The sequence below is a fragment of the Phascolarctos cinereus genome, unplaced genomic scaffold (assembly GCF_003287225.1).
Source record: "Phascolarctos cinereus isolate Bilbo 61053 unplaced genomic scaffold, phaCin_HiC Scaffold_3;HRSCAF=262, whole genome shotgun sequence".
NCBI classification, from domain to species: domain Eukaryota; kingdom Metazoa; phylum Chordata; class Mammalia; order Diprotodontia; family Phascolarctidae; genus Phascolarctos; species Phascolarctos cinereus.
Genome location: NW_027555736.1, coordinates 142,232,569 through 142,304,657, shown reverse-complemented (window position 1 = coordinate 142,304,657; position 72,089 = coordinate 142,232,569). Strand labels below are relative to the sequence as shown.

Below are 72,089 nucleotides of genomic sequence, written 5' to 3'. Positions count from 1 at the left end.
GGTATGAAAGGGAAACTGACATCCTGAAATGCCAGATAGAAAATTCCAGGAAATTGTATTTCTGGAAATTGTATTAGGTTATGTATACACAGTCTCCACCGTTGTCTCCTTTCATATAATACAGGGCAGCGAGGTGGTAGAGTGGATAGAATGCCAGGCTTGGAACTGATCTTGAGTTCAAATGTGGCCTCTTACTAGCTGTATAACCACTTGCAAGTCACTTAAACTTGTTTACTTCAGTTTGCTCATTTGTAAAATGAGCTGGAGAAGGAAATGGCAAACCACTCCAGTATCTATGTCAAGAAAACCCCAAACGGGGTCACGAAGAGCCTGAAACAAACGAACAACATAGTCTTCAATTTATATGTTTTATAAAAAGGGCTCCTCATGCCACCTAATGGATTTTACATGAACTTCATGTCTTAACTAGTGTATTTCTCAAATAGGACCATAAGATTATAGACTTAGAACTGGAAAGGACCTTAAAGGTAATTTAATCCAATCTCTTTGTTTTAGATGTGAGGAAACTAACACCCAAAGATGTTAGGTGATTTACCAAAGGTCACACAGGAAGTAAGTGGCAGAGCTAGGATTTGAACTCCAGCTGTCTGACTCCAAATGCAGCACTCATTCTACTGTACCTTCCCTGTCTTCATGCAGAGGCCACAATGCAGAGTGGTTGGAGGGCTGGCCTTGTAGTGAGTAAGTTTGATTCAGGTCGTGCCTCTTTCATATACTGGCTGTGTGGCCACAAGCAAGTCACTTAACCCCTTCAAGTTACGATGGGTTAGAGTTTCTATATCAGTTACTGATCCAGGCTCTTCATCCCCTTAAGGTACTCTATATCCATCCAAACTGAACTGCTAGCCTTTTCCTGATCTTACCTTGGCATCTAGCAAGGGAAGCAATGATTACAGTATGGCTTCATCAAGAAAGTGCCAGGCCAAATGAACTTTCCCTCCATTTTTTGATAGTATCATTAAACTGGTATATAATTTATTTAGGCTCTGGACTTATACTTCCAACCCCTCATACATGCCACTAGCAAGTTGGATTCCTAGATTGTGGCTGGCTACATCTGCCTCTAGAGATGCCTGCGGTATATTTGAGGAGCAGTGGGGTTCTTTTAATGGTATTGACTCAAGTCCCTATCCAGTGTCTCCCCCCCAATATAATTTGTCAGAGTCAGTGTCTCCCCAAAATAATTCAACCAATTGATGTCTCCTCAATAGCCTTGGTAAGCAACTTATATCAATTCTCTTTTACAAACAAATATTTACTGAAAAGATATAGCAAGAACCAAAGCATAAAACACTGAACCAGAGCCCACTCTCTCCTCTACACCTGGAAAAGGTGAGTTCAGACTTAAAGCAGTTGCTATAAAAATGCCTCCTGCCAAACTAATGAAAAGAAATGCAGGGGAAGGTGGCCTAGCCATTCCAGATCTTAAATTGTATTATAAAGCAGCAATCATCAAAATGCTTGGTACTGGCTAAGAAATAGAGTGGTGGATCAGTGGAATAGGTTAAGTATGCAAGACACTATAGTAATCTATTATTTGATAAACCCAAAGACCCCAGCTTCTGGGATAAGAACTCACTCTTTGATAAAAATTGCTGGGAAAACTGGAAAAGAGTATAGCAGAAACTAGGCATAGATCCCAAAACAAAGTCAAAATGAGTTCATGATTTAGATATGAAGGCTCATACTGTAAACAGAGAGGGGAAGGAATAGTTTACCTATCAGATTTATGGAGAACAGAAGAATTCATGACCAAACAGGAGATAGAGAACATTAAGAAAAGCAAAATGGATAACTTTGATTACATTAAATTGAAAAGTTTTTGCACAAACAAAGCCAATGCAACCAAGATGAGAAGGAAAGTAGAAAACTGGGAAAGAATTTTTATAACCAGTCTCTCTGAGAAGGGCTTCATTTTAAAAATACATAGAGAATTAAGTCAAATTTGTAAGAATACAAGTCATTTCTCAATTAATAAATGGTCAAAGGATATGAACAGGCAGTTCTCAGATGAAGAAATTAAAGCCATCTATAGTCATATGAAAAAATGCTCTAAGTCACTATTGATTAGACAAATACAAATCAAAACAACTCTGAGGTACCACATCACACCTATCAGATTGACTAACATGACAAAACTGGAAAATGTTTAATGTTAGAGAAGATGTGGGAAAATTGGAATACTAAGGGCAGCTAGTTGACTCAGTGGATAGAGCACTGGCCTTGGATTCAGGAGGACCTGAATTCAAATCTGGCCTCAGACACATAACACTTACTAGCTGTGTGACCCTGGGCAAGTCACTTAACCCCTTTGCCTAGCCCAAAAAAAAAAAAGAAAGAAAATTGGAACACTAATGCATTGTTGGTGGAATTGTGAAATGATCCAACCATTCTGGAGAGCAATTTCAAACTATGCCCAAAGGGCTATAAAACTGTGTATACCCTTTGACCCAGCGATACCAATTCTAGGGCTGTATCCCAAAGAGATCATACAAATGGGAAAAGGACCCATATGTACAAAAATATTTATAGCAGCTCTTTTTGTGGTGGCAAAGAGTTGGAAATTGAGAGGATGCCCATCAATTGGTGAATGGCTGAGCAAGTTGTGGTATATGAATGCAATGGAATACTATTGTGCTATAAGAAATGATGAACAGGCTAACTTCAGAAAAACCTGGAAAGACTTGTATGGTCTGATGCTGAGTGAAATGAGCAGAACCAGGAGAACGTTGTACATAGTAACAGCCAAGTTGTGCAATGACTGATATTGATAGACTTAATTAACCCTTGTCAGCAATACAAGGATCTAAGACATCTCCAAAGGCCTCATGATGGAAAATGCTATCCACATCCAAAGAAAGAAACATGGAGTTTGAATGCAGATCGAAGCATACTGTTTGCTATTCTTTTTCTTCTATTGTGTTTTGTTTCCTCTTTCTGGTGGTTCTAATTCTTACTTAAAACATCACTAATGTGAAAATGTTTAATAGGAATGTATATGTACAGCCTACATCAGATTGTGCACCATCTTGGGGAGGGAGAGAAAAATTTAAAACTCAAAAGCTTACGGAAGTGATTGTTGATGATTCAAAATAAATAAATTTTTATGTCTCCCACCAAGTTTATTTGTAAACTTAGCATTTTAAAAGTCACTCCCTTGCTTGCAGAACCCTAGTCCTTTGGTTGAGGGGTGTCGTATCTTGGCTGCCGGATTGGTACACTGCTAAAAAGCTAGGCTACACTGGATCCTCAGCCTCAGTCTTTGCCATGGACTCCTGTCACTGAACTTTTGATGCCTCTTTTGATCTTTCAGACCTTATAAGATCATCCTGCTACCAATACTCCTTCACCCAAGCTCAGGAAAGGCTAAACACAAAAGAGACAGAAGAAACCACAGGCGCATGCATTCAAAGGCCAGGTAATGGCTCCCCTCCCTTTCACCTGCAGACTTACAGAAGTTCTTCCTCATTTGAAAGTGACAACTCAGGTTCCTCTTTTGGAGCCCTCTGTGTGCACACTCAGTTCTGGCTCAACGGAAGGCTTCCCCCCCCCTTTACACACACACACACACACACACACACACACACACACACATGAAGAAAGTGGACAGGAAACAGTCACAGAATACCTATACATATGCTGAAGAGAGAAGCAGGGCTCATCCATTATATACTATTGTGCATTTCCAAAAATAGGCTCCCCAAGGCTCTCTGTGGGTATTCAGCAGACAGACAATACTGCTTAAGTGCCAAGGCCTAGGTCCCCATTGGTTTATCCTTCATTACAGTCTTGCCCCACTTAAAAATTTGCCATCCTCAGCAAATCAGTCAGAATATATTTTGGATACTTTGTGTATATCCTCCATTCAGAATTGTTTTTTGAGATCACTAGGTAGTATGAGCATTGTCCTTTTACTTGCTTCCCCAGTGCCAAACAGAAAAGAGTTTCAAAATAGGCAATGGGCGTAGATCTTACATAACCCTACATGTACAGGTGAACATTATAATGTTCCCAAATAATGAGTTATATAGGTTCAACAGCAGCAAAAAAAAGTTTTTTACAAAGTTTATCAGAAATTACTGTTTCCTTAATATTTAACAAAGACTTGGCATGTTGTTATTATGCATCTCTGCCACTAAAAGGGCAACTCAAATGGAGTTTCTAAATTACCCCTCATTAGGACAAGCTGCTAGGGCTCTCCCTCCATTACAGGCAGATGAAGAGAACACTGTAGATAAAATTTACCTAGGTTTTAGCAAAATATTTGATAAAGTACCTCATACCATGCTTGTGGAGAAGATGGAGAGATTTAGACTATGATTATACAATTAAATTGAGCTGATTGGATAGTTGGACTTGAAAAGTAGTCATTCATTGGGGCAGCTAGGTGGCACAGTGGATAGAGCAATGGCCCTGAAGTCAGGAGGACCTGAGTTCAAATCTGGCTTCAGACCAAACACTTGCCACTATACTAGCTGTGTGACCCTGGGCAAGTCACTTAACCCCAATTGCCTAAAAAGAAAAGAAAAGTAGTCATTAATGGTTTAGTATTCCCATGGCAGAATGTCTTCATTGGAGGGATCTGTGGTCAGCCCTGTGCTGTTTAACATTTTTATTAATAACTTGGATAAAGATATAGAAAACAGGCTTATTAAATCTGCAGATGACACAAAGTGGAGAGGAATAGGTAATACACTGGATGACAGGATCCAAAAAGATCTTGAAAAACTAAAGGATTGGGTGGAATTTAATCAGTTGAGATTCAATAAGAGTAAATTTAAAATTTTACACTTAATTTTAAGTAATCCACTTGATAAGTACAGGATGGAGGAGGCATGGTTACACAGTTTTTGTCTGAAAAAGATCTGAATATTTTAGTAGACGACAGTATCAATATGAGTCAACAGTATGATGTGGCAGCCAAAAAAAAAAAAAGAGGGAATAGTCCCCCTTTATTCTGCCTTCAGTTAGCAAATTTGGAGTATGTGTCCATTTCCTTAGCAAATTGGTCAGAGTGCATTTATATCCTCAAACCAAAAAGTTCTTTGAGATGCCTAAGAGGAATAAACATTGTCCTTTCACTTGCTTCCCCAGGGTCATATAGAAAAGAGTCTGTTAAAGAAGGACATGGATAAATTAACAGCAACCAGAGAAGGGCAACCAGGATGGTGAAGGGCCTCAAGTCTGTGTCATATGAGGTCAAAGCATCTTTAGTCTAGAGAAAACTCAGGGGTAACATCATCGTTATGTTTGGATTTCGATTCAAATTAAGTTCAAACTCTGAGTAATGAGGGAATTGAAGGAATTAGAACAGCAAGTGATAGTGGGAATGACGTGAACTGCATTGACTCCATCTTGTGACTCAATTCTGGATCTAGCTCAGTTCCCTTTCTATTCAATTATGGGTCTAGTTCAATTTTTATCTTGTGAGGAAACAACAATTTCAGTTGTGGGAATTTTGAAAAAAAAATTGCACTCTTTGGACCTACCCCTGTGTCACTGGGAAGCTGTGCCACCTCCACTTGCTGCTTAGGTTATACTGACCAAAAACTCAGTCATATTGAAGATTGACGCAAGGAGTTTTCTCACAATTATACATTTCAAACAACCCATATGTCTTATCTGAAATCTGGCCCCATACTGTTATTCAATTATTGTTTCCCTGTTCCTTTGGTTGAATACAGACACTTAGGGAGAGTGGGACATTTCCTTTTCTGACTTCAGGGAGTTGTACCTGTTCCCTTTCCCCGTTCCACCTTGGAAAGTTCCTAATATTTCCTTCAGTTAGAAATCAGATTACCTAATTTCATTATGGGCAGCTAAGTGGTTCATGGCAGCTAGGTGGCATAGTGGATAGAGTTCTGGGCCTGGAGTCAGGAAGACTTGATTTTCCTGAGTTCAAATCCAGCCTGAAATACTTACTAACTGTGTAACCCTGGGCAAATTATTTAATCCTGTGTGCCTCAGTTTCCTCATGTGTAAAATGAGAAGGAAATGATATATCACTCCAGTATCTTTGCCAAGAAAACCCCAAATGGGTCATGAAATGTCAGACCTGACTGAACAACAATAATTTTGTGTCCTGGTTTATTGTTTTCAATATGCTCAGAAGCTCAAACCTCTCATTTGGAGAACTTGTAGTCCAGTGGTTCTCAAATTTTGGGGTCTTAGAACCCCTTATTGAGCCTCTCAAAGAGCTTTTCTTTATGTATATCATCAACATTTACTGTATTAGAAATGAAAAGTCTTAGTAATATTATGAAAATGGTTTTGACCTCACAAATCCCCTGAAGATCTTGGGGACTCCCAGGGGTTCCAGGACCACATTTTAAGGACAGCTGCTTTAGTCCATCATCTCTCTGCCACAAGGTGAATACCAAACACTTGTGATGATTACTTATTTACGATATAATTTGAAGTTTGGAAGTGCTCAGCTCTCCACCCACACTCACTCCCTACCCCTTAGGATTCTATACCATTTTTTAGGCTTTGGTAACTCAGTATTCAGTATTCGCTCTCTTTTACATTCTCCATACCAGCTATTCCAAACCTTCTTTTCTTTCCTGAAACCCCCAAATCCACACCCTGTCCTCTCCCTCTCAGATGGTCTCACTTCTTACTTTACAGATAAATTTAAGACCATTCAAAGTGAACTCCCTTAACTTCCTTCCTCCACTCCTTTACAATGTTCAGGGTCCTCACTTACCCATTCCCTTCTATCTGTTCTGTGATCCTGTTCCAACAATCTGATGTCTCTCCTGCATTTTCAATCTCTCCCTCTCTGCTTGGCTCCTTTCCCTCAATTTACAAACATATTCAGGTCTCTTCAAGCCAAAAAGAGATAATCTAAATCTAATTACCCTTTTGATGTTCCTTTGACCATACCAACCCCTCTAGTTTTCTTCCTTGTATCTTTCCTATACTTTGCTGCCATTTTTTTTTAGAAAGAGTAATCTACAATTGCTTCTCCATGTCCTCACTACCTATTCAGTCCTCAGTCCTATGTAACAAGGTTTTTGTTCCTTTAATGAAGCAATTCTGTCAAAATCCTTATCCTACTCCCCCAACTGCTCAACTTATTTTGATGGCAGCATGGTATCATAAATAGATCACTGTTCTTGAAGTCAAAGGACCTGGGTCTGACTTTTGAGTCTAACACAATCTCTATGGGCAAATCAATTAACCTCTTTGAGTTTCATCATTTACAAAATGAGCTTATTAATACTCTACCCAAGTCACTGGGTTGCACTTAGGTATCAAGATCCTTATGATTAAAGTATTTTTGCAAGAGCAATGTATATTTTTTTTTGTTTGGGAGTTTCTTGGTGCAGATCAGGGATTTCATTAGCTTAGAATTCCTGGTAATGAAACTTCTTCTACCAATGCACTTTCTTTGTAAAACCTATAATCTTAGAGAATTACCTTTTAAACTGAAAATGCTACAGGAAGGGGGCTTTAATATTGAAATACTGGAAGAGATGATCTGCAATAAAGAATTCCTTTCATCTGTGTAGGAAATTCTCTCCACCTCTCTAGAGAACAACCCCTCAATGACTTAGTAAACACCTCTCTTTTTGCTTGTATTTGTATTACTATCACAAAGCTACAAATTGGTATTCCTTAACCCAAAGGCAGGCACATAGTAATCACTTCATAAATGCCCTTCCTTTGGCTTGCTAGAAAACTTATTGGAGACCCTAATTTGAAGTTTGTTGCCATGCCTGTTCTTGCATCTCCAGAGGTTGTCATGGACCCAACACTGGAAGCATGGTATGAGCAGAACTTACAGATTGCTCAGATAATTGAGCTCTCCCATGAAGAAAATGACCTGTGAGGAAATTAAACTGGAGCCCTGTGTCAGAAATCTAGTTTTATAGCCAACTGTCCTGTGATATCAATGGGGTAGCATGTTTGCCACCTTATTATATAGCTGAGCAGGACATGTTTAATCTTTGTGATGCTGAAGGAGATGAATGGGCTTCAGAGGGAATGTAGCAATTTAAAAAATATATGTAATTCATATTTTGGACCTGTGTATTTAGCTGTTTTGGACTGCAATTACATCCCCTGGCGTTTCAAATATAAGATTGCTGCAGTCCCATCACAATATTCAGTGGTGAATTTTGTTTGTTACTGTCATTCCCATTCGTTTATCTTTTAGATCATAATAAAGTTGTATTTCAAATATAAATGAATGAACGAATGAATAAATAAATAATAAATAAATGTTTGTTAGCTTGACTTGTAGATAAGACTTAATCACTAAATGGGCATTGCCTCAGTCAAACTGAGACCTGTTACAGACCTCAGTTTGAAAAGTCCAAGATCCCCCACTGCTTCCTGGGCCATCTCCAGTTGTCCTGATCTATATCTAATCACTGGACCAAGATGGCTCTGGAGGAGAAAGTGAGCACAGCCGTGCTTCACTTAAATCCAATTCACTAGCATGTCATGCCATCACCTCCCTGACATCATGGTCCTCTTCAGGTAGGAAGGACAAACAATAACCGCAAGGGAGCTGTCTAAAGCACTTAGAGGGTAAATAATTTGACCAGGGTCTTAAAGCCATTGTCTTGCCCTCTTCCATTTCCAAGGGCCCTAAACTTCAGTTATTTCTCAACCCTTACTTCATTTTGCAGAAGTTCCTCCCTTTTTTTTTCAGGGTCCAGTTCCAGTGCCAGCTTCTTCAAAAATCTGCCCTGTCTTCCTAAACAACATTGATCTTTCCTTCTCAAATCTCTAATAGCACTCTTTCCAGCCCTCTTCTTTACACTCAATCTCATTTTCACTCACTCCCCCCATGTTTCTAATTTCCTTGAGAGCAAAAGTCTGAACATATGTCTATTTCCAGCAACTTGCACAGTGCTTTGCATGTAACTAGCATGCTTTCTTTGACATGACTTGTGTTACAGGGGTATCTATGAAATTTGAAAAGATGTAGAAGGCCTCTCGCAAATTAGGTGCATAGGATTTATGAGATGGCAAGAATAAGAAATGTATAGTTTGAAAAAATGTAGATAGATTGTAATCTCAGCAAAAGTGAGGAGTGTCTATATTAAGGAGCTCAAGGATCTACTTAAGTATGTTCTTGGGACATGCGACTTGATGGCTGAAATATTAAAATTAATTTAATAATAAAAGTTTTTGCAGCATTATATAGAGGAAAGAGTGATGGATTTGGAGCTAGGGGACATCTGTTCCAATCCTGGCATAAATATGGGCAAGTCACAATTTGCAGATGTTGACAAAGTAGAAAAGAGACTTAGAAATCTACAGCCTTAGCCTGATCAAATAGCAATTGTTTGTGGATCTGGAGAAAAGATCAATAGCTCTACATTCCTATTTCCAAACTCTTCTTGTATGGATTCCATTTTCTGGTATGGTTCCTCTGTGTCAAAGAAATCAGAGATACACAGTGTGAGTTCAAATTATTAACTGGAGAAACAGCCTTGTTGACTTTCTCAAATTTGCACATTGTGTGACTGGCCTTGTCGTTATATCCCAAAAGTTCTTTAAAATCTCAATAGTGTAAGTTGCAGGACTAAAAAGGAAGGTTCTACTGGCACCTGTTTTCGGAGCTGGCTACAGATGGGCAAAGATCTACTTTTTGTACAATTTCAATATTTAACTGGTGTTTTGAAGCTTGTAAACTCTCTCAGAAAAAAAGTGTTATTTACATTGCTATCCATTAATAAGCACCACTGCCATTTCATTGGACATTAAATCGTAAATAAAACTGAGATTAAAAAATGGGCCTGCTTCCTCATCTATATAAAAAATAAAAGCCGAGGGGGTTGGACCAGATGACACTAACGGGAGCGGTCCTATGGACTTCGAGCCCCGGTACCACGTCTCCCTTTCACCTGCCCTCGTTATCAGCCTCACATTCCGCTGAGGAGTCTGACAGCGGGAAGACGTAACTGGCCCGCCAAGGGGGCTGGTGGGGGAGGGAGGCCTCCGAGGCCGTCTCGCCCAACGCTTTCGTTTTGCATTTGAGGAAACTGAGGCCCGCAGCGGCGGAAAGGGGGTGGGCAGAAGGCCAGCAGGTAGGAGAGCTGAAGTCCGCGCGGGGCCCGGGCTGACCCAGTGGGCGGTCGAGGCGCGTGCTCTGCCCGCAGGCCTCCAGGACCGGCTGCCCTGTCCACGCAGCGGGGAGTGGAAACAGCCTCCCGGGAGAGGCTCGGGAGCCTCGCTTTGGGCCGGAGGTCACCAAAGAGAGAAGAGGCCAGAGTGGCCGCGGACCGCTCCTTCCCGCCATCCTCCGCTCTCTATCCCGGAAACTGACGCTGCGCGGCGGAGCTGGGAGTGTTTGGCTGCGGGGCATCATTCGGGGCGGTTCGCGCTGGGCCTCCAGAAGCGTCGAGATGCCTGTGAGTTGTTGACATGGGCCCAGCTGGGCCCCGTGGCTGCCGGCCACCCCGGAGCGCGGGCGGGAGACATGTCCCAACCGGCCCCGGGCTGTAGCCGCTGTGCTTCGGCTCTGCTCTGGGGTGGTCGACCCCGCCCCCTTTATGTATCCGAGTGAGGGGCCTTAGAGATCGCACTGATTTTTACTTAGGCTGACTCGGGTCCTTGGACCGCCCCCCACAAGCTTCTCTTGCTTTTCCCCACCTGTCAAAAATTCCTCCCCCCCACCAAAAAAACCTCCAAAACAATGAAACGACATCTTAGTTCTCTCTCCTTTTTTCCTACCTACGTCAGCCTTGGGCGTTAAGCCCTTCAAGGGCACTTTCTCCTTTCTGCCTGGCTAATGAGTTTTGCTGCGGGGCAGGGGGCTTGCTGCACATTCCTAAAGCTTTGATTTTTGTCTGCTGTCTAGTAAAGAGTAAGAGATGATTAAAGGTGTGAAAGTAATTCTTATGTGCGATGTAGTCAAGACTTCACATATGGTCGAAGTCCTGGAGCATTACGTAATGCAAACCACTAATGACGCATGCTTTTTTGTTTTATTCAACAGTTGGCAAGGGATTTAGTGCATCCATCCCTAGAGGATGAAAAGAAGAAACATAAAAAGAAACGCCTGGTTCAGAGTCCAAATTCTTACTTTATGGATGTCAAGTGTCCAGGTAAAACAGGACTTCAGTCTCAGATCTTGATTATTCTACTAAAGAAATGAAACCTATCAATAGGAAATAATAGTGTGGTATATGTGAAAACTCCCTAAACCTAGCCTCATGATAGAAAGCGTAATTGGAAATTTACTATCCCCTATAGGGGAATTTTCACCAAAAAAGTGCCAAGAAGCCTTAGACAGCCAGACCTTTGTGCCTAGCTCAGAGAATTTAGATTGTTAAGAGAAAAAAAAATTTTTTTTTGTAACCTGGAAAATCCATTTTGGACTTTTACTGAATCTTTTAAGCTTTTCACGTGGAGAAATTTCTTTTTAATGATGACATGAGAACCATCTTTTATTGAGTTTAACAAATATTATTTTGCTTCCCTGGTTTTTTTTTTCAACAATGCTGCTTTTTTTTCCCTAAGGCTGCTACAAGATCACCACAGTCTTCAGTCATGCCCAGACAGTGGTTCTTTGTGTAGGTTGCTCAACTGTGTTGTGCCAGCCTACAGGAGGAAAGGCCAGACTCACAGAAGGTATGGTTTGGCATTTTCTAATCCAGATATAAGATTGTCTGCATATGAGTGTTCTGCTTTAAAAATTTTCAGCATAGAAAATCTCATTAAATGTAACTTAGGGCTGCTCAAGGAGTCTTCCTCTTATAAAGGGATTGTTCTTTTAAGTGTCTGGATTTTAAGCTAATATTTATAACCTACTAGCCTCAACCTAGAAAGTCTTCTTTTGTGCTTATCCCACATGGTTTGTGTAAGTGTTTTACAGATACAGATTGTTAACTACCTGACTTAGGCAGAGAAACTTAGGGCTAAAGTGTTAGCTGGGCCAATTGAAGATTGATCAGAAAGAAGCTAAAGAAATTATAATGTAAGTCAATGGGAAAATGATTTAATTTACCAACATTTTTTTCAGGAGCACCTATGCATAAAGTAAGATACATCTGTATTTCTTTTTAAGGCCACATTAAAAAAGTAATCTGTATGTTTAGAATTCAAAGACTTCCTATATTCTACTTTAAATGTCTCAAACATTTTCATTAAAGTTGCTTTTATAGGTTACCTTCTGAAATGGAACAAAAACAGTTAAGTATGCCTTTATCCTAAAGTATGAAAGTTTCATTTGTCAAGCGACTGAACATTCAATACATACTACAGCAAAACTTAAGTTGCTTCCAAAAATATCTAACAATTACTTTAAGGCTTGCATAGAAATCTAATTATAATTCCAATCTTTCAGTAATATGATGGCAACAATGTTTTAGAATAGCACTTGTAAAATGTAGGTGGTGCTTGGAAATTACAAGTAGCATTTTAGAAATCTGAGCTCTAACCCCAGTATTGATCTAAATAGAGGAGATCAGTATTATGATCCTATTTTCTCATTCTTTTTGGGTATGAATGTTACATATAAGTATTTGAGCTCAAAGGGAAAGAACTATTACTAAGTGAAAAGCAACATATTATTGGTCTGATGTGTTCTCAAAGAAAGGCAGTATATCACAGTGGAAAGAGCTGGCTTTAGAGCTAGGAAGGTCTGGGTTGCAGTTCTGTTTCTTGGCACTCTAGGCAACTCTGTGTTTCAGGAAAAGTGCCAACTTGCATTGGTAAAGTGAGTTGCCTCATTTAGGAGTTCCTTATATCATTAAAATCACAAGTCCAGTCATTTTCTTTGTGTTTAAAATTTTTTTAAAGTCTGGAGACTTTTCTAATTTTTCTGTAGAGAGTTTATTACAACTCCTAACAGATCTAAAGGGGTAATTCTTGCTGAAATGCTTTAAGTGGATTTTTTTTTACAAGTTAGGGCTGAATAAAAAGGAACTCTATTCAAAGGGATTTTGGACAATACTATAAATCTATCCCTGGAGATAAGGACCTTACCTTCAGTCAGATTGCATAAAGCAGATTCAACCCCATAATTCATGCCAATGGTTTTATATAGTTCTAGGTACTAGAAACAGAAATGGTAATTACATAAGCAAAAATTATTGAGAATTTTGAGTTAAAAGGTAAATTTTACCTCTATAAAAATTTAATGTTTTTAAGTTTATGACAATATCTGCATCTAAGAAAGAGCTTTTCTATATCCAAAACTGTATTGCACAAGGACAGACTATCCTATTACTCTTTCATATGCTTTCTTTACAGGTTGCTCGTTTAGAAGAAAGCAACATTAATGACATTCAGCTTCATGAATTCGACATGATATATATCTCAGAAAGCCTTATCTGTTCAGCAATCCAAGTTAATCTGTCAATATAATTAAGTTTGACTTTGTAAGGTATATAACAGTGGTCTTCTGTTTTGGAGTCTGTTTTACATTAAAATTTTAATTATATGCAACATTTTTCATGTAATTTTTTTGTATATGATTGTTTTCTCTGTGTGTATATATACTCACAAACACACACAGTTGCTTGATCCCAACATAACCAACGAATGTTCCACTTCCATGATCAAGAATTCTGAAATTCTTTTAGTAACCATGATCTCTACTTAGCATTGCCTTTCTGTCTCATGCCTCTGAACTTATTCATCCTCAGCCCCTCCACCCTTAAATACTTTCTCAAATCATTACTCTTTCTCTGACTTCATTTCTTTCCTTTCCCTTTATTGATCCTGTAGTTAACCAATTCAGTGTTTCTCTGTCTTCTACTCTTTAATTCCTTCTCCCATGTCACCCCTTGTTATATTTCCACTGGTGCCTTGCCAAAGTCCAGTCCTGGACTAAATGTCTGTCTTCTCTGTTTCTATTCATGTCTTTCAAATGGTGCTGACTGTAGTGTACCTAATCTTAACTAGGCCCTCATTGTGGCAAGGCAATCCTAGACACTATCCTAAGTGCTAGAGGTACAAAGAAAAGTAAAAGGCAGTTCCTTCTTCTTAACTTGCAGTCTGTGGGGGAGAAAATATGCAGATAAGCATGTACCAATAAGCTATATACAGGATAAATTAGAAATAATCAACAGAGGGAAGGCACTAGTATTAAGGGGGCTCAGGAAAGGCTTCCTGAGGAAGATGGGGTTTTAGCTGGGACTTGAAGAAATCCTGGAAAGCCAGGAGGCAAAGATGAAGGAGATCATTTCAGGCATGGAGGACAGTCAGTAAAAATGCCCCGAGGTGGGAGGTAAGAGTGTGTTGTAGAAGGATTATTCCTATTCTATCACTCACTGGATTGCAGAGTACATGGTGGGAGGGGGCTGGTATACGGTAGAAGAAGATGGAAGAGGTGGGGCAAGGTTATGAAGGGTTTTGAATGCCAAACTATTTTATATTTGATCTTGGAAGTGATAGAGAGGCACTAGAACAAGTAGGACGATGACATGGTCAGACCTCCACTTTAGGCCTAGAGTGGGGAGAGACTTGGGACAGGTAGACCAACTACAAACTATTGCAATAGTCCAGGCATGAGGTGATGAGGGCCTGCACCAGGGTTTCGAGAATGCCAGAGATTGGGCCATATATAAAAGATTTTAAGAAGGTAAAATTAACAGGCCCTGGCAATAGACTAGATATGAGGGGTGCAATAGTGAGGAGTTGAGGATGAGACCTAGGTTATGAGCCTAGGTGAATAGGAGGAAGGTGGTGCCCTATATAGTCACAGGGAAGTTTGGAAGGGTATATGGTTTTGGGGAAAAGATAAGTCCTGTTTTGGACCTCAGGTTTAAGGTGTCTACTGATTATCTAATTCAAGATGTCAAATAAGACATGTTTAATTAGAGATATAAGACTGGAGGTCAGCAGAGAGATTAGGGTTGTATAAGTAGATCTGAGAATCATCTGCATTGACATAATCCATTGGAACTGACGTATCATCAAATGAAATAGTATAGGGAAAGAAAAGGGGTCAGGACAGCCCACAGCTGCTGGGTGTCAACTGGATGAAGATCCAACAAAGAAGACTGAGGGGTGGTTAGATAGGTAGGAGAAGCAGGAGAGAGTAGGGTCACAAAACTCTGGAGAAAAAAATTATCAAGAAGAGGGTGATTTGGGGCACTAGGTGTTGAAGTGGATAGAGCACCGGCCCTGAAGTCAGGAGGCCCCGAGTTCAAATCCGACCTCAGACCAAACACTTGACATTTACTAGCTGTGTGACCCTGGGCAAGTCACTTAACCCCAATTGCCTAAAAAAGAAAGAAAAGGAAAAGAAAAAGAAAAAGAAAAACTTCAAAAAAAAAAGAGAGGGTGATTTACAATGTCAAAGGCTGTAGAAAGCACGCACATGGAAATGGTGCAATTGTGGGTGATTATAAGATCAAAGGTATGAATATCTCTGTGTGTGGCTGAGGTGGGGTAGAGGGGGTAGGACCAGGGAAATGAGATACTGGGAGATTAGGGTATTTGAGGAAGTATCAATATGTATATTGAAATCTAGTAGGAAAGCAGGCACTGAACTCATTGAGGAAAGAAGAGGAGTGTGCTAGAAGTTGATAGACAACAACTACTAGAATTTTGATTGGGTGGTATGGACCGATTCAATTTCAAAATTGGGAAGGATATGGAGTGATGGTAGTCAAGAGAGAATATAGAAGTGGCAGTGGGGCACAAGGAATATTCCAACTCCCCACCTTAACCAGAGTGGTGGGTGGGAGGGAAGGAGTGAAAGAGCAGCCAGTGCTAGAATCTTCTCCCTTTCCTCCACTTCTCAACCCCTTGAAATCTGGCTTCCAACCAAATCACTCAATATAAACTTTTCTCTCCAAATTTACCAGTGACCTCTTAATTGCTGAATATGAAGGCAATCCTTCATCCTTTCTTACTTCTCTGTAGCATTTGATATTGTTGGCTCCCATCTCCTGGATACTCTCCCTAGGTTTTTGTGATACTGCTTTCTGTTGATTTACTTTGTGCTGGTGTGTCTGCTCCTCAGTCTTCTTTGCTGGATCATAATTAACATCCCATTACTTGTGAGGGTACACCAGGGCTTTGTCTTGGGTTCTCTTCTCATTCTTCACTCTTAGTGACTGCTTCAGCTAAGATAAGTCCAGTTATCTTTATGCAGATAGTTCTTACATATAGATATCTACCTGAGTTGCAATTGTCCTGCATCACCAACTGCCTATTGTATATTTTAAATCCAATATCTCAGGGTCCTCAAACTGAACATGTCCAAAACAGAACTCATCTCCTTCTACCCCTCAATCTATCCCTCTTCTGAACTTTGCTGTTTCTGCTCCATCCTTCCAGTTATCCAGTTTTGTAGTGTCAGAGTAATCCTTACCTCTTCACTACCCATATCTAATCGATTGCTACGTCCTATCAGTTCTGTTTCCTGCAACCATCACCTTCTTTCCAATCACATGGCACTACCACCTTAGTTCAGGTCCTTATCACCTTCTTCACACAGCCACCAAAGTGGTATTTCTAAAGCAGAGGTCTGACCATGTCACATGCCTGCTCAATAAACTCCAGTGGCTCCCTATTACTACCAGGATGAACTACTAACTCTTCTTTTTGTTCTTTATGCGCTGCCTCTGGCTCTAACCTCATTTTCCAGGCTTCTTATATATTACTTCCTGTTCTTAATACTATGTTCCAGGCAAACTGTTCTTGCTGTTAGTCACAAAAATATCCTGTCTCTGTCCCTCATGCCTAGAAGCACTCATCTCTGCACTTCCCCTGCAAAGACTATATTTTTCTTCATAGACAGCTCAAGTGCCATCTCCAACGTGAGACCTTTTCTGAGCTACTAAATGCTCTTCCCGCCAAATTACCCTGTATATATTTTGTAAGCTCTTGAGAGAATACTTCTCTCATCTCCTACTATTTAGTACTGCAGATGTGTCTGGCATACAGAAGGCACTTGGTAAATGGTTAATGATTGGTTTACACACATACACACACACAAACATATATGTACACATGTTTTAAATAACTGAGTTTTATTAGAATGGACAGAGTTCAGTAAAATCCCAAAATAATGACTTTATCAACCTTTCCAGAAATTGGTGAGTTAGGTGCTGATACCTTGAGAAATAAGAGTAATCCAGAAGCTAATGTGTTATGGCAACAAATGTAAGCATTTATCATGGCACGTAGGCAGTCTAGGTTTTTCTTAAGGTTATACCTGTAGAATGTAAATACTGACAAGTTCTTTTTACACTGGAAAGGCTTTGACCATATTCCCAGTGATAGAATGTCTGAGGTCAGCTATCTGAGGACTGGCCCACAAAGAGCACAAAGAGCCTCACCTTCCATAGGGTGGCCATTAGATAATGAATTCTTTGGCTACAATATCTCATCAAACTAAGGAAAATACAAACTAGCCCATGGTTTTGTGTAACCTTCTTTAGCTTTTGCAGTGACAGACAACAGCAGAGTGAACTAAAAAATCACACATTGTTTAGACCACCAATAAATATTAATGTAAATGTTGGTACATGAATGCCTATGAACAGCCTTGTCCAAAAACCCATGAGTGGACACACTACTGGAGGAACTGAATTCTATCAATTGATATTTTCACCATAAATGAAACCAAAAGACAATAGGAAGTTGTAGCTAAATGCAAAGCTGGGTCACACACTCTCCTTGGAGAGGCAACTAAAGGTGTTGGTATAATTAGTTTAGAAAACATGGTTCATGGGGCAGCTAGGTGGTGCAGTGGATAGAGCACTGGCCCTGAAGTCAGGAGGAGCGGATTTCAAATCTGACCTCAGACCAAACACTTGACACTTACTAGCTGTGTGACCCTAGGCAAGTCACTTAACCCCAACTGCCTAAAAACAAAAACCAAACCCAAAAAAATATGGTTCAGGAGCAAGAAATAACAGGTCAAAGGCCAATGGACTATACAGAAGTCCAGGGGAAATAAGAAATATCACTTCAAGAGACAATATAGTATAGTGGATAGAAAGCTAACTCTGGAGTCAGGAAGATTTGGGTTGTCTGGCCTCAGACACATACTGGCTATGTGACTGATGGGCAAGTTATTTAACTTCTCTATCCCTGATATCTGCCTAAGACTGTAAGTTGTAAACAAGGTGCAAATCTTCACTGGCAGAAATTCCTCACCAGGAAGTTCCTACACCTATGAAAGCACAACTCTGGTCCCCTTACCTGAAAGAAAGAAAGAAAGAAAGAAAGAAAGAAAGAAAGAAAGAAAGAAAGAAAGAAAGAAAGAAAGAAAGAAAGAAAGAGAGAGAGAAACAATTTCCTGGGACATCTGGGCATATTACATTGTTGGGCTCATAATAAGTATTTGCAAAAAGACCATCATGAAAATAATTACAGTGTCAACATCTACTGCAGTGGAAGAAGCAGAGAAATTGTATAATGACCCTGATAAAGACCTTTCAAATTAAACCAAAATATGATTTAATATTCACATCAAGATAAGGGTAGGCATAAGAGAGGGCAATGAAAAATGTTGAAAAACAAGGAGCAGGAGTGAGAAATAAAAGGATTAAAGGCTAGAAGATTATGCAGAAGCTGTATGCCCATAAATCATGAATACCTTTTTTCAAAAAGACCATTGGAGACATTGGATGTGGTAAGCCCTAAAAAAGTATCATTTTAAAATAAAATTGATTCTATTTTGTTATTTTTTAGAAAATATATTTCTTTAACATTTTGTCTTCTCTTTGCATTTTTAACACAAGTCATTTCAACAGACATAGAATCTTTTTTTCCTCCAACACCACAAACTGCTTTATAAATGAAAGCTGGTACCGTTGCTTATCAAAACATACAAGACAATGGATGTTTTTACATAAAATCATCTTACACTTTAACTTGTTCCCAAAAACTTTTTTTTTGGCCAGGTAAAAAATATTGTTACAAATATTTACAGCATTTTCTTGTGTTAGATGAACATTCTTACAAACTGAAAAAGGGAATTTTGTGAACAGACCATGTAAAACATGGTCTCCTAGCTGTGCTATTTTTTTTTCTTGAATATAGTACTGAAAATAATCCATTATCCCTTTCCTTTAACCCAAATCATTCTGTTCACATTTAAACTCCTATTTTTCACTAAGTGGTCCATTCACCAAATAGAAAATACAAAGAAAAGGCCACTGTGCATTGGGTCTTCCTTCAGAAAGGAACTTGGGGGAGAGTGGGGAAAGTTTAACACAATGTCTCAGTAAAACCAGAACAGTCAGTCTTTGGTCAGAGCAATGAGGTGACATTTTGATACAAGAACTTGCTTGGTCAGCAATCTTTATGATTTGTGCGGCTATGGATCTGGAAAGAAACTCTGAAGGATTTGGGTAACAATGTTAAAGAAAATAACAACAAACAGAAGATTGGAATATGATTAAAAGGATGGTATGAAAGTAGCTATTTAAATATTCACTAATACCACAACACAGAAATTAAGAGATTAAAAAAAGTTTGCAGTGCTGATCTAAGCTTTGATTCTATTTTAACTGAAAGATGATTACTGATGGAGTGATCATTATCACCAACTAAAGTCAGACTATCAAGTTGTTTGAACAAAAATCATAATATCAAAACCAGAATAAAAAGATATGGCATGCAACTGAGGCAACTCCAACCTGACCTTTTAAATAAGTATACTGGAAAATGGGAAATGGATAAAAAGAAACAGCCACTGACACTATTACCTTTCATAAGGAAGTTCAACTGATAATCACCACTTTTGCTTCTACACACATTGCTGATAAACAAAGGTAGAGAAAAATCATTCAACTGTTCTTATTGGATCTACTACAAACTTATTTTACATAACCTCAACTGGGCCCTCACTGCTATAAGGCAATCCTTTTCCCCTTCTCTAACTCACTGTTTCACTCACTACAGTAGCTCCTCCCATTGCTTCCCTTCCCTCAAACTCTTTCAGCTGAGAACGCTGCTTCATGTTCTGAAGAAAAAACTGAGGCCGTTCACCTTTAGCTCCCTCTTCTCTCTTCTTCATCCCTATCACTCATGCCTTCAGCCACTGTCTCCTCCTTCAACCCTGTCACATGATGAAGTGGCTTTATTCCAGTATTACCAAGGCTAACCCCTCTACTGGTCAAGCGATCCCAATCTATCCTGTGTCCTTCCACAGATCACTCCCTCCACCATTCTCATCCTATCTCTTATTTTCACACTCTGCCTAACTACTAGCTGTTTCCCCACTGCTTACAAGCGTATCCATGTCTCCCCATCCTTAAAAAGACCTCACTTGACCTCCCATCCTCACTATCATCTTAGAATTCTGCCCTTTGGGCTAAATTCCCTGAAAAGGCTATCTACAACCGGGGCTTTTGCTTTCTCTTTTTTCAACCCTCCTCTTAACCCCTTACGATGTGGCTTCCAACCTCATCGTTTCAGCAAAACCATTCTCTCCAAAGCTCATGGTAATCTCATTGCCAAGTCCAATGGCCACTCTGCTCACTTTCTGCAGCCTTGGGCACTGCTGACCATCCTCCCCTCCTTAATATTCTTCTCTGCGGCTTCGGGGAGCACAGCCTCTCCTGGTTCTCCTACCTGACCACTCCTCAGTTTCCTCTGTTGGATACTCATCCACACATGCCCTCTAACTGTAGGTATCTCGCAGGGTTCTGTCCTGGGCCCTCTTCTTTTCTCCTTCTACATTACTTCACTTGGTGATCTTATTATCTCCCCTGGATTTAATTACCATCTCTATGCTGATGATTCTCAAATCCATCTGTCCTGTTCTAACCTCTCTGCTGACCTCTAGTCTCAGGCCTCCAACTGCCCTTCAGACATCTTGAACTGGATGTCCAGTAAATATCTTAAACTCAACCTGTCCAAAGCCAAACTCATTATCTTTCTCCTTGAAGTTTCTCCTCACCTCTCCCCATTTCCTTTCCCTTCTCAATTACTATAGAGGGCAACATCCTCCTCCCAGTACCTCTGGCTCAAAACTCCAACTTCTCTCTCTAACCCTCCATATCTAATGTTATCACAGGGAATCTCTTCAATTTCACCTTCGCAATATCCTTTGAATACACCCCCCCCCCACCTTCTCTGACACTGCCACCGCTGTGGTGCAGCCTATCACCTCCAGTTTGGACTATTTTAATAACTCACTGGTAGATCTCTCCCCACTCCAATCCATACTCTGCCATTTGGCCAGCAAAGTGATTTTCCTAAAGTTCAGGTCAGACCATGTCACTCTTTCCCCTTACTTGATCAACTCCAGTGACTCCCTATCACCTCCAGGATCAAAGACAAAATCCTGTTTGGTGTTCACAGACCTTCATAATCTAGTCCCCTCCTACCTTTCCAGGCTCTTCACTCCCTGACCCATACTCTTCAGTGACACTGGTCTCCCAGCTGTTCCATGAACAAGACACTTCAGATCTAGGCTCTGGGCATTTTCTCTGGCTATCACCCATGCCTGGAGTGCTCTCCCTCATCTCCACCTCCTGGCTTCCCTGGCTTCCAAACTAACATCCCATCTTCTATAGGAAGCTTTTCTCAATTCCACTTAATTCTAGTTTCTACATTCTTATTTCCTGTCTTTCCTATATATAGCTTGTTTGTACATATTTGTTTGATTATTGCCCCCTCAATTAGATTATGAGTCCCTTCAGGGCAGGGACTGTCTTTTGTCTCTTCTTGTACTCCCAGCACTTAGAATAGTGGCTAGCACATACATAGTAGGTACTAAATGTTTACTGACTGACTGGTGGAAATCAATCATCACAACAGCAACTGAAAACTAGGTAAACTAATTCAGTCAACAAACTCTTGATCTCCTGACCAATGAGAGATAAGGCTAAGATCAACACTGCTTTAGAGTATAAATTCATTTGCAACTCCAAAGAGTTAAAACTCAAGGTGCAATTATGACATGCATGGTGGGCTTGAGTAAATTTCCACAGATAACCAACCAAGAATTAAAGGACAGAAACCGTGTAAAGGCCATCATTAGAAAGATGTACGACTAGAAAAGGTGGTTAGAGTAACTGATAGAACTATCATGTGCTTCCATTGACATCCACACAATGCCAAGAAAACTAGGGTGGGGTCCTCAGGGGTGAATTTCTTGTAGAAGACTTATTGAGGACATGGACAAGAGTAGAATAAGGTGAGGGTATGGATGGTTTAGATCTATAGCACTTGAAGAGTACCTACACTTTAATGAGTTCATCAAAGTATTGAAAGTCTGTCTTAGTCCTTGCTTTGAGGCAAGGCTTAGAAACTTGGACCTTTTAGTCTTATTCCTAGGAGTCGTCAGAGTGGCTTATTTCATTTTCTTTCTAAATATGGATGGGACCTCCCAGTCCTACCCCTTTTTCAGATGAGGAAACTAAGACCCAAATATGACTTACTGAGGTCACTAAGAGAGTAAGTGGCAGTGCTAGGATATGAACCCATGTTCTCTGACTGAAAATTCAGCTCTTTCCATTTCATGACAACGTATCTAAATCCTACAGGACTACATATATTGTTGCACTCTTTTCATCTGCAGTAAAACCTCACTATGAGAAAAAAGGGGCAAAAATGCTTTAGCATTTATTTTAAAGTATGTATTATAGTTCAAAATAAGTAAATTTTACTTTTTGCAAGTTTTATGTATATGATAAGCAACAATAAAATTGGATGTCCATACTTATCATGTTTTCTGTCACCTCAAGTTTCCTGAAATCCAACCTTTACAGTGGGCCTTTGCTTGTCTCTTCAGTTACTAGTTCTTTCTCCTCTGAGATTGCCTACCGTACTTCTTATACTGGGTGTCCCAAAATTCTTAGCGCAGTTCTATGCTTTAACAGCATATGAGCCTCCTTTCGGGGATGGGCTGTTTCTGCTTTTCTTTGTATCCCCAACACTAAGTACGTAGTAAAACCCTTAATAAATGCTTGTTGACTGACTTCTGATAAGCAAAATTATCTGAACCAAGAATTAAAATCCATGATAAAAACAACCAAAACTACTTAACAATTTTACTTGATAAAGTAAAGTGAGGTATTGGGGATAAAGAAATAGTCTAGGAGTCTGAAAGACATGGCTTTAGGTCCCACCTCGGATACATAATCACTATGGATCATGGGAAGTTACTTAAACCTCTCAGGACCCCAGACAACTCTTTAAAGGAGATTTTAAACTAAAGAGGAAGAGACCATCTGCATTGGTGGAAGTTTCTCACTAGCAGCTGCCTAAACCAATAAAATCACAGATCCTATAAAAAAAAAAAGGGGGGGGTCACATATGCATTTGTATTTCTATATTGACTGTGATCAGATAAGATCATTCCTGAATGTAGACTGCACCCTAAAGTGACATATATTTGAAGGGAAAACAACATATAGTTATATAACAAATATCATTATACATACATACATATAGGTATGTGTGTGTGTGTGTATCTATAACTATCTATATCTTTACATGAGTACATATGCAGTTTTATACAAAGTAGGTCCAGGGGAAATTGTAACCTACATTTGGACTAATAGGGTATTAGAAAATTCTGAGAGATCATAAAAATGGGAAAAGGACCCACATGTACAAAATATTTATAGCAGCTCTTTCTGCAGTGGCAAAGAACTGGAAATTAAGGGGATGTCCATCAACTGGGGAATGGCTGAACAAGTTGTGGCATACGAATGTAATGGAATACTATTGTGTTCCAAGAAATGATGAGCAGGATGTTCTCACAAAAACCTGGAAAGACTTAAATGAACTAATGCAAAATGACATAGAGCCAAGAGAACACTGTACACAGTAACAGAAATATTGTAAGATGATCAACTGTGAATGATTTAGAATTTATTCTCAGCAATACAATGATCAAATACAACTCTGAAGGACTTATGATGAAAAATGCTAATCATTCCCTGAGAAAGAACTGATGGAGTCTGAATACAGACTGAAGCATACTTTGTTTAACTTTCTTTACTTTTCTTGGTTTTATTTGTTTTCTTTTACAATATGACTAATATGGAAATGCATCACTACATTTGTCTAACCTATATCAAATTGCTTGCCTTCTCAATGAGGAGGGTGGGGAGGGAAGAAAAGAATTTGGAACTCAAAATTTTAAAAACAAACGTTAAAAATTGTTTTTAATATGTAATTGGGGGAAAATAAAACACTACATAAATTAAAAAAAAAAAAGATACATGGTCAACAGGCCTTAAAAGGGACCAGGAATTAGATCCACAGAACAAGAACAAGGCAAAGTACACACAGAACAGGTAACAGGCACTTGCCCCATAACTCTGATTATGCTACACGCTTCTAGCCCAACCAGCCATTCCTTAATAGCTTCTTGCTGAGAAGACCAGTTCTGGGGACCTGGCTTTCCCAGGGCCTGCAAAGAAGCAGAGAAAGGACTACAGCTAAGCAGGATAATGCAGGTGGAAAAGATGAGCAGAAATGAAGTCCAATCAATATTCTAAGCCCCTAGGAAACCAAGGGAGCCACACATGTGCCAGAGAAAACCTATCAATAGAGAACTGACATTCCTTCAGCCTACCTCTACTTCTAAAAAAATTATGTTTCCTACGACTAACCAAAGAGAAAAGCAGTTTCCATATTGATGCCTACTATCAGTAAATCACAATTTCCTGGCAAATCTTCATTATAATGAACCACATCTGCCTTGTAATTCTCCCTATCTTTGCTGTCACCATAAGAAAACTAAACCTGAAGCTTCCTGCCCATTAGGGTTTGTTTTTTTAAATAATTCATTAATAAAGATAACACATTTTTATTAGAATACTTTATTTCAAATGATTTAACACTTTTTGAAAAAGTAAAAACCATGAAGTTACTTCCCTGAGCATAAAGAAATAATTTCACAAAAAGCTAATTATATTTACAAAAAGTTAAAACGATTAGAGGTACATAATTCTCTGCATTGTCTATTTGCTATTACAAATTCAGTCTTAAAAGTCTTCTGTCTTTTGGTACTTTTGTTAATAGTGTAATGACATTTAAATTTCCCATACCTGGTACTTAATGAATCAGTCTGATTTGTCTTTATCAAATTCCAGTGCAATTCTTAAGGCAGTGCTATTGAGGCCAACAGACTGCATGTTACATATGATGGTAACAACCACTCCCCTTGGGGGAATGGTCATCCTGTTATCTGTAGTTTCTACCTCCAAGTCTTCAGGAAGTATTAGCAGGACACTACTAGCACCTACTGCACCTCCAGTGTGAGATGCATAATGTCGTTGCTGCCTACAGGAACCATATATTTGCTTCTTTTCCACAACACCCCATGCCATTGCATATTTTCCCTCTCTATCCCAAGACATCTCTGTGTTTGGCACAGGAGTCCAAATCATTACCATGGTTTCTGGCTTGAGGTACCCTGGCAAAAGTTTCTCATTTAAGTTTTTAAGCATTCCAACCTGGTAACCATACAGCATTGCATTCCCAAATTTAAGAAGGTCACCAACTGTAGAGAGAAATCCACCGCCAGCCCATTTATAGGAGTTGTCCACATAAGGGGTGTTGATAAGACGTCCCTTTTTATTGTAAACATAAAACCTAAGTGAAATGAAATAAGAAAGGTTACTAGTCACTATTAAGAACTCAGTAATCTATTTTTGAATATACTAAATGGGAAAAATGTATATAGGACTGATTATATTTCAATACTATGAGCCAAGAACTAAACAGAATTTTTCCAGTAGTATTGAGCATTAATGCAGTACAGATGACTGGAAGAAAGCAATGGACTAGTAATCTTGTCAATTAAGTACTGAGAAGCTGGTCTGTTTTCATAATGACATGATCTACCTCTAGAAAGGAGCTTGTACTTCAGAATTTGTACAACACTGTAGGAATACAACAAACATTTATTTAACAGGTAACTTCTTTGGTATTTAGACAGTTACACTATTTGTTCCTGGTCCCCACACTTACTATTCCCTTTGTGACTTTTCCAACTATGAAAATGAAGAATCATTATCCATATCATTAGCAAGTTTAGAACATGACTATCAATCAACAAACAAAAAGTAAGTACCTACTATGTGCCAAGTGCGTGGGGGGAGGAGGACGGGGACATATAAGTACAAAATGTAATCATTTGTTCTGAAAAACACTAGCTGGGTTGTAGAAAGTCAGGAAAATAATAAAGCAGAGGGTGCAATTCAGCTCAGTGAAGATGATTTTCATACAGGATCTTGTTGAAAAAAATTAATTTCTAAGTACAAAAGACAAAATTGAAAAACTGGATAACTTAAGAACATAGTATGATAGGCAAGGGGAGCTAGACCTTGTTTTTGAGAAAGTAATATATTTCATTATAAATATATAATTATGTGTCATTACACACACACACACACACACACACACACACAATTATAAACAACTGGCAGGTAGGTGGTGCAGTGGATAGAGTGCTAGGCCTGGAGTAGGAAAGACCCATCTTCCTGAGTTCAAATCTGGTCTCAGATACTTACAAGCTGTGTGACCCTGGGCAACTCACTTAACTGTTTGCCTCAGTTTTCTCATCTGTAAAATGAGCTGAAGGAAATGGCAAACCATTCCAATATCTTTGCCAAGAAAACCCCAAATGGGGTCATGAGGAGTCACACATGACTGAAAAATGACTGAACAACAACAATTATAAAAAATTAGCCCAACTGTAATTGAACAGAGGTTCCAGAAAAGGTTATTTTATAATTGCCTGGAAAAGTTTATTACTTTCAATTCTAAGTACATCACATATTTCCTTTGATATACAATTTGTGCTTAGCAAATTTCTTTTCCATAGTGCAAAGGTAATTTTAGTATGGACTAGCAAATTATTCAGATTCATCAGGCTTTATGATAGGATAAATGACTCATTATTATGGTCCAAAAGTATTAAAACTTAAATTGTATGATGAAACACATCCACTAAGTAGACAAACCTATTGGGTACTGAAAACACTTTTTTTTTAAAAGAGTCTCTCCTTTTACTAACTTCCTTTTACTAGCATGAGTCACTCCAAATTATGAAAGCGGCATAGAATAAATCAAATATTGGTAGGCTCTGGTAAAGTTAGGTTATTATATATTTCTTAGACTGGTTCTCAGGTCTAGAATTATGCATCATATTAATGGCTCATATTTACAAAGCACTTTTAAGTTTATGTTTTCTTCACAATAACCTTGTGAGGTAAATCCTACTTGTAGTATTACCTTCATTTTACAGATGAAGAAACTTGAATAATAGGGTCACAGTATTATAGCCAGGACTTAAACCCAGTCCTCTTTGTACTATTTCTGTATGAAATATCATATAAACTACTCCTTCAAACCAGACTGTTACCCTGGAAATAGTTCCATATATAATGTAATACATGACCAGAACAAAAAAGACAGACAAGAAAGACAAATCTTAATAGCTTATATGTCCTTAAGTAGCCTGGTTCAATTGCATTTTAAATTTCCATTAGTATTACAATCATAAGAACATTCACACTTGGAGAAAAAAACCAGTAGCAATACAAAACTAGAAAGACAAATACTCATCTAAGATTTATTTTTCAAACATTTATTAAGCATCTGCTATGTTAAAAGAACATAGCTAGGCATGGAGGGTAATAAAAAGATAAGTAAGACAAATGAGTTTATAATCTGACACAAGTAAAACACTGAGTTAAAATCTGTAAACTAGCATTTAAATGCCATGTTAAAATACAAGTTATAAGTGTAATCAGATGTAATCAAAATAATTTGATTACTGTGCACTGTGTCTGGAAAGAAACTACACAACAGGATCATTATTTTCTGACCTGAATGACATTACTTGGAGTTCAACTTCTGCTTGCGTGCAAAGTCTCCTCCATACTCCTGGCTAACAACGAATTGCTTTTCTACAATTTTGTCTTTCTAGTATACAATTTAAAAATACTTCTGTATATACTAAAAGGATTATGACACTTCAGTAATTTCTCTTTCGGTTTAAAAAACCTGGTGAAAATTCTAATTCTATACTTTGATCCTTTGGTAACGTCATAGAAGAGAAACAGATTTTCACACAAATAATTTTGTTCAGTGAACAAACTTTACCATTTTATGTTCTTAGGGGAAAAAAGAGATCAAAGAAAGAGGGAAAAGTACATATATTTACAAAAATATTTCTAGCAACTCTTCTCAAAGTAGCTCAAAGTAGGGACCTAGTGGGGTACCTACTTATTGGAGAATGGCTAAACAAATTATGGCATACGAATACGGAATGTAATACTGTTGTACCATAAGAAATGACAAAAAAGGAATTTCAAAATGGAAACTGGAAAAACCCCAATGAGAAAAGGGGTTTTGCTCACTGGAAGTAAAATGAGCATGAGTAGGCAAAGCCAATATAATAAAAATGACAATATGACCTAGATTAATTTACTTAATCAGTGTCATACAAAACTACCTAAGAATTACTTTGTAGAGCCAGAAAAAAAAAACAAAATTCATCTGGAGGAAAAACAGATAAAAAACATGAAGAAAATCAATGAAAAGAAATGGGAAAGAAGGGGGGCCAGCAGTAACAGATCTCGAATTACTCTACAAAGCTACAAAGCTGGCAAAACAATTTGGTACTTGAAAAAGAAATACAGAGATTGATCAGTGGAATAGAACTAAATACATTTTAAAAGAAAATGTGTATTGGTATGAAACATAACAAGTATAACGAACTCCTGAAAGACAATATATCATGCAAACTTCTGAAGATAATGTGATTTTTATAAATTAGTAACAATATGTTACATGCCAAAAATCAAACACCGCAGACTTAGTTATTTGAGACACTGTTATTGAGGAAAATGTTTCTTAACTTCTATAAAATATAAGTCACTCCTGTCACTTTGTATATGATTGTGTTACACAAGAAAGTCTGACATACAGTCAATAGTGTACATTAAAGACTTTAATTTGCCAAGATTCCTCTAAATCTCATAAAAATCATCAGTATTTGAAAAGGAACATTGAGATTTTAATGCAGCCTGTCAGATAAAGGGCAGAGGGCAAAAAATTAAATAAGTGAGCAATGGTAATTCTCAAACAGCCCAGGAAATGAAATGTTTGCAGGAAACAAAATAGAAAGTACTCTGGTACTAAGTCAAGAGATTCTGGGTTCAAATTTTACCTCTTCTCCTTACTCCTTATGTACCCTTGGGTAAATCACCACCTTCCTAGGCCTGAGTTTTCTTATCAAGAAAATTAAGGGATTGCGCTGGATTGCTTTTGAGGGCTCTTTCCAGATCCTGTGCTATACTGCTATAATCGCACAAAAACAAATGTTTTTACAAATATCCATTTAATTTGGTTTGTTCCAAGGAGATTTTTTTGCTACATGTTTTATGCCAAATATATGAAAACACAGTCAATTGTCCCAAGGGTATTTGTGGAAAATCTACTAAATTGTAACCCTTCAGGAATAGCTGAATATTTTTTATAAATGTACATAAATATTTTATATCACAGGTCAGCTCCTACTTCCTATTCACTGTTCTGTGCTCCTTAAAAGTAAACTAATCAATTGTCTAGGAACTCCCAACAAAAAAACACAAGAGTCAATCACAAATTCATGCCTTCTCTGACTCCCTGGCAGACTACTTACAAAAGTATTTGTGTAACTGGGACATTAAGATTTGGCAGCAGCATGGATATGTCTGTTCAAATTTTAGAGAATACATAAATAAGAAACAAGAAATCTAATGGTGCAACTATGATGTAGTAGAAAGAGCAGAGACTTGGAGCCTAACAAGACCTAGCTTAAATCCTAACACTGACACTTATTAGTTGTGTGATCCTGGACAAGTCACTTAACCCTGATGAACCTCAGAAGGATAATACCTATCGTGCTTGTTGTTGCCAAGATCTAGTATGATTTTATTTGTGTGTATTCATATACATATATATGGTACTTGCAAACCTCAAAGCTCTATATAAATTTCAGTTATTATTTATGGAATCTAATTCTTCTTCCACATGATAGTCTTTCAAATACTTTAAGACAGCTATCATGTTGCCCATAAATCTTCTATTCTGAACATCCCAGTTTCTTCAACTAATAATTATCATAGGACATGAACTCTAGGCCTTTCTCTGGACATACCAATTTATCAATGTCCCTCCTGAAATCTGGAACCTAAATTGAAAGTAATACTTCGAATATGTGAAATCTCACTAGGGCATAATACAATGATAGTGCTACCTTACAAGGTATTAGTGTTTTTCCCTAGAGAAGAGAAAATGTGAAGGTGGAGGGAGTCAGGGAAGATGACAGTTATGTTTAAATAACTGAAGGGATGTTTTGTAGAAGAAGGAAGAGAAATGTTTCTCTTGGTCCCAGACAGCAGAAATAATAAACTTAGGCTTAAGGTAAAAATAATCTTAAAAATTATAACTATTCAAAAGTCTCTGCCTTGGGAAAAAGTAGGTTCCCCTACCTAGAAGTATTCAAGCAAAGGCCACTTCTGAGATTTGTAGTAGAAAGCTTATATATAGAGAGAATGGACTTAAACACTGTTTTAAAGATATTTCCCTGCATAAGACTTTTCTATGCTTCTTCATTATAAACTGGATCAAGTCTAAACACCTTAGCTTTTACCATTCAAGGTCTGCTACAATCTGGCCTCAAACTACCTTCCCAACCTTTTATCCCCATTGTTCCTCTACTGTACATGTTAACTAATCTGGGCTATTCACTGTTCCCTGAATACACACTGACATGACGCTCCAAAAAAAATACAGGTAACTCTTACAATGTCCTTTTTGTAAAATAACACTATAAAGCATAAATTTTAAGAAAGATTATAGGCATAAAACATTGAAAATAGCATCAGATACCTTTTGTCTCTTTAAAAATCACAAATGGGCTTCTATGGTCACTTTTCCCCTCATGATTATGAAGAAAGCATTACTATTGGACTTTAGGGGGCCAAAACATAAACCAAAAAATTTCTCCAGGTATATCTGAGGTCAGATAAAAAACAAACCATGCTGAATTACATGAGAACATTCATTTATCTAACATTTTCTTCTTCTCCCAGAGTGCTACTCTATTTTAAAAGCTGTATTCCAACTAGCCTAAAATGAATTACTTCTCTCTAAGAAGACTACATATTATAAATCAAAACTCTGGGAGAAAAAAGTGGAAGGACACTTTAACATAAAAATAGAAACTCTTTGGCACAGAATAGAAACTGCTTAAAAGAAGTTAAAAACAATACTACATTTGCTATTTCTGTAATCATGTGTCTGAGACCAATGAGCAACAAATTCAAATTCTTCATGCAAGTAACCCATTTTAACAATATAGCTTTTTTCTCTCTCAGGTTAGAGAAGTTAAACTCAATGGGTACAAATTGACCCTTCCTATGTATAGGAATACATAGTACTAAATAATACAGATCCATCGACAAGCATTTCTTAAATGCCTGCCATGCTAAGGCACTATGCTAAGTACTGGGAATATAAATACAAAGAATGAGATTACCTTCTAGGAGCTTATATTTTAACAAAGGATACAAAACTGCATATATCAGTACATACAGAATATAAAGAAAATAAATACAAGGTAGTTAAAAATGTAAGACAGTTCTAGAGGGAGGCCACTAGAAGTTGGGGGGAAAGGGAAGAAATGGAAAGGTCTTCATGAAGAAGGTGGTTCTTTAGCCATGTTTTGAAGAAATGGAAAAATTATATGAAGTGGAGGTGAGGCGGGAAGTGCATTCAAAGCCTGAAAGATGTGAGATGAAATGTTATGTGTGAGGAATAGCAGTCTGACTGGATGTGGGAGAGGGAATAACGCATAATGAGGATGAAAGACAGCATGGGGCTAGGTGGTGAAGGACTTTAAAAGGTAAACAGAAAAGTTTAGATTTTATCCTCAAGACAATAGGGAGCCACAGAAGTTTACTGAGTAGGCAGTGATAAAGTCACATCTATACCTAAGAGAAAGCAAATCTATACCTAAGAAAAAGCACTTTGGCAGCAATGTGTAAGAAGGCCAAGAAACCAATCAGTCTAGGTGAGAGATGATGAGGATCTCAAATATAGTGGCAGTTGTTTCACCAGAGAGGGAGATATTTGGGGAGGTAGAAATGTTAAGATTTAGCAAATACTGGATTTGTGGAGTGAGAGAGTGAAGAGTCCAGAGTAGGGGTGGAGAACCAGCAGCCTCAAGACCCTGGTCCACAGTGATGCCAAGATTATGAACCTGGGTGACTTGAAGAATACTGAGATCTTCAATGTAAATAGAAAACTTTAACAGAGGGGTAGGTTTGGAGGCAAGATAATGATTTCTGTAACTAATATCCTTATTTTTTCTACACTACATTTTTGAAATAGATTTTTACTGATACCTTTTGGTTTTATACTGCCCTTATCTTATCTATATCCCCTCCTCCTCTTTAGCAGTCGTCCTTTGTAAAAAATATTTTTTTAAAAGAAAGGAAAACTTTTTGATGAATCCATCAGTTTTGTTCATTCTCCTCCCCCTTCTTCCAACTTTTATTTTCTTTTTTAAAATTACTCTTTGTTATTTAGGATGGCTCTCTGGGAGGGAAAGAAAGATACTGGGAGATTGAGACTATGCAAAAACAAGAGATATCCATAAAGATTTATTTTTAAAAACAAGAAAAAAAAATCAGTAAAACCAATCAACATATCAAAAAATAAAATCTGATGTTATACACAAGGTTCCACACTAAGAGATCTTTGCAAAAATGAACAAGGAAGTTTCTTCTCATATCTCATTGGGGACAAACTTGTTTTTCATAATTTTGCAGTATCTATAGAACTCAATGTCAGATTAAAAAAAACTAGATCTCAAATGTTTTTGTTTGCTCATGAAATTTTTGTCAATTTTTCCTCACACTTTCCTAAGTAATACTGCATCTGATGAAAGTAAGCTGCTTAACAGTTATAAAAGGTATAGTATTATGAGCCATTTTACTAAAATTCTTCCTTCATTTCCAGTCTTATTTCTTTTACAGCCAAGAAAGTGCTTTTAAGTTCTAAGCTGAATTGCAGCGAACATTTTAAATCTTCAAGAACGAGCTGAAGGGCAGCTAGATGGCGCAGTGGATAGAGCACCAGACCTGGCGTCAGGAGGATCTGAGTTCAAATTTGGCCTCAGACTAAACACTTGACACTTACTGGCTGTACGACCCTGGGTAAGTCACTTAACCTCAACAGCCTAAAAAACCCAAAACAACAAAACAAAAAACAAGCTGATAGTTTAAAAAAATTACACACATCTTTTTTTTTCTTTTTGGCTAGGCAAAGGGGTTAAGTGACTTGCCCAGGGTCACACAGCTATTAAGTGTCAAGTGTCTGAAGCCAGATTTGAACTTAGGTCCTCCTGACTTCAAGGCTGGAGCTCTATCCACTGCACCACCTAGCTGCCCCGATTTCATACATTTAAAATCTATTACTTAATCAGTGGGAAAAGGAAAGAGATTCAAAAATTTTGGTGACTGATTATTTTTGGAAGACATTAAAAGTATATGTCCTAAAATTCTCTTGCATGATAGCTACTATTGGGACGCTTGACAAAAGTAAGTTTTAATCTTGTTAAATATATAACCATTCTTTAAATAATACTTAGGCACATAAAAAATGGATGAATGAAAAAGCACAGTTAACATAAAACCTCATCTCAGCTACTGGTTTCAAGATTCTTTCCTGGTAGACCTCTCATAAATTAGACAACTAATAAAAATGACTGAATTGAATTGCATTTCTTCTCTTAACTCTAAAAGGTAGAAGAAAGGAAAATCAGTCAAGAACTGAAATAAATGGCAAGTTAATTTAATAAATGTTTGTTAAATTAGCAAATTTTATAATTTTAACTATGGACAGTCAATTTGTGGGACCCAAGGGAGATATTTATTCAACCTGGTCTCAGATTATCTTTTGAGTCTCACTGTGCATTACTGCACTCCCAATCTAACCAAACTGATGCTCTGTACCCCCCACATATTTCTTAAGCATTTAAAAAACTCACTAAGCTGATAATATCAAATTGAATGTGAAGATTTTACATAAATCATTAACAAGTCATTGCTTAGGCAATTCACCTGTAATTTTCTTCATGCAGAAAGGTAATTTCTTCAGGTACTTCAAATTAGGTAATTTCAAATCAACTTCATGGTTAAATTTAAAATTTGTAAAAGTGAGGAATAAAATATTCTAAATGTGTTAAATTTTCAGCCTCTAAATTAAAAAAAAATCCTTCTGTAATACTTCGTAAACATGTCTTACTTCATTTTACAAATAGGAAGATAAAGGTATGGAAATACTCTCCCAGTGTGCAGAGAGCATTGTGACTAAATTCACAAACTACATAAACATTATAAGACACCAGAGAATCATACAACACAAAGAGGAAATACTCATTTACCTTGCTCTATTGTAAATCATCGGCTCATATTCTTCTTGCACAGTTGTTACCATATCCAAGTCATGGAATATTTTCTGCATATAGTCCAAAAACTTCTGTCCTGAAGCTCTTTCTACAACAGCTGCCAGCAGACTGTATCCAAAAGTTGAATACAAAAACTGACTACCTTGAGACATGAGTGCAAGAAAAAAAAACTCATTATTTTAAAATAAGTTACCATTGTTTTGACATATAGGCACTCCATAAAAAAATACTGAAAAAAAAACCAGCCCATTTTTTTTTAACCAGAACATCTTATTCTGACATCATAAGAAAGGTCATGAAAATTTTTTTTGGCCTTGCAAATTGCTTTCAAAAGTCATCAGCCTTAAAAAATGTGCACAGTTTCACCCAGGTTAACCAGTGCTACTTCTCTTTCTTCTTGTCTCACCTACCTCACAAGGTAATTATGAGAATCAAATGAAGGTAAGTACAAGGATATGAAAATATAAGCATCTGCCTGTAGTAAAAGTACCCAAGCAAAGATTTATATGAACTGATCATCTCTAGTCTTTCCTTGTGATAAAACAAAAACCAAAATAAAAGGAAGACAATTAAATTTCTTTTAGTTCCACTGCTTGGTTAAGTCACTAGCTGATTTCTTTTAGATACTTGGTATATGGAACAAGAATAATTTTCAAGGTTAATATATGGATAAAACACTCTTATAATTGAATGGAATTCCTAGTCATCATATTGAAAAATCAAAAATGAAATATTATCAAAACATATCACAATTTTATGTAATTATATATTTTATCAAAAAGAATATATAATTTGGTTTATAGAAATTACTGCTAATAAAGGGATTTTTCTTCAAAAGCTATTATATAGGGAAATAGTTGCCTATAATTTAGTCCATTTCTGTTTAACATATTGAATTATACTTTGAAAACTATTATTTACCAAATTTCTACACAGGAAAGACATAGTAAATCACATCACTAACAGAATGAAATTACATGGTATCCTTAAATTGGGCTAACTTTAAATGATTTGTGCTACTAAATGCTGCTCCTTGTGAGGCTCTAGCATTGAACAGGCATGAAGTTTCACTTGCAGCAGAACACACACAATCTTTACTCCTAATTAATGCATGGAAGATAGTATCATTTAGGATATCCTGAATTTATTTAGTAGAAACAATGACTACTTCATTAAGAAACAGAATCAATACTCACCTGGTTTAAAGAACAAAGGATCATTTTTAAATAATCTTAGAGACTCAATTGAATTTTCAAACTTTTCTTTCAAATATAATTCATCTTGTTCAAAATCATTCTTTTTCTTGCCAGGTTTTGAATTTCGGCATTTGGCTTCACTATCTTGCTCTGTCTTAGCTTTGGCAAATTCACTCTTTTCATTACTTTTGCCTCCTATTTCTTTCAAGTCTTTGTCTTGGTTGAATTCCATTGTTTCTTTCATCTTCTTCAGAGCTTTATAAGCCTTCTCTTCTTTCACTTTTTTCATATCCTTCTCATAGTGGCGAATTCCACTTAAATGAGAAATCAATAATCTTGTTGTGACAGAAACCTAATTTTTAAAACATGTAAATTCAAATAGTACATTAATCTACAAAGCTGAAACATGTTAAACTAGAAAGGTCACTTTAAAAAAACATACAAAGAAAGCATAATGTAACTATCTTATTTTCCAGTTCTGGAACACAGTAAGAACAATAGTTTTCTTTGCAGGTTTCAAGACCCAAAGCTGAAAGGAAAACCTGTCATTAGTATTTAATGCAAAAGAAAAAAAGATAAGCTATAAAATATTCTGCCACACCCAAGTATAATCCAAAATAAACAATATGACATGTCTGTGATGAAATGTGAATTTCTACCTTTTCACCTTCATATTCTTTCTCTGGAAATTCAGGAACATATTTCTGTACTGGAATATCAAGATCCAATCTGCCCTCTTCCCATAATTTCGCAATAGCCACCATGGTAAGACTTTTGCTGATGCTAGCAATTCTCATCACTGTTTCTGGTTTACATGGAACTCTGTTCTCTACATCAGCATAACCCAAACCTTTAACGGAAAAAAAATTGTTATTAATATATATAAGTGAACTTTAAGTATATTCTAGAACAGAGGTATCAAATGTTCTCTTTTGTGAGCCCAGCAAGATTAAAACATAATTGAGAAATATTTAACAAAATAAATAAAAACACAATAGAACATAATGTTGATATGTAATTTGTAAGTCAATACCTAGCCTTAGGAATCCTTATGTAGGTTTAGTTGACACCAATGTTTTAGAAAAACTAAGATATTTACATTTAGCATGTGGCACAAAATGTATTTGCAGGAAATCTTAAATTGCTTGTTTGAGCTCTTACATTATCAACTAAGAAGCACAAGGATTCAAAAAGTCTTTACACTAACATGAAACCAAATACTAATACAAGCTGACTCAAACCAAAATTATACCTTACTATCTACATATTTATTATATAATCCTCCATTTTATCAACATAATTTGCTTTATTTAATGCTGAGTAATTAAACAAAATGTCATCTTAAAAAAGCTAATTATCTTATATTTTAAAATAAATTGCTCAGTACTGTTCATAGTAAACAAAATGTCCTCACAAGATGCCATTTATTCCTGGTTTCACATCAAGAGGACATTAGAAGACTTCTCTGATACTGATTCTTTTTTTTTTTTTTGGCTAGACAATGGGGTTAAGTGACACTTGCCCAGGGTCACAGAGCTAGTAAGTGTTATGTGTCTGAGATCGGATTTGAACACAAGTCCTCCTGAATCCAGGGCTGGTGCTCTACCCCCTGCGCCACCTAGCTGCCCTCTGATACTGATTCTGTAGAAGTGAACATCAAACGATTTCCTGCACATATAATTCAGTTCACTATCTACTTAATCCAGATACAAATAAAAAGAAAAAACATTTGGCCTGAGGCTCCTGCATCAATGACATCTCCTCCTTAGTAAATTTAGGGTTAAGTAAATACTCTTTATCAACTTTTGGGGATTAGGTCACATCTTCTAGAAAGCCTGAGATAGAAATATAAGAGATGACTGTCTTGACAAATAATATTGATAATGAAATAAAAAAAAAAACCTGGGTATGTGACTTGTATAGCCAAAAACTCAGGCCACAGGAATTGGAGGTATTTACCCTGGAGAAAAGATTATTTAGGAGAAGATAACTATTTTCAGGTATTTAAAGGGCTGGTACAATATAAGAGAGATTAATTTCACTTGGCCTCAGGATTTAGAGCCAATAGGTATAAATTCTAAAAATTTAGGTTTATCATAAGGAAAAAAATCCTAACAATTAAGGCTATCCAAAAGTGGAACAGACTTTCTCTCTCTCACCTCAAGCAAAGGCTAAATGACCACTTGTCAAGTATATTTTATATTACAGGGGATTTGAGTATTTATGCATGGGTTGAACTAAAAGGCTGAAGAAGTCCCTTCCAAAACTGTGACTGTTGCAAACACTAAACTCTTACTGTATTTTATTAAAGATGCAAAATAACAATTTTATAGTCATAAAGCAAAAAATAAAATACAAGTAAAAATTACTATGTACTAATCAAGTAAAGACTTATAAGTGAAATATTATGAAAGAACTGTTATATTTGGAGGATGATTGTTCTTTCCCATTAAATTCCTAAGCTTCCATTCTCCCATTCACTTTTTTTTTTGGAAGCAAGTGACTTGCCCAAGGTCCCTCCCATTCACTTTTACTCAAAATATCTACTGCTTCTGAATGTGGTCTATGTAAATCAACTACTCAGGTTATAGATAAATATTTTATGGATAAAAACTTTTAACTAGAAATTATATAATAAAATGTTTTATTAAATAAATATCTAAGTCAGAGACTCCACTGCCACCTTTAACAGATTTATAAAACTGTGGGTATATTTGCTTGTATTTATTTCTTATTTTTCCCTACATGCATGATGGCTCTGGCAATGGACATCACAACCCAAACTTCAACACAAGTACAGGGTGAAGTCTGGCAACACAAACAGGTGAGAGGCATCAAATGGCAGACAGTTACTGACAGTAACTGCTAGCTGCCAATCAAGGACTTCTAGGAAAAATTACTTTTGAAGGCTGGTCAAAACTTGAAAGCATCCATTAAATGTGCAATGGAGAAATGAACAGTCATGAAAGTATTTGTAAAGAGATTATGTGGTATGTGATTTACACTGCTTCATTCCAAATGATTTCTAGTTCTTTTGTTATTTTGTAATTGGTTTTCATTTCTTCTTGATGGACAGGAGCATAATTTTCTAAAAGTTTTCATGTTATAAATACTAATCCCTATCAAATTCAATCTATAAAATACCATTCAAGATTGTCTAGGAAATAAAGTAATAACACTGACCACCTTGTCCTAGCAGCAAAGCTTGGCTTAAAAAGTAACCTTCAAACTTCTTTTTGTCATTGGCTACCACATTTAAAATTTTGCATTTTACTAAAACAACCCAATCCTGTATTATATCAGGCACAGTCAATTCTGCTTTCCATTAACAATAGATCCATAATGATGAATGATTACTTGTTTCACACTGATTTATTTCAAGTAACAGTATTTCATTTGCAAAACTGACATTTTAAGACAAGTGATTTAGTATTTTCCTAAGCCCACCTTCTGACCAGACTTCTTTTCCATCTACAGAAACTCCAACTACTATGCCTGGTGCTCCCACCTCATCCTGTGCGTGGAGGGGAAAAAACAAACGAAACAAAACGAACAAACAAACAGACAAACAAATAACTCAATCAACAGCTTGATCACCAGATACTTTATCCAAAGTTTGGATTGGGAGCTCACCAGGTGGGGAACCTGACTCCTAAACCTAACTAACACTAATTGCTGGTAAATCAGCGCCTAAAGCACTCCACAACAGGTAGGGATGTGGGGCAAAAAATAAGGAAGATAAATGAAGGGAGGAAGCCAAGGTTGGATGATCACTTGTCAGGTATTTCGGTTTGGGTCTTTATGCACGGGTTGAACTACAAGGTCTCACAAGTCCCTTCCAAGCCTGTGACAACGTGTTGCAAACTCCAAACTTCCGTTTAAAGGGACCACTGGGTGTGCTTTATCTAAGTCAGGGAGGCAGAGAGCTGGGGAGGTGCTCCCGGAGGGCATTTCTGCCTAGGCAAGCAGAGTCAGCAGGCAGAGGTCCCGTTTGGGAAAGCACCTGACGAAGTTTCCCGGGCTGGGAGGAGGATGCTGCTACAGACGGGAGGCACAAACTCCGGGCGGAAAGAAAGGGCAGAACCCAGAAAACACGCCCACGAACCGTCCCAGAGCTTGCACAAGAAGACAAGTCGGGGGTGAGACTGGGAGAGGGAAGGACTGCCCGGCACTGCCATTTCCTTCCCCGTCGGGCGACCTCAGGCAAGTCACTTCGCCCCTCCGAGCCTCAGTTTCCTGACTTGTAAAAGGATGGAGATGCACTAGATGGGCCCTAAGGTCCTTTCGTGTGATACTACCTTTTTTGGGGGGATCCAAGGGCGCCCTGTTCCGAGGGCAGAGTTTTGGGTGCGGGGCTAAGGGTCCCCTCACTCCTCCCCTCCCCAGGAGCCCCGCCCCGGCTCGAACCTTGATCCGGTGCAGCAGGTCCCGGCTGCTCTCAATAGCTCTGGCGAAGCGCTCGGGGGACGGGGACGGCGGCGGCGCGGGCGGCTGCCAGGGGGGCAGGCCCGGGGCCGGGGCCGGGCTCAGAGGCTCGCCCAGGGGTGACTCGTCGGGCCGCGGCGCCCCGGGACTCGGCGCGGGAGTCGCGCCGCTCAGCCCGCTCGCCAGCTTCGCCCCGAGCACCAACCCCAACCCCAGCCCCAGCCCGCCGACCCAGCCGTGCCCCAGAGTCCACTTGGACTGCTGGTGGGACCAGCGCCGTTGCCCGCTCCAGCTCTCCGGGGGCACGGCCCGCCGCGTCGCAGCTCCCAGGAACCGGTACATGGCGGCGGCTGAGACCCGGACTACCCTGAGAGCTGGAGGCGGCGGCGGCGCGCGCGCCCGAGCTCGCGCCCAGCCCCAAGCAACTGACGGCGGAGCTGCCGAGCGCCGAACGCATCGAACCCTAAGCTGTCGCTCCTCTCGCCGTGTCGCCTCTCTTTACACTTGTGCTTTTCTTCCTTTCTTTTCCTTCTCCGTGGCCTCTGTCTCTGTGTTTCTGTTTGCCTTCTCTCCCTCTTCCTCTCTTCTTTCCCCCCTCTCTCTTCCCTCCCCTTTCTCCCCCCGTGTCTCTGTCTCTGTTTCTACTTTTTCCACTTTTTTTCTCCCTTCCTGTCTCGCTCTCCCTATTTTTTTCCATCATCTTTCTTCAGTTCCCCTCTCCCCCTTTTTCTCCCATTCATTTTTCCTCCTTTTTCCCACTTCTCCTCTCCCTTACTGCCATCCGTTTCTCTAGTTCCTTCTCCCTTCTCCTTTTCCCTCATTCATTTTTTGTCATCTTTATCTTCATCAGTTATCTCATTCATTCATAGGATTCAGAGCATTTTAGAATACAAAGAGATTTTAGAGGTCATTTAGTACCTTGCCCTTATTTTACAAATGAGAAAACTGAGACCCAGGGAGATAAATTGATCTGATCATTGGTCACACATTAGGTGGCAGAGCTAGGATTTGAACCTGATCCTTTGCATACCATTTTCGATCTTGGAATTGTGAAGAAAATTCTATAGAAGATAAAGCTCTATATCTGAACACGCGACTGTCTCTGGCCATTAAATAATCTAATCAGGGCCAGGAACTGAAAACCAGATACCAGTTAACTTTCTGGGGATTTGCATTGAAAGAGGACTTTTTACTTAGATCTCTGAGCTTATGAGTGAGTACTCCCTCCAGTCAGTTATAAGACCACTATCCTACATCTCCTCATCTGGTGAGACTCTCATTTATCTTTTCAAAATCCTTCATAAAAGAGCCACTTAAACTATTGGAGATCTGTCTGCTTCTTTCATTATCTCTGGAACGCAGTTGTATTATTTAGGTTGTCTATTGTCTCTCCTTCTTGCTACTTTTTTTCAGTCATATTTGTCCTAGATGATGTCTTTCATTCAGTCTCTACTTCAAGTCAATACTGGCAATATGAATGAATGGGAAAGTTTTTTCTTAAGTGCTTACTATCTTCCATGCCCTGTCCAGGATACAAATACAAAACTGAAGACAGTCCCTGCCCTCAAGGAATTTATATTCTAATGGGAGAGACAGCACACAAAGGGGAATAATAACCAAAGGGAAGAGGGTAATAAGCATTTATTAAGTACCTGCTGTGAGCCAGGCACTTTGCCAAGTGATGAGTGAAGATATGGGGGAAGATGACTGACATATACTATGCAGTGGAGGCAGTGACAGTATTGACTTGATTAGGTTCCAGAACTTAAAAAAAAAAATTGGGGAGGTGGAGAGAAGGAGGGCTGCTGGGGAATATGAAGAGGAGAAACCAAGGAATAAACTGAGGCATAGTTGGATTGGGCCTGGCGTGATATAGGGAGTCATTAGAGTCACCAATCAGATGACTGGGGGATAAATGCTGCATATTTTTGAAGGTACTTTGGGTTACATGCAATTTTTATTTTTCTGAGATCGTATTGTTCCATGCTTCATAACCACATTGCATGTTGGGAAAATACTAGTGTTAAAGAGATGGAAAATCATGACTGTGAGCAACTTAGGATCTTTGAAAGTATAATGCAATTCCAAAAATTTGATAAAAATCCAATCTCTTCTTTCTACTCAATTCTTGGCCCAGATTATTGTCTATCTGTAGTACCTGTCTGAACTATATTAATATATTACTGATTGGCCAATTCAATGGGCTGTCTGTTCATCTGCCAGCAATATTCTAGGCTGATATAGGCTATATGTGTAGGATGATATTAAATGTATTTCCACCTTAGTTATGTTTGTGGTTGTCATCCATTTAGTTTTTGCAGTGTTGTTGCTTAAACTGATTTATTTGTCATAAGTGTGGAATTCATTAAAAAGGTAGTAGTCCAGAGTTTGAAGCAATTACTGCCATTGTTATCTGTGAATAGGGGTATTTGGGGAACCTCACCATTAATTGAATACCCTCCTTTTGTTTGGTTGCTGTAATGGGTATCATCCATTTCACTTTTGAATATCTTTGTTGTTGTTGTTGTTAGTATTTAGCAACTTATATAACAAAAGTTATCTACATATTTTCATCTAACAAATTTATGTAATTAAACTTATGCAGTGGAAATACTGGGGGTTTTTTTTGGAAGAAAGTCTTTGAAAATGGACAAGATCATGGATGGCATATTTACCAAAAAACTTCATTAGCAAGCAGTGATGTAGATGCCTGCTTTCTCATCCCTGTAAAAGTTTTATGAGCATGGTCTGTGTGTGATTCGAGTCTGTGTATTGCAATTAACTGCAAAAGAGGAAGAGCCTTCCCCAGATTGAGAGAGGCCTAGCTGCTGCTCTTGGTTGCTAGTTAACTTCCTCCTTCACCCCAGCCAGGCTACAGAGAAGTCACCAGGACGTTTTCTGGTCATTGGTACAAAAAAGTTAGCTAGGATATCATTCACGGGTTTTGTTCTAGGGAACAAAAATTGACAAGGGTCTTATGTGACCATAAAGATGTTGTGGTCTCCTGTAGAAAACTGTCTGCAAAAGTCAGCATTCTCTCTCTCTCTCTCTCTCTCTCTCTCTCTCAAGGAAAAACACTCAATATGTCTCACACATACTCATATGTACACTGATCTCACTCTCCCAGCTCTAGATCTGCTTATATTTATTGCGGTTAACCTCTTTTTCCTTCTAGACCCTATGAGAGACTCAGAGCTGTGTTATTCAGATGTAGCATTTGTTAGGGTTTTATCACTGTTCCCAGAACTGAAATTGCTTCATGAGAGTGTCCCCTGGACCAAGCATATCCTCAATCTTACTGGTTTGCCACACAAGTTAAGAGTATCTACTTTTGGACGGTAATCCTTACTTTCCCCACACTTACAGGAATCAAAGTTCATCTTAAGGGTGAATGCGTTCTCTAGAGATCTACACTCAGATCTCTCTCTCTCTGTCTCTGTCTCTGTCTCTCAGTGTCTCTGTCACACACACACACACACACACACACACACACACACACACACACACACACACACACACACACACTGCCTCATACTCAGCTTCCACACTGTCACATCTCTCTGTCCACACTCCATTCTTTCTGATTCACATGGCTAATCACTCTGAAAACACTAACCCTTTAGACACATGATATCCATCCTACTCTTTGTCTCAAAATCCCATGGGTGATATCCTAGCTACCTCTTTTGCACCAATGACCAAAGAACGTCCTGAATCATCTGTAGCCTGGTTGTGGGGGAAGAAGGAAGTTAACTAACCACTAAGAGCAGTAGCAAGTCTTCTCTGACATTGGGGAAGGCTGTTACCCCTTCATAGTCAGTTCTAATACATACGTAGAGAATGATTATAAAACTTTCAGAGATGAGAAAGCAGACATCTGAGACTGTTTGATGATGCTTTTTGTTAAAAAAAATGCCATCTGTGATCTTTTCCCATTGTTTTGGAATAGAAAGCTAGCAAACTCAAAAAACCCCCACCTCTTTAGGAGTGTGGCAGGTGGGTGGGAAGGATAGTTTTGGGCAGATGTAGGCTTTCCTAGAACTTCTTAAATTATATCAAGTATGTGGCTGCCTCCTCCACTAACTGGCCCTATGTCAATGTGATACAAGTGGGGGAAGATGGAATTAAGAAGATTTGGCAACTGATTAGATATGAGGTATGGTAGAAATAGAGATTTCAACTGAGTGTTAAGAGAATCATGATGTCCTTAACAAAAATAAGGAAGTCAAGAATGGAGTGATTGTTTTTTGTTTTTTTTCCCTTTTTTAAAAGAAAGATGATAGGCTTGGTTTTAGACATTGAATTTGAGGTGCCAGTGGTACATTCAGACAGAGATGTCCAGTAGGCTATGTGAAATAGTCTGGAATGTAGAAGAGAGATCAAGATTGAGCATACATATTCTTCACAGAAGTCTATGGTTGGAATTGTGAAATTGAATGATTACTGAGGGAGACAGCCTTGAGAAATGCCAATATTTTGATCATGACAGGTGGAAACAGAGAAAGAGCAGTCACAAACCTAATATGTTCAAAATAAAACTCATTATCTTTCATCCCAAGCACTCCTCTCTTCCCAGCTTTGCTGTTATTGTCAAGAGCAGCACCATCTTCCCTGTCATATGGGCTTGAAACCATAGTATCATCTTTAATTCCTTATTTGCACTCACCCCATATATCTTCTCTGTTGCTAAGTCTTGTCATTTCTACCTTAACAACAGCTCTCATATATGTTCACTTTTCTCTATTCACACAGCCAACACTCTGGTGCACTCATCTTCTTACACTTGGATTACTACAATAGGCTTCCAGTTGGACTTCCTGCCTCCAGTTCTCCCCACTCAAGTTCATCCTCCACTCAGCTGCCAATCATATTACTAATTACCCCCTAAATTATCTCCACAAGGAAATGTGAAATCCTCTATTTGGCTCTTCAAACCCTTCAGAACCTAGCAGGGTTTGTCCTCAAGTGTGGCCCTTTGACTGAATCCAAACTTCACAGAACAAATCCCTTTAATAAAAAGATTTGTTCTGTGAAACAGATTCAGTCAAAAAGTCACACCCAAGGACCTAGAGGGTCACATACGGCCTTGGGGCCGCAGGTTCCCCACCCCTGAGTCTAGACCCTTTCTAGAGTCTTTTTGGTCTTCTTAAATTTTACTACCCTTCACTCATTCTATGATCCAGCAGCATTGGACTTCTTGCTGTTTCTTACACATAATTCTGTACCATGAACCATCTCTTAACTTGGGACCTTGTTGTTGACTGTCCCCCATGCTTGGAATGCTCTTGCCTCACCTCTGCATTCCAGCTTCCCTGGTTTCCCTCAAAGCTCAAATCCTAACTTCTGCAAGAGGCTTTTCTGATCTCCCTCCTCTCTCTCCAACCAAGTGTCTTCCCCCTAAGATTATTTCACATTTATACTATATAGCTTGTATGTACATAATTGTTGCTATGTTGTCACCCCGGTAGGATGTGTACTCCTTAATATAAGCATGATTTTAGCTTTCTAAAGCAAGAAACTGCAATTTCAGGGAAGCCAAGGGTGGGAAACATATCAGTGTCAAATGCTCTAATAGCTCAAGTATAACAAGGAGCAACCAAGAGCCATTTGAGATCTTGATTAGGAAGTTATTTGTGACTTCTAAGAGAGCAATTCTATTAGAGGACTTAGGGGTGGAAGCCAGACTGTCAGGGATTGAGGAAGCAGTGAGGAAGTGAAAGGGAGTGAATATAGACTCCTCTTTCTAGAAGTTTGGCCGTGATAGGGGAAAAAACAAGATAGGATTGTAGCTCAATTGAGGACAATTTATTTTATTCTTTTTAGTATAGTGGAGACCTGGACATATTTGTAGGCAGAAAGGAAAGAGTTAGTGAAAAGAGAGAGGTTAAAAATCCAATGGGAGGCCAATAGAAGGGGTAGAAATAATTAAATCACTAAGACTCCAAAGGGATTGGGAAAGAGTGGGATCAAAGGCTTACCAGAAGAGGTTAGCCTTGGTGAAAGGGAGGACTATTTTTCACTCTGAGACTGAAGACTTTCATCTAAGAGCAGGAAATAATGGCAGCACAAACTCAGGTTCAAGCTTGCCTAGGCAGGACATGTGTTGATGACCCATGGACATAAGCTGCCCCTCACACTGCTGAACTCTGAGGAAACTGATCAAAATGGTCCTACCGTGATTCTAATCCATAATGAAAGGGGGTGGGTTGCTTTTGTACATTTGATGAGTCATCGGCTCTTCAGCTCTGCTGCCCATAAGGAGACTCTTCAAAGTGCAAATTCCCCAGGAATGACAACTCTAAGCAGGCTGCCTGGATGACCCTTGATTCACATTGCTTTCTGAGGAAGATGAAGCTTTAGAAACTAAGCTAGCTTTATGACCAGTCAGGTATAGATGGCTTTAGAGTAGCATGCTTACCTGAGAATGCTTTATGCTAGTCATAGTTGACCTCAATGAGAATAAACTCCATGCAAAATTGTATGGCTTTTGGTCAAAGTCAATTGGTCATAGATCTAGAGCTAGCCATGGACCTTAAAGCTAGTAGTTTAATTCCTTCATTTTGTAGCTGCAGAAGCTGAGGCTTGGGGAGGATAAGTGAATTGCCCCCATCAGGTCAGAGTGTTAGAGGTGAGATTTGATCCCAGACTCCTCTGGCATCAGAGCCTGTGTTCTTTCTACTTCCTTGTCAGCCATATGGAACGATGGTTATGTTGTGTTGATATCATAGAGCTATCTGATGTTTTGAAAGTTAGTGTTAGCTTGGCACAGTGGATAGAGCACGGCCCTAAAGTCAAGAGGACCTGAGTTCAAATGCAGCCTTAGACCAAACACTTGACACTTACTAGCTGTGTGACCCTGGGCAAGTCACTTAACCCCAATTGCCTTAAAAAAAGAAAGAAAGTTAGTATTAGCTGGATTCCAGGCAACTAATATTTACATATAATTGCTAAGAAAAGTCAAAAGGCTTTGCCAGAATTCAGATACTTTAGGAGCTTTACTAAGAATTGCTATCTTGAGTGTTGGGAAATTACTTCTTTCTTCCTCATGAATCTCTGAAATGAAAATGCTGGTGACTGTTAGAAAAAAAAATCAAGTGTCTAAATTTAAGCTCTCCTTTTTATTTTAAGAATCTTACTAACATTATTTTCAGGAGTGTATCAGCCAAAAATATCACCAAAAACAGAGCTACCAGTGAGGGGTGCTGAGCTGGGTGATGAATGCCTTACCGTATCTGGAGGAGAGCTCTGGGAATTCAGCTCAAGGAATCTTGGACTCTTTCCCTGCTTTTGATGATGTTTTGAACTGTAGAATCTGGCAATCAGTCAAACCAAATAACTTTGTTGTGCAAAATCCAAAACAGCCCAGATGACATACATATAGTTTGCTGCTTTGCAAGTTATTATTTTTTAAAGGGAATATCTCCAAACACTTGTGCCTGTTTCTTGTTAATTAGTTTTGCATTCTGGGAATCCACATCTGAACTTTCTTGTCATGCTTTCCTATAACCAGGTATTTAGATAATGATCAACTACTGGGTTTTAAAAATTAAGCTCTTTGGCTGCATATGTCCTCACTGACTCTTCTTAATGCTGTAATTAAAGTGGCCTCCTCATGAAATCAGTTTTCTTCAGAGGAATATCTGGTTTGATTCTGCAGTCTATCACAGTGTGGCAGATGGAAGCATTCTATGGGTTTATACTAGAGTAGAAGAGATGTTATAATAATTCACATAAACACAAATTTTATGTGATTTTCTCCATATTCTGTGAAGTGCAAGTATCATTATCCTCATTTTACATATTAGGAAACTGAAGTTTAGAGAGGTTAAATATTTGGTCCATGGTTACAGTGGTAGTTTAGAAAATTTCTCAGTTTTCTAGGGTTAGCTTTTCCCAGGAGGGGCTATCTCTGTTCTGGACATACCCCCTTATCATGCACAGTCTTCTGTACCCTGATATCTGGAATGTTCCTCATTGGAAAATTCTAGCTTACTTGGTAGTTTCCTGCTTGTGACATCAAGGAGGGCAGTGAGATCTTGCTAATGACTCCCACCCTTCCTCATAAAACCCCTAGTCTTCTTTTTTACTTTTTAATTCAATTTTATTTTATTTTCAGTTCTGAATTCTCTTCCCTCCTCTCACCTTTCTCACCCAGTAAAAAAGCAAAAAAACCCAAAACCTATTACAAATATGTACAGTCATACAAAACAAATTTCCCACATTACCTATGTCCCCCCAACCCAAGATTGAAAGGGAGTTGAGAGAGAGAGCGCATTACCTCTTTATCTGGAGAAGTTTATTGTTTCATCATGGTTGGTCATTGTGTTGATCAGAATTCCTAAGTCTTTCAATATTGACTACTTTTATGATATTGTTGTTAGAGTATAATTGTTCTCTGGAAAATCCCTAGTCCAGGAATGAAAGAAGAAAAAAATTATGCTAAGTGCTGGGGATATAAATATAAAAGTGAAGACAGTTCTGGCTCTTAAGCAATTTACATTCTAATAGAAGGAAATAACACATTATGTCTTCTCAACTTGAGACAATGTATGGAGTGATATTAGACCCAGGAATCCCACCCACTGAACCTGGGAGGAGTGATAAGAACTTTGTGTAAAGATGATCTCCCCATGGGTTACCTTCTCCTACATTGGCCCGGGAAATCATCACAGTTGAGATTCTGGAAATACCCATAGTTGTTTCTTTTTTTCATTCTTCCTTAATTGCTCTTTTCAGCTAATTCCCTGAGTGGGGGGGGGATTTGATTATAGCAGCAACTAGGAATTTTTGCACCTCAGCAAATGTTTAATAATTGGCTCTCCAGTTGGAAAAATATGTACTCAGCACATTTCATCTCCCTTGCCTGGAATGTTCTCGCTCCTGATTCCTGTCTCCAAGCTTCCTGGGTCTTCCTTTCAAGACTCTACTGTGGGGGACTTCTTTCAGGACTCCTGAGTTAAGGCCAATTAAGTGTTTATTAAGCGCCTATTATGTGCCAGTAATTATATTAGTAGTTGGGAATACTGAGACAGAAGAGAAACAGTCCCTGCCCTCAAGGATCTTACATTCTAACAAGGGAAATGAGTACATGTATAGATATATACAAAATATATAAAGCAAACACAAAGAAATCTTGGAGCTGAAGGCACTAATAGCTGAGGGGACCAGAGATGGAGTCAAATTATTATAGGCTTACACAGCTGGAAAGGACCTGTGAAACTACCTTTTCCAACTCTTTAATTTTATGGAGAAGGAGACAGAGATTCAGTGCAAGTGTCCAAACAGTGTTAGAATTTTGTTCTCCATACTTTCAGTCTAGTCAAAGTTCTAAGGTGTCCATAGCCAGATTGTTGAAATTTGGCCTCCTTCCAGGAGGACAGAAGCGCTGACCCCCAGGGCAACTCGATGGCACAGAGATTAAGAGCCCTGGGCCTGGAGTCAGGAAGATGTGAGTTCAAATTTGACCTCAGACATTTACTAGCTATGTGACCCTTGGCAAGTCACTTAATCTCCATCTGCCTTACTTTCCTGCACTATATAAAATATGGCTACACCTACCTCACAAGTTGTTGTGAGGATTAAATGTGATAGTGTTTGAAAAAGTGCTTAGCATAGCATCTGGCACACAGTAGGCACTATATAAATATTCCCTTCTTCTCCCCTACCCTTTCAGTGCCTCAGGACACTGAATAAATAGGGAGGGGACTTCCCTAGTTTTTCCAAGATTGCCTTGGCCCCAAGCCCATTACAATCTGTCCAACTTTAGCCCACAAAGTTTAAGTAGCTCAGACTAGCAAAGATTCAAGGGATAAAATGAAGAAACTGAGGCCTAGATAGAAGTGACTTGTATAGGTCACATAGTAGTGTGTGGCAAGTAATATGGTCAGGATTCAAACCCAGATCCCCTGAATCCAAATTCAGTATTCTTTCTGTTCTACCATGGTGCCTCTCCATTGCCATTTTGTTATGGCCAAATTCCTTTGGAAAGACCAGGTAAGAATTTTTGCTTGCTTCTTGTTGTTTTAATCTGAATTTAGGGAGTGTTTATCTTGGGATGATGAGATGTTTCTGTCCTCTTGATTTTCATATTTTTATCTTACCCAATTCCCAGTCTTAATTATTATTATATTCTATATTATTAATATATTATTTTGAGAAGCCAGTGTTATTGTGAAAAGATCTCCTTTCTGGGTTCATATGGTGATAACTGATATGGTTTGGGGTCGCTGGGAACCTTGAAATGTCAGGGTATAGGGGTAGTCTGCCTGGAAAAAACTCAAGCGCTCAAGCCTTCTTTCAGTCAAAGTAAAGAGATAGAAGTGGGCTAGATTCCTAGTGAATCTGCACCTTGATGGGGGTGAGTTTGATACTTATATTAAAAAAAAAAAGACAGTGAAAAGGTCTGGATGGGATTAAGGAGTGGTAAATAGCCTGGGGTGGCCCAAGGGCAGACAATGAAAGGAATTAAGTGGTCTGAGATGGGTTGAGAACCCCAGTGAAAGGGCTATTAAGTAGAATGGGGTTGGCCAGAGCCACTGAGAAAGGACTATTGAGTATCCAGGTGGGCTAGGATGGGCCAGTCCCTTGAGCCAGATGCCTTGGGCTTGATGCCAGTGATCTGGGCTGCTGAAATGTGTGGGAAAATTCAGGGACTACAGGGTTGCTTTCAAAGACGTGGTCTTTTCTTTTTAGGGGTTCAGGTCCCATCACCCTATCAGTAACTACTACCAAATACATATTTACCACAATGTAGAAATTATGGAGGTGGTTTTATTATTATATTCAAGAGTAGGTTTAAACCTCAGAGAAAATCTGAACAGTCACGAAGATTCTGACAAGGTTTCTTATAGACAAAATTACCTCAGAGTGACTGAGAAGTAATTCTTTTTTTCTTTTCTTTTTTTTTTCCTTTAAGGCAATTGGTGTTAAGTGAGTTGCCCAGAGTCACACGACTAATGTCAAGTGTTTGGTCTGAGGCTGGATTTGAACTCAGGTCCTCCTGACTTCAGGGCCAGTGCGCTATGCACTGCGCCACCTAGCTGCCCCCTGAGAAATAATACTTTTACATATTATAATCCTATGCATTTCTTTTAGGCCATAAAAGTTAAAAGAGATGATAGCTCTGTAATCCCGTACTTATTTCAATGTCATAAAAGTTGAACAAATTTAGTTAAACAGAATCATAATCTCCTATATCCCGTATGGAAACAAACCTGTCAAAAAAAACCTCTATATAGTAAATTAATTCTGGTTACAGATTAAAGTACATGAAGAGGATTCACAAATAGACCCATCGAGGAGGAGGATTTACATGTTGCCAAGGAGTCAGAAGCAGTTGAGATTCTTCCTCTGGCTTCTTATCTAAGGAAAGCTTATGGCATTTAAGTAAATTTTTACATCCCTAAAGACAGCTTTTGTTGAGGTGAGGTTGATATACTGACTTTTAGTTAACCAAAAATTGCAAGAGGAATGGCCCTGAGTCCTGAATAATAAAAAGGAAATTAAAAATTGCTATAACACCAGGAACGACCGCACTTCAAGGGGGAAAAATGATTCCTGGGTTGGGGATGCAAAGGAAGGCAAAGACCAGGGTGCGCTGGTTAAGTGTTTAACAATTAGATCTCTGAAAAATATAACACACTTTAAAATTTAATCTGCATTATTAATATTTTTCCATTATTTTCCTAAGTCTAGACAGTGGATAAAACAATAATCCATCACTGACCTATAGTGTTCATAGATGTATAGTTTGCCATTTTCTGAGGTGTAAATGATCACAATGAAAATGTAACAACCAGGAAACCATTTGAGCTGGTTTGGGCCCATCCCTGGGCACAGCCCCTATGTCTCCGTTAGCCCTCCGCCCTTTGTTACTACAATTTCTTATTGTTATTCAGGCATGTCTGACTCTGTGATTCCATTTGGGGTTTTCTTGGCAAAGACACTGGATTGGTTTGCTATTTCCTTCTCCAGCTCATTTTACAGATGAGGAAACTGAGGCAAACAGGGTTAAATGGCTTACCCAAGGTCACACTACTTTAAGTGTTTGAAGCTGGATTTGAACTTTAGGTCTTCTTGACTCCAGGTCTGGTGCTGTATTCACTGAGCCACTTAGCTGCCTCCCTACAATGTCTAGGAGGGCAAATGTGTTTTGTAGGGGAGGGAGAAGTAGGCTATTTCCTACCTTTTGCTAGGTGGCCAGATATGCTGCAAGACCACTGTACTGCTCACCAAAGGGCTTTCTAGGCTGGGATCAGGCCTTCCTTTCAATCCCTAGACTTGGTCAGAGTTGGGTTCAGTTACTTTTAAAAGCCTTTGCCTGACTGAGCTCCTTGAGAACAAAGACTGTCTTTTTGCATTTCTTTATATCTCTAGTACTTGGTCCCCAGTAGGCTCTTAATAAGTGTTTATTAATTGACTGACAAAAACAACTCATCCAGCAGAAGTCTGTTCCCTGTCTTCTTTCCCTTCTCTCCTCTTCTATCTCCCTTTCCTGTTACCTGCTCAATAGGTCCATCACCCCATCGCTATACCATCCCCCTCACCCCCATTTCTCCAGGTACCAGCCTACCACTGGCCCTGCCCTAGCCTTCTTTCTTAGAGGAATATGGCAGATTGTTATCATTCCTTTAAATGTTTCAGTCCCAAGGCAAATTCCCTGCCTCTCCTCCCCAAAATCTCCAATTGCCCAGCCCCAGTGGTGGCTCTAGTCTAGGGGAAGAGTGGGCAATGCCTTCGAGGCTCTCCTTGGTTGTCATATTTCTCCCAGCTCCTATCCCTATGCTTCCTGTTTGAGGTATCTCAAGTTAAGTGCATTGAATAGCCAGTCTAATTTTTCTCAAAGCCCTGTGTCTGCAAATCCCAAAGGGAGCAGAGCAGTCCCACAGTAAGTGGTCCAGACTAGGCACAAACTTAGATAGACTGACTCCAAGTTCAGTGCATTTTCCACTACACTCTTCCCAAAGCAGAAGTAGATGTTGCATGCCTTCCCTCTGTTAATTATCTCTTATTTAACCTCCATATAGCTTGTTTGTATATATTTGAGTTTTGTTGTTTTCCTCAGTAGATCTTGAGCTTCTTGAGGGCAGGGTCTGTCTTTTGCCTTTTTTTGTACCCCCAGCACTTAGCATAGTTCCTGGCACATAATAGGTGGTTACCAAATGTTTATTGATTGAGTAATTAATCATGGGGCACTGTATAGACCAGAGACTGGCCAGTAGGCTTAGAATCAGGGGTCATTTAAAATTTCAGTAGCAATTAAGGGTGTTGGGGCAGAGGACAAGGAAGGGAGGGACTAGTAAACTGGGTGGTTAACACAACTGACTTCAGAATCAGGAATTCGTGCTTTTGTTTCTTACTATTGTTGATAAATCACGTCTCTCCTTGGCTCTGTTTCCCCATCATTCAAATAAAGATAATTATAACGGAAACGCCTCACAGGAAAGTGGTGAGAATGGTTGCATTAAAAAATTATTAAATGGTATCCTAAGAGTTCCTTTTACATCTGTTTTATTCACACATGCCTTCCCAATAGCTCATTTCTGTTCTCAGAATCCCTTCCTAGGCAGGATATCATTTTGTGGAACTTCTCCCCTCCACCTCCAGCCAAAGGTTATCCAAACAGACTTTAGTTGTTCCTTTAAAAAGGCGTTTTCCCTCTGGGTTGGTTATTTGCACGAAAGCTTGTCCCTTAGGGATTCCCAGAGGAAGCCTGGCCAGTCAAAATTCTAATCTGTGTTCAGCTAAGAGGGCATTGGTTTACACACTGGATTCATTATCTTGTGAATGTTTGACCATCCAATCTTTCTACCAAGCAAAGAAAAGGTAAATCGCTCACAGTCCAGTGTAATTTTTCATTTTGCTTCTGTTTAGGTGAAAACGAATTAGGAGGGAAAAAAAAAATTCAAGTGCTTGATTAGAGCTCCCAAGTCCTAATTACAAGCCTGCAAAGCTGTTTTTCTCTCATGGGATGATGGATACAGTTACAGTTTCAAATCATATCTCAATAATTCGAGTTTTCCATTTCCCCCTAAGTAGCTTTCTCATTAATTTTTTTGAAGTTGGTGCTTAGAGAAATCTGGCCTCAGACACTTACTAGCTGTGTGACCCTGGGCAAGTCACTTAACCCTGTTTGCCTCAGTTTCCTCATCTGTCAAATGAGGAGAAGGAAATGACCAACCACTCCAATATCTTTTCCAAGAAAACCCCAAATGCTGTCACAAAGAGTCAGACCCTACTGAAATGACTGGACAAGGCTTAGAGAACATTTTTAAGAGACTTTCACTCTAATGCTAATATGAATCTCAAAATACAGATGTATCAATTAGATTCCTAGTGCAAAAAAATAAAGTTGGAATGTGAGACATGGTTTAGCTCTCTGGAGAAATTCGAAGTTTGAAAGCATTACATCTACATAATCTTTCAATGGTGAGGTGCCAAATCTCTACTTAATTACTTCCTTTTGTAGAGGTAAAGGTGACTAGGAAATCACTTCCTTCCCATTCCTAGTCTTCATTTAAAATGCAAAATACAGGTGGATCACATCTGATTTATTCAGTTCAATTTAACCAACCAGTGAGAGCCATCACTACTTTCTAGGCCTAGGTAGGGGGTGGGTGTGGGTGGGAATAGGAAAGGTTTACAATCTAATTGAAAGACTGTTCTAGATTCACAAATAAGTATAATTCATCACTAAGTGGGAAAAATATGAAGAAGATATTATGAGAATTCAAAGGTAAGAGGGCTCAATAGTGGTTAGAGGCAATCCAGCTGTCAGCATGAGGGTTTAGCTATCAACTAAAATCTTAGCTCACATTTAACACTTTGAAGGAATTAGTTAATATCTAACTAAAACATATTCAGGGGAGTTGGAGTGGAAAGGAACCCAGCAGAAAATGGGAAGGGTGGGTAGTGAGAGAACCCACCAATATGGAAGAAAGGGGCTTGGTATGAAAGGTAGCAGGGCAGCAGACAGGATTCACCTACTTTAGTTTTGCTGAGGCCCTATAGTGTGTAATTTTGGAATAGGTGATAGGTTGCTGACTCCTAGTTCATCAATTCTTTAGGTCATGTCTACATTAGTGGGAGTGTCACAGTTCACTTAATGTCAATATAAGAATACAAGTGATATAGTTGGATAGCATATATTTCTACAAAAGAGGCAACGTGATATCCTGAAAAAGGTATTAGACATGGAATCATGAAAGACCCAGAGTTCTAGTACTGTCTCAGACACAATCTGTCTGTGTTACTCTGGGGAAATTAGTTAACTTTTCTGATGAGCCTCACTTTCTTCATTTATAAAATGAGGACAGTTATTACAGTTAGCATTTATATATAACTTCAGGGTTTGTAGTGCTTTACATTTGTTATCTCAGTCATTCAGTCAATAAACATTTATTAAGAGCCTACTATGAGCCTTTCTGCCAACATTTTCTATCTTTTCTGAATACTGCGTGTTCATATACTTTGACCATTTATCAGTTGAGGGAATAACTCATATAAATTTTACTTAGTTCTCTAAATATTTGAGAAAAGTGAGGCCTTTAGTGGAGAAACTTGCTATAAAATCCCCCTGCCCCACCCCCTTCCTGCTTTTCTTCTAATCTTGGCTGCATTGGTTTTTTTTAATAAAAACTTTTTAATTGAATATCATCAAAATTATCTATTTTAAATCCCATAATGTTCTCTATCCCTTGTTTGGTCATAAATTCTTTCCTTATCCATAGATCTGACAGGCAAAGTATTCTATGCTTCCCTAATTTGCTTATGATATCACCTTTTATGTCTAAATCATGTACCCATACATAATATGTATCCGTATATAAGAATAATTAGACTACCTGAAAACTATGAGCAAAAAAAGAATCGTGATACAAAAATACAAGAAATAATCAAAGAAAATTGTCCTGAAGCATTAGAACAAGAGGAGAGAGTAGAAATAGGAAAAAAATCCACTGATCACCACCTGAAAGAGATCCTATGAGGAAAACACACAGGAATATCATAGTCAAATTCTGAAACCCACAGCTCAAGGATAAAATATTATGAGCAACAAGAAAAAAAAAACTTAAATATGGCAGTGCCATACTTAGAGTCACACTAGACCTAGCAGTGACAACACTGAAAGACTTCAGGTCTTGGAGCTCTGTATATCAAAGGGCAAAAGAACTGGGGTTCTGGCCAAAAATATCATACCCCCAAAGCTACACATAATCCTAAATGAAAAAAAAAGACATTTAATGAATTGTCAGACTTTGAGGATTTTGTTTAAAAAAAACAAACTTGAACTCAATACAAGGTTTGACATGCAAGAGCCAAGAGAAATATAAGGTACATACCAAATCCTAATTACAAGGGATTCAATAAGGACGGACTATTTATCTTTTATGTATGTAAAATGTAAGATGTATGTCTAAGATTGTTACTAGTAATTGAGTAGTTCATAAAAAAAGATTGGGGTAGATCTGAGTATGATATGATTTTAAAAAATAAAACTGTTTAGAAACAGCTAAAAAGAGTAATTATCTTATACAAATGAGGTGCAAGAGGAAGAACCATCACAGAGGAATTAGTTGGGGGAGAAGGGCTGGTAGTTCAGGAAACTTTCATTGGGAATGGATTCAAGAGGAAACAATACATATACATCTAGAAGAGTATAAAAGGCTTCTAAATTCAGAAAGAGAATGCTAAGGGGATAGGGAGGGGAGAGAGGATAAGGGAGGGATCTTTAGAGGGGAGGGTGAGGGTGAATAAGTTCAAGTGGGATATAGAAGGGTATTTAGATTAATGGGAATGGGAGGATTAGGGAGGGATCCTGGGGGGGGTAGGTTAAGTAATAGAAGGGCTAAATCTCTATTAAAGATAGTGGGTAGAAGTGAAGTAGAGGAATCGGGAGGGATAGGTAATAAGAGATATGCACAAACATAAAATGAAGATCAAGAGCAGAATTTGTTAGGGAAAAAAGATCAGGGGTGGTAATCATAATCTCAGACAAAGTTAAGGCTAAAATAGATTTAATTAAAATTGAAAAACAGAGAAACTACACTATGTGTCAGCCATATTTATCAACATTATATATGAATAGTTATGGACTATTTAAAACAGCTAGACAATATAAGGTGGAAATATTGCTGAGATGTAGAAAATGATGAGTTGATGGACTTGGAAAAATATGGAAAGACTTGGACTTATGAAGGAAGAAGTTATCTACCCTCAGAGAAACAGAGGATAAATAAGTATAGTATGGTCTTATATAGATGCATATGAATGTATATGGCTATATATGACTGGGAACATCAATATCTAAGTATGTATACGTGTAAGTGTATGTATGAGTATATGTGTGTATATGTATATATGCATATCTTTGTGTGTGTGTGTACATATGTATGTGTATATATATATGCATATAATATACATGCATAAATATATTCACGCTTAATTGTAGCCTTCTGTGGCAGGGAGGGAAGGAAGAGGGAAAAACAAGTAAAAAGTGCATAGCAGAGAACAAAAGAAAACTTACAAGGAAGCAAAGAAAAGATGGACAGCTCTCAACACAATGCATAGTTTTTATTATATAGGCTTTCTTAAAATGGAAATTTATCTTCATATAGTTTTAATCCTCTCACATTCTGCTGTGCACATGGCAATGTTTTTTTTCTTATTTTGCATTATTTTAGGATTTAAGTTTGTTTCTTTTTTCTTATTTTGTATTTAAGTTTTAAAAAAAATTACAAAAAAAAACCACCCCAAAAATGTACCAATTCTGACCTTATCTTGGTATATGATGTAAAGTATTGAACTGTTCCTGGTTTTTGCCAAACTGCTTTCCAGTTTTCTAAGCAATTTGTGTCACATAGTGAATTCTTTTCCCAGAAGTACGGATCTTTTGCATTTATCAAAAACTAGATTACTATGGTCATTTACAATTATGTATTGTGTACCTAATCTATTCTACCGATCCGCCACTCTGTTTCTTAGCCAGATTGTTTTGAGCACTGCTGCTTTGTAGTACAGCTTGAGATCTGTTACTGCTATTCCACCTTCCTTCACATTTTCCCCCATTGAGTCCCTTGATATTCTTGACCTTTTGTTCTTCCAGATGAATTTTGCTATTTTTTCTTGCTCTATTAAAAATTGTTGGTAGTTTGATTGATATGGCGTTGAATAAGTAAATTAATTTAGGTAGAATTGTCATTTTTACTGTATTGGCTACTCATGAGCAATTAATATTTATCCAGTTCTTTAGATCTGACTTTATTTGTGTGAAAAGTGTTTTGTAATTATGTTCATATAGTTCCTGGGTTTGTCTTGACAGGTAAACTCTCAAGCATTTTATATTGTCTGCAGTAATTTTAAATGAATTTCTCATTTATCTTTTCCTGTTGGACTTTGTTGGTAATATATAGAAATGCTGATGATTTATGTGGGTTTATTTTTGTAACCTGAAACCTTTGCTGAAGTTGCTAATTACTTGAACTAGTTTTTTTTTAGTTGATTCTCCTAAGTATACCATCATATCATCTGCAAAGAGTGATAATTTTGTTTCCTTATTGCCTGTTCTAATATCTTCAACTTCTTTTTTCTTCTTGTATTACTATAGCTAGCATTTCTGGTATAGTATGGAATAACAGTGCTGATAATGGTCATCCTTGCAGGGAGGTAGAGTGAGCCTGCCTTTAGTGATAGGCATGGATGAAAGGCCCTTCAGAAGAAACTTGGCTATCTCTAAGGTTGTTCAAAGGAAAATGCTTTGGACTTTTGCCCAAATAAAAGAGGCAAAGCTCAGGAAAAGAAAATTAAAAAGGAGTTTATTAAGAATGCCAAGGCAGAAAACATTGGCAGGATGGCTGCCGGGACCAATGCGGGATTCAAACCATGGCAGTTTTTATAGACAACACTATGTGATAAGAAAGGTAATCCTGATAGGTACATGTTTACAAAGGGGACGGGCCATTTTGTTTTAGCTTCTCCCCCATTGCTGTATCATAAGGAAATGAGATTAGAGACAAAAGGATGGGATGAACATGTATGGGACTATGGCCAGACTGGCAGATAGGGCAAGGGGACCAAGAGTGCATGTCACAGACAAGCTGATGACTCAGCTAACAGACTAATTAATGCCATGTGCTGACTCAAAGATACTTACTGCTTAGACAGGTAAGACTGGTACAATGGGGTCACTTAAACTGGCTCAGTACAAATTTCAATAAACCTTTGACACTCGCTCTGTGACCCTGGGCAAATCATCTCTCAATATCCCTGACAATTTTCTAAAACATGAAAGTTTGTAAAATTTTTGATTAGCAATTGTAGAGGAATTTATTAGAATATAAACTCCTTGAAGAGAGAGACTTCAGTTTCTTTTTCTTTATATCTCCAATGAAACTTGAGTTTGTCTGGGCATGCTCAGTTCACTTACGTAGAAGACACCTGAGGTGCCTTTTGAGCATGTCCAGATTGTGCAACATGGAGGCCTCTGTGTCCCTGAACCTGTTAATGGGTACAGCCTCTGTATCTTTAAAACTGGTGAGACTGTGCCTGGTTGTTCCTCCCCCTACTCCCACCTCCATCTTTGTTTGCCCTGCATTGACACTCCCCTTTTGGCCACTCTTACCTGCTTCATCTAGAGGGTGAAGATCACAGCTCACCTACAGCGTGAGTATCATGAAGTGAACTAGTGAAAGGGAAAAAACTCCCCTCTTTCCTTCCTTCCTTCCTTCCTTCCTTCCTTCCTTCCTTCCTTCCTTCCTTCCTTCCTTCCTTCCTTCCTTCCTTCCTTCCTTCCTTCCTTCCTTCCTTCCATCCATCCATCCTTTTATTCCAGCTCCCAGAAATGGGCCTGGGGTGGTTGTCTCTATTCTATGTTATTTGTCCTCCTCAATTTCAGATGATCCCCACTAAATAGGAATTTAAGTCATGACTACCTTGGAGCCAGGATTGTAAGCAGCATGGTGTAGTCAGCCAACCTGGCATGGAAGCCTTGAGAAGCCAGGGTGCCTGGAACTTGAGCCCTAGTGGGGTTTGAACTTGGAACTGGGATTGTGTTCTATAGTGCCTGAGATGAACTTAATCTCCTTCTTTTCCCTAGGGACTGAGGTGGTGCAAAAGGGGAGGTGGATTATGTCTCCCACCTGTTGGGGTGGTTAAGTTTGTATGATTGTAAAATTATACTTTTTGAAGTTAATATTTCTGTATAAAAGGGAATCTGATTGTTAATGGCTAAATGGAACTCAGGTGCAAGGAGACCAACCTCCCTACAATTGAAGGAACACCATTGTCGGTTTTTAAAATTAAATTATTTTGATTTATCAGCAATCACTTCCATATGCTTTTGAGTTTAAAATTTTTCTTCCCCTTCCTCCCCGCCACCCTCCCCAAGATGGCACACAATCTGATATAGATAGGCTATACATATCCATTCCTATTAAACCTATTTTCACATTAGTGATGTTGTAAGGGAACACCGTTGTTGAGGGCTGGAGGGCTAGAGAATGTAGAGAGAGATCCCAGATTACCTTAACGGTACTAGAGAACACTGGGAGTAGAAAGATATCTAACCTACCTGGCCTTCTGGCAGTGGGGTCCAAAGTGGCTGGTTTTATAACAGCATTTAGCACAGTCCTTAGCCCATAGGAAACACTGAATAAATGCTTTTTGATTGATTGATTGATTTCCTCACCAGATGAGCTCACAGGTTGAGATGGAAAAAAAAGTTAGGTATAGGATACACAAAGGTGGGAATTATGGAGGGAGTATCCAGTTGGGGGCTGGCCATCTTCCTTCCAAGTACCCCAGTGTTGCTACATCCCTGAATGCAGGGTTTGGATTAGATGCTTCTGGCTCTAGTACTCCAGGATTCAATGACTTACTCCAGGTGGCACAGTCAGTTGGCAGAATCTATATTAGAACTCAAGGTAGCTGACTCCTAGTTGTCTTCTAGTCTCACCTTGCTGCCAACTCTTATTGGATTTTTTTAGGGGAGGTTTCCCCCTTGTGTAACAAATCTTTTCAAAGGTCAATAAAGTTGATGATTAATAAATCACTGTAGGGTAGTCACCGGGTGTTATTGAAGAAAGATGGAGTAATGCACAGGGTGGAATCTTATTAGCTTCCCTACAGATAACCTGAATTACCTTTTTGTCAGTTATGCACATATCCTCAGATGCACCAGTGTAGGAAAACAAATGACAAATCGAATAAATAAATGTCACAGTGTTGTGCACTGTGTGAAAGTGATGGATATGGAGTCAGAAGACCTGGGTTTGAATCTCAGCTTTGTCACTTACTACCTGTGTAACCTTGAGTAAATCACCTAATCTCTCTGGCTCTCAGTTTCTTCATCTATAAAATGAATGTGTTGAATTATCTCCAAGTTCCCTCCCAGTTCTACATCTATGATTTTATGATTACCAAGCTGGGAAACCTCTGCCCTTGGACCCTCTTCTCCTTATTGGTTTCTTTCTACCCTGGACTACTATTTTAGGAAGGGCCCCATCCATGCTTTACTTCAATCTCACCTTGACTTTCTCTGGACTCCACTTCCTTCTGCTTGCCTGCCACATTGCCCTTTCTCCAGTACCTGTCTGTCTGTCTCTCTTGTTTGTCTGTGTATCTCTGTCTACCTAATTATCTTTCTATCCATCATCTATCTCTCTATCATCTTATCTGTCTTTCTAGATATTTATCTTTCTATCATCTATCTCTATCTATAATCTGTTTCATCTATCTGTGTCTATCTACCTGTCTGTCTTTCTGTCATCTATCTATCTGTCTGTCTGTCTATCACCTATGATCCCAAGTGTGCACAAAGATGTATTTATGTATTTAATATGTATTTAAACTTCATTTTTTCAAACAGTTTCAAGTTTTAAGAAATCTTATATGCTGAGATGTAAGTCCCCAGCAGTCTACTGCTATTTGCTGTGCTAGATTGTTAACATAAAAATCTGAGCTTGGTTTTCATGCCCCGCATTTTTCTTGTTTTTTTATTCCAGTGCTGGAAAAATAGTCCTTCATCAACATGGAGAATACATTCAAGCCTCACCTGGCTAGGATTGGCAGGTCCAGAGCAAGTACCAAATAGGTTTCCTGGACAATTTCCCTATTAGGTACCCATTTAAAAATAAAATTACATATTCTTTTTAAAAATTAAATGTTTTATTTACTAAATGTTCAATAAGATATTGACTATTAATATAACTAATGCCATTTTCTGAGTAATTATTTATTTTCAAATCAATTTCAAGGCAAAAGTATAACCACTTTTCATTCACTTCACTAAACCCCCCAAGAGGATTCAATGTTTGTCTTTCATTTTCATTCAGTTTTCCTTTTGTACAGTGGGACGATGCTCTCTATCTTTAGGATCATAAGCTCATAGATTTTGAGCTGAAAGGGACCTTGGTGGTCATATCCAGCCCAGTCCTTCATTTTGCAAAATGAAAAAACTAAAGCTCAGCAAAGTTCAATGACTTAAGGTAGAATTTGAATGCAGGTTTTCATGAATCCAAGTCCAGCACTCTATCTACTATGTCATCTTCCCTGTCATCTGGGTAGGCTTTTTTCATTTTGCATTATGTTGTAACCCAAATTTTTTTTGTATCCTTCATGCTTCTAAGTTATAACTAACATTTTTATATCACTTACTATGAGTCAGGCACTGTGTTAATCCTCACAACAACCTGGGGAAGTAGGTGCTGCTATTATCCCTATATTAAAGATGAGGAAACTGAGGTAAACAGACTTACCCAGAGGCACACAGCTAGTTAAGTGTGTGAGGCTAGATTTGAACTCAGTTCTTTTTGACTCCATGTCTGCACTCTATCCATTATACCACCTAATTGTCATTAGAGTATTCTATTACATTAATGTTATTAGGTACACTTTTTGATTCTACCACGCAAAGGTTTTAGGACAAAGGGAGAGTTTTCTCTAATGGTTTTGCCTGAGTGGTCCTTCCTTTTCACTACTGAATGAAAGGAGTGCTGGACCTGGAATCAAAAGTCCTCTTGGGTTCAAATTCTAGCTCTGCAAGTTAGCTGTGTGACCTTATTAGCCTCAATTTCCTCCACTGTAAAAGGATAGTGCTTGCATCCCTTACAGCTTTTTCCATGGGGAAAACATTTTCTATATGTTGAAAATCTATGTAAAATGTGAACTAATATTAATAGGATTTCTAGTTAGAACGTACAGTTACCTCATTACATGTAGTATGAGTGGTTAGAAACTAATAACATACAGGTAGGTGTGGTACACAGTCATATTATATGAAATAGCCTGATAACTTCATTCTTTAATCAGTCTCCTAGTAGGCTGTTACCTTTTTTTATTTCCAGGTCATCTGGTATAATCCTTTTACACCAACCTTCGGATTCCTTATCACACCTTTTACATCTTCTACTAGGCTGAGTTATAGTTCTCTCTCCCTTGGGTCTCCTAGTGAAAAAGCAAAGATATCCCTTGGTTCCAAGTCTACTGCCTCAGTTCCAGATCTGAATTTCTCCCTCCACAGTTATTTAAGCTCTAACCTTCTAACACTCCCCTGGTTTTCCACCCAGAGAAATCTTCCAGAATGGATCTCTCCCTTTCCTGATGCACCGGCCTGAGCTACTTCTCCTGGTGCTCCCTGTCCCAGTTGTCAGTTCATCCTATGATTCTGTTTCTCTGAAATACTCCTATCTTAATGGATAATCACGTTCTCTAAAAAGCTTCTATTATCCTAGTGCTGTCATGGTCTATACATCTAGGTCTGTGTTATAAACATTTCATTGTATAACCACAACGTGATACAGTAAAGAACATTGGCTCCAGTATTGCTTTTGATGCTTACTACCTGTGTTTCCCTGGGCAAGTCAGTTACCTCATGGACTTCTGTTCTTCATTTCTAAAATAAGGAAGGTGGACAAGATGGCCTCCGAGACCCATTCCATGTCTAGATCTATGATTCCATGAGTAATTATTAATGCAAACATTGATATGTTTTATATAAAAACCATAGGCATTTGCATTTTGTTGTTGTAGTACAGTCATTTCAGTTGTATACCACTCTTTGTGACCCCGCTTGGGATTTGCTTGGCAAAGATACCCAAGTGGTTTGCCATTTCCTTCTCCAGTTCATTTTACAGATGAGGAAACTGAGGCAAACAGGGTTAAGTGACTTGCCTAGGGTCACACAGCTAATCAGTCTCTAAACCCAGACTTGAACTCAAGAAGATGAGACTTCCTGTTTGCAAGCCCAGTGCTCTAGCCATTGTACCACCTGGCTGCCCCACCTAGCTGTACCTAGCTGCTGCATTTGCATTAGACCCTCCTCTTTGGTAGAGAGAGTGATTACTCTGCTTGCACAAATGATCATTGTCTCTACCCATGAGGAAGTCTTATGCAAATACTTAGGTTTGAGCCCTGGGGGACATATCTAAACCTCAGCTTTAAGCAGACAAGGGCACTCTTAAATCCAGATATTTTTTGTGGAGTGGGGTTGTCATACAGATCATTATGCCTGCGTTTTAGTAATGTAGAATTTTTAAGTAAGAGGTTCACTGCTTGGAAGATAACATCAAACAGAAGTACTTGGTATTTGAACGTTATTTGTTGTGCCTTATTAATGACTGGACTAGAAACCAGGGACCTATCCAAAACAGCTGTTGTTCCTGCTACTCCCCTATTTCACCAAGATGTTGTAGATACAGTAGGGGATTTTGTTGTTATTGTTATTATTGGATAATTGTAATGTTTCAAAACATTTCAAATATTTTGTTTTTTTAAATTACATCTAAAAATAATTTTTAACGTTTGTTTAACATTCTCTCCTTCCCTCCCTTCCACCCTCAATGAGAAGAGAAGCAATTTGATATCCATTATATAATTTGATATTGATTAGTCATGTAAAACATTTCCATATCAGTTATGTTATAAAAGAAAACATAGACCAAAAAAAAAAGAAAGTAAAAAAAGTATACTTCTATCTGCATTTGAACTCCATCAGTTCTTTCTCTGGAGTGTTCATGTGAGTCTTTCCAAGTTTTTCTAAAAGAATCCTGCTTGTTATTTCTTTCTTTTGTATTTTGCGTATTTTTAATAGCAGTTTTCCTTTATTAACAGAGGTAAACTTTTAGGAGAATAAATAAAGCTCCATCTCCTCACCTATGAAAATTATTTTTTGCTATGGGCAAGTGGCTATTTTCAAGGCTGGACTCATCACTGAAATTAATATAATTTACTGTTTAACCTTTTTTTGGACTGGTTAACTTTATTAAGTAGTAAAAATATAGTTATTTTTTGAGGACAGTGCTTAAAATTATCTCAATACGTAATTGCATCTTTTTTTTTTCAATTTTTTCACATTTTTGCTTAAAGTTTTGAGTACCAAATTCTATCCCTGCTTCCTTTCTTTTCCTCCCCCCTCCCTGAGACAGTAAGCAATCAGATATAGGTTAAACATGTACAATTATGTAAAACATTTCTATATTAGTCATTTTGTACAAGAAGACTCAAACAAAAGAAAAAATGAAAGAAAGTGAAAAATAACATGCTTCAGTCTATATTCAAACAATATCAGTCCTTCCTCTGGAGGCGATAGTATGCTTTATCATTAGTCTTTTGGGACTGTCTTGGATCATTGTGTTGCTGAGAATAACTAAGTCATTCACAGCTGATCATCGTGTAATATTGTTGTTACTGTGTACAATGATCTTTTGGTTCTGTTTACCTCACTCAGCATCAGTTCATGTAAGTCTTTCCAGGTTTTTCCAAAACCATCCTGCTTGTCATTTCTTGTAGCACAATAGTTTTCCATCAGAGTCATATGCTACAACTTGTTTAGCCACTCTCCAATTGATGGGCATTCCCTTGCCACCACAAAAAGAGCTGCTATGAATATTTTTGTACATGTAAGTCCATTTCCTTTTTTAATTTCTTTGGGATATAGACCTAGTAATGGCATTGCTGGGTCAGAGGGTATGAACAGTTCAATGATCCTTTGGGCACAGGTCCAAATTGCTCTCCAGAATAGTTAGATCAGTTCATAACTCCACCAACAATGCACTAGTGTCCCAATTTTCCCACATGCCCTCTGCCATTTGTTATTTTGATTTTCTGTCATAGAAGCCAATCTGATAGGTGTGAAGTGCTACCTCAGAGTTGTTTTAATTTGCATTTCTCTAATAATGATTTAGAGCATTTTTTCATATGATTATAGGTAACTTTGATTTCTTTGTCTGAAAATTGCCTGTTCTAGTTGTAGTGTTGATGGTCAGATTCAACTTTAATATTGAAAGGCTACAACCAGGAAGGATAATTTTCAAGAAAGGACAATTTCTTCTCTTCAAATAGAAACAAGCTGCCACTAATCCATACATATGATTCCCTCTGGGCTGTGCATTGATTCCAATCAATCAATAGACATTTAAGGACCTCCTAAGTACCTATTAAGTGTGTTTACACTGTGTTAAGTGCTGTTCTTAAAATGTAATATTATCTATGTCTTATTGTATTTTTATTTATTTTGTTAAATATTTCCCAGTTACATTTCAATCTGTTACCAGCAACACTGGAAAGTATTGAATGCTTCGTGAAGCCCTCTGGCTGTTCTGTTTCTTTGACCCTCTGGCCTATACTATAAAAAAGAAGTTCAGGTTGCAAACAACTTACTGTATCATCCCAATAAACTACCGTGGTTCACAGTTCTGGGTCTCTGTCTGAAATGTCTGATCTTGTCCATGACAATAACCATCTGTCGATCACTTTGTGATGAACACAATATTCAACCTATCTAAATTTATATTATGATTACTCCTGCCCCAGCCAGACAACAATATTCTCAAATCAACATATATTTTGGGAAGTAGAGTTTTCCATCACAGGTCAGTACACACACACACACTTACTTTAAGAACATAAGAACTGGAAATAAAGGGTTCTCTGTCTAGTACTAAGCATCTTTCTAGCTGTAGTCAGTGGTACTTAAATATTGTTTGTTTGGTCTTTCACAAGTTCTGCCTATTTGTTTTTCAGCTCTGGAAAAAAAAACAGTAGAGGAGACAAGAGTATGTCAGAAGGATCATTTATCTACAAAGGTCCTTTTACCTATGGTAGGCTGGGTCTGACTCAAGCTAGTCCTCTGGTAGTTTTGGTTTGATGTTGTAACAAATGAGACACTCATAGGTAATTCAACAATTAACAAAAAGATAGCCTGCTATGGCTAAGGAGAAAGATATTTAACAGAGATAGGCATAAAAGATGCCAGGAGATGAGTTAGCCTAGCAAAGTTTCTTTGCCTGAGTTGCTCATCATGATCTGATCCATAAGCTAAACGTCACAGTGGCCCCAGAGCTCTTCCTGCCTGCTTTGTATTGAGGCAACCTAGTTGTGATATCAACAACCTAAGCCTTTAGTCTCCTGAGTCAACCAAAACTCTAGAATGTTCTCAACACCTGTTAGAAATAGGCTTGACACGAAAAATTTAATATCAAGAAAATTTATTACAGAGAAAGTCCAGAGGATTTAGACGTTTCTGGCCAGAAGCGGTCTCCACCCCTCTTCAGGAGGGGTGGGCCCTGACTGCCAGGGCAAGTGTGCTTTTATGCAGTTGAATTCAGCTCGAAACCTCCCAGGCCTGGATTGGTCCATCCCTTCCCAGGTTACACCTTTCCTTACATGTTTCCCTTTGATATGCTCAAGTATGTTCCCCCTCCCTTGGTCATACGTCCCATGACTCGCTAATGAGGCTCTAATTTTATCTAGTCCCTACTTCTCCTTAAAAGAATTCTATCAAATTTTACGCAAGAAAGGTAGTGAGGACATCAATTGATATACATTAGAATTGCTGTTGTTTCTATAGCAACCCCCCCCTCCAATTACCACTCATATTGGTGGGCTGGGTCCTTAGCAATTCTCCTTTCATAAATCTAGGAGTTGGGGGGGTTGGGAGATAGGAGTTTTCTGATGCTGTTGCTTACAAACCACCATCCAGGAATAGATCTTCTCATTCATTATTAGCTAGTCAGACCTAATTAAATCTTAGAAATATGGTATAGTAAAAACAGTTAAAGCAAAAACATACCCCCAAAACTCTGGGACACACTCTTCCACAAATACATACTGGTCCATGGAAAGAGTGGAATCAAATCTAGATTGCAAGGGTGGTGTGGCATATGTGGAGAATATACATTTTACAAAATTCTTTTCTCCCTTAATGGAGTCTTCTCAAGTTGCCTTTATTGGGTATAACTCTCTTCTAAGCTCTGAAAGTTATTACCCTTGTAGAGTTCTGAAGCTGTCCCTCAGTTCCTTATGCAGAGACTATCTTCAGCCATTTCTGCCCTGAAGCTGTCCCTCAGTTCCTTATGCAGAGACTATCTTCAGCCATTTCTGCCCTGGAGACACTGCTGTCAGTTTCAATGGGAAGTCCAAATCTTCTGACCTTTTCAAATTCACAAGGTTTTCCTATTATTCCTCAGGGAGAGAATTTAATCCTCTCCCCTACCCCATAAGCAATTCCCTATGAGATTGTTTCCCTACAAGATTGATTCACTAAAAGATTGGCTTTATTATAGTATCTTGCTATAATGCTTGATTTTTTAACCAGTTAATTGCAATATACATTGGCCCAGAGGTGTCTGATTTGTTCTGCCAATCACAATAGCTTCTTGTGTGACATCATCCGATTTTATCCAATGATCAAAGTACCCAACTCCCAAACTTATTAAAGACTCATTCATCCTTAGTTTACACTGTTGACTAATTCAATAGAAATGTCTAGGGCTTCTATAATTACATTTATTGGGATTATTGATCATCCTCTCCCCTCCCCACCCCTACCCTAAGAGGACCAATGATATCACTGAATGATGTCTTGACAAGCTCATGAATTGGATTTAAGTGAGGCAGAGTTTCTCAGTCAGCCTCACCTTCTCTTCCAGGGTGATTGAAGCCCAGTGGCAACACAAAAGTCAGGATGACTGGTGATAGGCCAGGATAAAGTGGATGACCTTGGCTTCTTTTGTGCCTGACCAAGCTCTAAGTCCTCCCCAGTGCCTACTTCTGCATCCTTTACGGCTGTTGGAACAAATTGTTATTTTTCCCATTCCATGGGGAAACGAGCGCCTCCACCCACAACTCACCAGTGGGTTTGAGAATTAGGGATGTATGGATTATCTTCTTCCTTACACTTCTTTAGCAACTCATTAAACCTTCTTCTTTCATATATCCCTATCTGAGATTATTGGCTTTTCATAACTTCCAAACCTTCAAAGTAAATTAATGCAGAGGTTCTGAAGAATTAATATCAAAATGGCAACGTGCAAACCAAGCATCACAGATTTATTGGTTCTCAGATATGGTACCTGGAGATTTCCAAATCGAATTTGGTATGTTAATAGATACTTAAAGGAAACTAAACTTCTTCCCTAGGAGACTTTTTCTATCAGTCTTTGTAGGAGTTGAAAACAGCAACAAAAACAGCTACTCTCAATTTACTGAGGTCCATTCTAACTCTATTATAATGACATAATCCTATGAGTTTGTCTCTTCGTTAAAAAAAGTGGGTAAGGAAGGCAATGTTTTACAAAGGAAATGTGGAAATTGCTCTGGATTCTGAGTGCTCGTTGGATCTCTCTGGCACTTACTTGTGACCCTGGCCAAGTCATGTTAATGGGGCTTCCATTTTTTTCATCAATAAAGTGAGGGAGTTGGACTAGATGGCCTTGAAGGTCCCTTCCAGCTTCAAATCTATGATCCAATGATTTCTCAATCTAATAAGCTTCCTAATTTATATTTTGAAAAATATTATGAGATTATTAAATGAAAGAAGCATTTGAGATTATGATGGCCTTTTCCAATTCCAATCCCCTTTTTCAACTTTCACACTCTGACCTCACATTTCTTAATAAATCAGCAAAGTAAATTAGTGAAACTCAAAGAAAAAATGTGCTATAGTGCACACTATATTTGTGGTTAGAAAACATAGATTCGAATCCTGGCCCAGGCCATACTTGACTGTATGCTTACTGCTAATTGCTTCACCTCTCTGAGCCTCAATTTCTTCCCTTGTTAAGTGAAGAGGCTGGATTACATAACCTCTAAAATCCCTTCTAGTTCAAATTCTATAATCCTGGGAACTTTATTTTTGAACCATTCAAAACTAGCAAGATATTAAGAGCATTTTATTTGTAGTTTTGACATATCTAACCAGCTTATACATCCACAGATGATGTTAATTGTTTTGGGATGTCTAATAGTCATAACATTATACAGTCTGGTTTCTATTCAGGCATGTAATATTTTAGGTGGGAAGATAAAATATATAGATGGGGATTTCTGACAAGATGAAATCCTTGAGCCAATCTTCCTTGCACTTAAAATTTCAGAGAAGACTTGGTGGCTAAAAAATCATTTACAGCTTGACAGATCTTAGAAAAGAAAGGAAAAGATAATAAAAGAAAAGGAACGAGGGACCAAAGAAATGGTGAGGCAGCCTGTGGGCTGGGAATGTTTGTTTATACAGTAGGTGGCAGCAATAACCAAAGTGTTTGCAGGAAAGAATCTTCACAGTTTACAGCAAGCAATAACTTGACTTTTGAGAAAAAACAATAAGATCCAGCCACAGATCATTAGGACCCCTCTTTCTGTTGAATTGACCAGATAGCCATTTATCAAACAGTGCTCCCCATTGTATGGATTTCCTAATGTCATTTTTTGGGAGTTGGGAAGAGAGAAAAGAATTGTAGCACTGGGGATTTAGAGTTAGAGTGTACCTTAGTGATCATCTCCTCTAATCCTATCATTCTATAGATGAGGAAATTAAGGACTATCTAGATAAATTGGCTTATCCAAGATCACACCATAAAGTAATGGTAGAATCTATATTTGAACTCTGGTCCTCTAATACCAAATCCTGTGTACTTTTCATTAATCCATTCATCCTCCTCAGAGGTCAATAACCGATAAACCCTAGGGGTCATTTAAATGGAAAGGGAGGCTATCCACTAGTGCAAGCAAAGGCTTTCTGTTGTATGGGGCACACAGTAAAGGGCCCAGGGACCTGGTCAATCCCAGAATTATACATATATAACTGCTTAGCTTAATTCAGAAACTCTATTCTTCCTGAATTCGAAAAACAAAAACATTTCTCCTTCTATGTGGTTAATGTCAGAAGAAAACTATGGTAGACAGAGCTGCTTTGGATCCTTATCACAAAGATGTATATTTCCTCCCCTATGGGGGACTTTTAGCCATATGTTGTTGTAATTAGATATGCCATGTGCAGCTTTCAGGATATTACTTACTTGACCTCAAGTGGCTGAGAGAAAGCTATTAGTCACCTCTGTCTATATGACCTTTTGCGTGCTTATAAAATCTTGGTTTCCCTTGACTTGGGCATGCTGTGGAAACTTCCACATGTTAAAAAGTGCAAGTTTGGAAAGTCTTTAATTACTCTTGTGCGGTGTGTACTAGGGGCTGATTGGTTGAGAGGATATGAACAATGGGAAAAAGGAAACCAATAATATAAGTAATTCTACAGCTAGTGGAAAGGCCAGAAGGATTTGCTTAGTGGCAATGGAGAAATGTAAATGACACTGGGTACTTGTAACAAGATCATTTTAATCAATCAGTCAGCAAGTTATAAAGGCCCAGACCTGATCTAGGCTCTGTAGGTGATATAAGAGAATTATGGCCAATAAAATTTTATGTAGCACATCAGGTATATATAGCCCTACACTATGCTGTGGGAGGTACAAAGTTTAGATCAACTTTTGTTTGTTTAATATGTACACTTTAATAGAGAGATAAAACTTGATCACAGATATAACTACAATGCACATTTCTCTTCCTCAATTTCATTTTTCCAAGAGCTCATGCTATAAAGTCCTGCTTTAAGTAAGAAGTTGCCTTCAGATGAATCCTTTCATTTTCTTTTGCCAGAAAATGAAAACCATGTAGCCTAATGTTTCTTTCTTTTAAAAAAAAACAAAAAAAATTTAGTTACAAGAAAATGAAGACCCAAATTTAACATCCTATTCTGTTCGATTTGAGTGTTAGAAGATATCTATTACTCTTGCTGCCTTCAGACAGTCTCTGTTCCA

At 38.4% G+C, this 72,089-nt stretch overlaps 2 protein-coding genes and 1 long non-coding RNA gene across 3 annotated transcripts; 2 read left to right on the top strand and 1 right to left on the bottom strand.

Moving 5' to 3' along the window:
- Positions 1 to 10,306: 10,306 nt before the first annotated feature.
- On the top strand, positions 10,307 to 13,431 carry RPS27L (ribosomal protein S27 like). Its single transcript, XM_020968663.2, has 4 exons — positions 10,307 to 10,391; positions 10,979 to 11,087; positions 11,503 to 11,613; positions 13,237 to 13,431. The coding sequence occupies exons 1-4, from the start codon at positions 10,386 to 10,388 to the stop codon at positions 13,263 to 13,265; spliced, it is 255 nt and encodes an 84-aa protein (XP_020824322.1). The 5' UTR covers positions 10,307 to 10,385; the 3' UTR covers positions 13,266 to 13,431.
- Positions 13,432 to 16,953: 3,522 nt separating this feature from the next.
- LACTB (lactamase beta) lies at positions 16,954 to 40,396 on the bottom strand. The gene is made up of 6 exons (XM_020968649.2): positions 39,988 to 40,396; positions 39,028 to 39,094; positions 36,240 to 36,430; positions 35,581 to 35,932; positions 34,361 to 34,526; positions 16,954 to 25,509 (listed from the first exon to the last, which is right to left on the bottom strand). Exons 1-6 carry the CDS (start codon positions 40,345 to 40,347, stop codon positions 24,978 to 24,980), a joined length of 1,668 nt encoding a protein of 555 aa, XP_020824308.1. The 5' UTR covers positions 40,348 to 40,396; the 3' UTR covers positions 16,954 to 24,977.
- Positions 39,475 to 66,692, top strand: LOC110195750 (uncharacterized). Its single transcript, XR_013485329.1, has 2 exons — positions 39,475 to 39,783; positions 62,004 to 66,692. It is a non-coding gene; the product is annotated as an uncharacterized LOC110195750 (long non-coding RNA).
- The last annotated feature ends 5,397 nt before the right edge of the window (positions 66,693 to 72,089 follow it).

What these genes read in the sequence shown, in the direction of transcription:
- RPS27L (XM_020968663.2), top strand. An exon ending in TATGGATGTCAAGTGTCCAG is followed by an intron (nt 11,088 to 11,502) that starts GTAAAACAGGAC and finishes TTTTTCCCTAAG; the next exon opens with GCTGCTACAAGATCACCACA. An exon ending in AAAGGCCAGACTCACAGAAG is followed by an intron (nt 11,614 to 13,236) that starts GTATGGTTTGGC and finishes CTTTCTTTACAG; the next exon opens with GTTGCTCGTTTAGAAGAAAG.
- LACTB (XM_020968649.2), bottom strand. Translation starts at nt 40,347, where the DNA reads ATGTACCGGTTCCTGGGAGCTGCGACGCGGCGGGCCGTGCCCCCGGAG. An exon ending in ACCTGCTGCACCGGATCAAG is followed by an intron (nt 39,095 to 39,987) that starts GTTCGAGCCGGG and finishes CTCCACGCACAG; the next exon opens with GATGAGGTGGGAGCACCAGG. An exon ending in AAAAGAAGTCTGGTCAGAAG is followed by an intron (nt 36,431 to 39,027) that starts GTGGGCTTAGGA and finishes TTTCCGTTAAAG; the next exon opens with GTTTGGGTTATGCTGATGTA.